Genomic DNA, 72089 nt, shown 5'->3' with positions numbered 1-72089 from the left:
ATTTAACCCTCTGGTGTGTGCAGCTGGTGGTGAGCTGTAATTGGGCTGTATCACTGCAGATAAGCTATAATTTGCAAGCTGAGTCACAATGGCACATTTTGGATCAGAGATGGAGGCTGGGATATTTTGGACTCTTACCTGGATTGCAGGGATGGTAGCTACCCTTATGGTGATTTCTTGAGGAAAAATCATGTTTTAATTTTCTGTACCTCTCATAGGAATCATAAGACATGCTTCAATCCTTGGCTTTCCTGTCAACCTGATTAGGCCTAAGGTTGAAGCCAAACATTGAGTCATAAATAGAAGGAAATGAAATTGTACATGGGATTGACTGTTTACTTTTTTCTTCTCTTTCAGTTTACTTCCAGAGTTCTGTGTGGGTCTAAATAGTATTACGATTGTTGGTTTTAACAGATGAACTTTTCTTAGTTCAATGTCAGTTCTAAAAGTGTTAATCATTCTGTTTCTTTAGAAGCAAAGACTACATTCACCTTCCATTCTGATGTGTGCAGTGTAGAAGCCATTTTTCATTGCTTGCGAAAAAGCATGATAGAATGCCCTGTAAGTTTATTTTATAGGCCTTGATCTAGTAAGTCAGTGAGGCAGCACTGGGAAGCTTAACATAAGAGCAAGAGTGCTAGCAAAGAGTGGGAAAGACACCTACTTTGAAATATCTGGAAGTTAAACATTGGGAAGGATGGGGGTGGTTTTTCTTTCCTTTCCTGCATTCTGTGTTTGTTTTGTCAGTTATTATTCCACTGAAAACACCATAGACCTTTGGCTTAAAAGTACATTTGACCAAAAAGTCGTCATTCTCTCCACAATCACCTCTTTTGGAATTGAGGCTCTTATTGGTACTAGTCTCCCAGGCTTGAGAGGCGTTAACCAGGGATTATAGAGGGTTTCAATGGGGTTCTTACCACTTGGTATTAAAGGGAAGTTGATAATGTTGGGCAGAAATTCTGGTCGTGCTTCCTAGCAATCATTTTTATAAGCTTTGCCCTTTATAAATGTTTTGCTCAGGCTTGCTTTTTTTGGGAGGTATGGTGAAGAGGGCCTCTGCTCATGATCTGGTGTGATAAGGGACGCTGTATCTAATGAGTGTACATAAGTGGCCTTTGAGTAGCGAAATGGCGCTCTTGATGCCTTCTGATGTGCTGTGTGTAGCTCTGGGAAGGCACCCTCCACCCCCCTTTTTTGCTCTTTATACATATGTAGACAGTATGCTGTGCAGCTGACTTGCACGTAGCTTGATTTGTTATATAAATTTGCTCCCGTGTGTAGGCAGCCTGTGCTAGAGGAAGGCCTCTAGTGCTTCAGAGTGGTCCACAGCAGCTGAGGATTCACAGAGTTTAGTATTGTTTCTGGTGAGGTAAAGAACATAAAGCCGCACAAAGAACAAAGCTAAAATCCCCCCTTTATTAGGCAAATGTTCATCAGGTATTTTAAAAAATATACTCAAGTGCAGATTGTGTGAAGGTGACAAGTTTTGTGTTGGAATTTGGCCAGATGTACCTTGGAAATAAAATGAACGCTTCTGCTGGTTTAAAGTGGAAGTAAATTGTTTTCTCAAATGTTGGTTAAGTTTAGCTGATTTAAAAGAAAAAAGTATGATCCTATAATCTATGCAGGGCTGAATTTAAACAACAAGGACATAATTTTTCTCCTATTTACTTGTGCTTAACTACCTTTTCTTCCTTTTCTTTACTGTATTTCAGCACAAAGACATTAGCAGGCTGCTGGTTTCATGGACCTGTACCACAGTGACACAGAACACCAGAGCATCAGGACTGAATGAAATTGGAGATTCAGATTTTTAAAGCTGCACTAAGAAGTAAATGTTAAGGCAGTGGTTAAAACCCAACAGTCTATAAAGGGGCACTTGCAAATTGTGCTATATTAAGAAGACAAGGCATTAGGGGAATGTTTTATAAAAAAATAAACCATTGCAGTAAGTTATGCATGAGAGGAGGAGAAAAGTGATACGAAACACGCAAGGAAATCACTTGAATTTTATGTATGAAGAATCACTGACCGTAACTTTTTTTGAATGTGAAGTTCTTACCAGTACAGTTTGGACAGGCCTAAGAAGGCAAGGGATGATGACAGAGAAGCTGGATTATTTTTTGAACTAAAACTTTGTGCTTTCTTCAAGGTTTTGTTAATCAGTTCAGCTATGAGCAAAGGCATTTCTAGAATGGATCTCCTGTGAAACAGCAATAGTCACATATGCCGAGGTGAGGCCAAGGTTTCCTTCAGGTGCTGGTGGAAACAACAGAAAAGATGATCTAACATCCTGCTAAAAGGATGGCAAAGTGCCCCACTCCACCCAGCAAAGAGATTTTGGACCTTTCTCTTTCTTTAATAAAGCAGGGCTGTATTATCTTGAATATACGTTTGCTTGTTAGAACATATTAAGATGTATTTATTTGCCACCAGTATTTAACATTTGTGCACATTTTCATAACAGCATTCTTACCTTTTAAATTCTGACTCAAAGTGGATAGGCTAGTGTTGATCTTAGAGTGAAAATGTATACTCTAAGAGCTAGTTCTTAATCCTACTGAGGTGGAAAGGCTTTTGCCCTGAATTGTGATGTGGACCTCTCTCATGGAGAGCCCTTCCTTCTAAGTGCAAGATACTCATTCTCCCAGGTGTCAGGTGGGACTTGACCCTGGGAACACGTAGTAGGAACAGACCCATAAAGAGCTTTCACGCATGGAAAATGAATTCTTATTAATGGAGACCATACTGTTGTTTTGGTCTTTGGAAAATACATATTATGAAAAACTTTAATTTTTCTTTTTAATGAATGGAGAAAACATGAGAAAACCAGATGGACCTATTACTACATTTTTAAGGCATTTTATATTTGATGGTGCCGTACTTTTAATAATAATACTGAAGTTTTTTAGTGGCAATGCTGATTTATTTTTTACAAGATAATCCATATTGATTACTTAATACAAAAAAAAGGGAAAAATGCCAAAAAATAAAATACAAAATTCATTTGAAGGAACATAACTGAACATTTGGCTCCAGTGTTCAGACTTTCCATAATCTTACTGTATAGGTTTGGAATTACTTAACCCCACACTCAGGATTAAGAAAAGGGTCTGGGTAAGAGTTGGGAAACATTTAATATACTTGACTAGGACTTGTTTTACAACTCAAGAAGAAAAGGTGAACAGTCTTCTAGTGAGCTTAAATTTTGATTACACTGCAAATAAGTTTGGAGTGCATTCTAAAGTCTTTTTGGAAAGTTCTTCCATGAAGTCATTACACACATTTGATCAAATCTGAAAAAGCTCAGGAACTAGCAGCAGGGAGTTCTAAAGATTACATGTACTTCTGTGGCGCCCTCTTAGACTTGGGTCCATCTTGTTCTTTCAGATGTTGAACACCAGCAGTACCTTTCAGGCTCACTTTAAGAACCAGAGAACTCTAAGCCATGGTGGGTTGCACAATAAGGATTTGTAATTAAGCTTTAGAATTCTTTGCGCAGTGATGGAAATGACCAAGAAATAATACAAAGGCAAAACCTGATCTCTCCCAATTCTTTTTAAGTATCTATTTTTTCTCATGACAAAACTCTCAAAGGCATTTTGTTATAAGCCACATTTTCATTTTTTAATAAATGAAATTTGGTGGTGTTTAAAACCTAGACATACCATGTTGCTATTTCACTTTTCATTGCTTTAGTTGCTTAATATTTAAGCTTTGCTTCATGCTACCTTTGTATTTCAAATCTTCACAAGCCTATTTCATTTTGTAGACTTGAATGACAAAAATTGTTTCTCATCTAAAGTATGCTAAGACTTCAATGTTAAAGAATGTTGTGTAACATTTATCCAATAAAGTCTTGATTTTTTAAAATTTAGTTATCTAAAAACTTTTGTTTACTTTTTAAGAGTTAGATTTTTTTTTTTAACTATTAGGACTCAACCACTGTTGTTCTTTAGGGAGCTGTTTTAAGTAACACTGCCTCCTTAGGCGAACAGCCTGTAAGTTTTTATTTAATCACCGGGAGATTTTATGGGACCCTCTATGACCAAAGGATAGAAGAAGGGTGAATAGTTTAATTAGGACCCTGTACATAGACATTACTGGTTTTCTTCAAATTCTAGTTAACATATACTGTAATATTGTTTTCAGGAGTATACGGTTTTCTTTTCTGATGGAAACAAATTTACTACCATTCAGAGTTGGATGCGATTAAGTATCTACTGGTAGGTTTAATTTTAAGAAGTCCTGCCCTTATGGATAAATGGTTGCTTCTTTAAAAGCCCAGCATGTCTGGGGCACCTGGATGTCGCAGTCGGTTAAGCGTCCGACTCTTGATCTCGGTTCAGGTCATGATCTCACGCTTTGTGGGTTTGGGCCCCGCATCGGGCTCTGCACTGATAGTGCAGAGCCTGCTTGAGATTCCGTCTCTCCTTCTCTCTGACCCTCCCCCACTTGTGATCTCTCTTTCTCTCTCAAAATAAACTTAAAAAAATAAAAGGCCTAGCATGTCCAATGTGTTTGAGCAGAAACACTCGTTTTCAGGAAAAAATTAGCCTTTTAAAGCCTACCAGAGAGCTGAGATTTTTCAGACCCAAAAACTTAAGTTACTGTGTCTCACCCCCTCATTTGAGATAAGCAATTCTTTAGAAGGCTGCCTGTTATTCCAGAGTATATACAGAATCTTTAGGCTCAAATATTCTCCCATTTCAGTTTATGTAAGTGTAAAGACGAGGCCACTGGATTATGGCTCTGTTTATATTTTGTATCCCCCCCTGAAGTTTCCTACTAATGGAAATGGAACTAGAGAGAACCAAGGTAAAGAAGCCATGCACACATCATCTGGAAGGCCGCCACATGACATCCACCCCGCCCCAATACAGTCCAGATCGTGTTATATACATGTGTCAGTATGTTTACAGACGCCCCTCTTAACAAAGGAGAGGGGATGAGTGATGAAACCCATGGATACAACTCAGGACCTTTCTGGTCTTCATATAAGGAAATGTAAGTTTGGATTCATGCCCGGGAATCCTGTATGGAATGTACCAGTACCTCCATGGACATGCTGGGTATGTCACTGCAAATATGCCCTACAGATAAAATTAAGCTGTTTTCCTGCTTTTATACCTAAGAACTCATTTTTCTTCTTTCAAGTAATGATTCTTCCCTCAGTGCTTCGAATAGAGCTGTGTTTTCTTTAAGCATACCTTGCTCTAGTGGTGAACATCCTGCCAAATCTTTGCTTATTCACAGTGAAATTTCATGGCCTAAACAAGTAGGTATCATATCAAGAAGGTAATAAACCTGGAAGGAAAGAGTATACGTCAGGAATACTGTGTCAGAGGAAGAAAGAGCTGGCCAAACCCAAGCTGCTAGGTCACCGTACTTAAGCATACTTCTGGGATTAGTCCTTTCCCGATTCCTTTGTGAAGCACATTTGTAGAAGCAACCTTCTGACGCAAGGGAGGCAAAGTGAGATGGTGACATTAAGAGGATGTTTCTATACAGATAACCTGCTTTACAGGTACGGATTCTAATCTAAGGTCTACCAGTCACCTTCCTGACAGAAGACTCACACGGTAACCTCACTGGCCAAAACCATGGAAGATGGAATTTTTTTTCCCTTGAGTGAACTAGTCTATAATTTTGTGCTTCTGAATTCTAAGCTCAGTGCGTGATTCCTGAGTGGACAGCTCAGATCTGTGATCTAAAGCAGGTGAACCATATCATCGGTCTGAAGTACCTTGAGGTAAAGGAGTGTCTGCTGTGTCACTGTTCCAGAAAAGCACAGCCAGGGGCTTCAGTAAGACACAAAGCAACCTTGTGGAAGACAGGGATGGGGCTGGGGGTCCTTCACATGTTTAAATGAAGCTGCTCTAACACCTGTAGAAAACAAGGCAGTTACTCTTGACCTCTGATGTCAGCGCTGCCAAGGCAGGACCTCATCAGTGTCATGCTGCCTCAGGAAATCACCCGACCTTCTCTCCCAGTTAACTTCGTGAAGAAAAGTTGTAAATAGCGTATTCTATTTTGGGCTAGTCAAACTATTCCACAAAACAATGTTGTGTACGTCAGACCAAGTACCAGAGACCGTCCACCAAAGCCTACATTCTTTGAAATGTAAACACTGTTCTCCCTACTTCACTCCATTCCCTTGCTTCCCATTCCTGGCCTCCCCGAGGACTTCTGTCTTTAGTCTGCCTGAAGACTTTACCATCTGTGGATTTCTAACTTGTTACATTTGGGGAATTGGAGGGCACTTGGGTGCTCAGGTGGCCTTAGGTGGCTGCCAGGTGGGTGTTCAGGTAGGGTGCCTGATGTAGACATCCACCTGACAGCATCCCACAGGGGGACAACAAGCTTCCAGTATCTTCATATCTAGCTCCTCACCTTTGGCACTGATTTCCCGGAGAGGCTTCTGAGTTGGTTCCCTTCACATCCGCCATGATGCCTGATGGCTTAGAAGCCCCAGTGCCAGGCAGGAGTTCCCATCTGGTTGGGCTGTATTTTTTCAGCAAGCCAGAGCTCTAGGAACTGGGACCAAATCATGGCTGAGAGTGGTTAGCTATGCGCTTCCTGGGCAATGGGACAGCAGGCCGTGCCGTGCTTTAGCTAAGAGGGAAGTGTGGGCTTCCAAAGTTGCCTCCTGAGTGAAAGCAGAAAGAAGGTAAGGAGTCATATTTCTAGTTCTGGCTGATAGAGCTTAACTCCTATGTGATGGAGTTTATTCCTAGTTTGCAGACCTCACAGAGTTGGAAAATTCTTATTATAGAATATTCTAAACATCTGTAAAGTAGACTAGCATAACTAACAAACCCCATGTATCCAACCCTAGCTTCAACAATTAGCAGCTTGTAGCCAGGAGGACTGAAACGTTTAATGCTCTGAAGTATGAGGGCCATGCTGACTAGTTTTCATATACTCATGTTACTAGTTTCTTGACTGCCCCTTGAAGGGTTTGAAGCAATTGTTCTGATACTCTAGGGTTATTTTATTTTAGCCCCACCTCTCGGGTTGACTGGTAGCAAGCAGTCCATTGCTCACTTTCAGAAGCACTAATGGGCTTGTTCTAGTGGGGACTCAGGGCAGCTCTTGGCAGACAGCAGGAAGCAAATGGAAACGATCACCTCCTTTTTCTGTCCGGCTTTTAACTGTACAGTTTCCTGAAGGTACAGACTTCCTAGCCCCTTCTGGTACAATGTGCACATGCTTCCTCTTTTAAAGGAAATGCAGGTGATAGAAGGACTAACTAAGCTCATAACTATTGAAGTAGGGGGGAGGGGCGGGGGGGGGAGTGGGTTGCAGGGTGAAAAGGAGCATACACACCTCGCTAAAAGTGTTCCAAGATTTTTACCAGGGTTTGGGGGTATCAAGCACGCAGTACACCCCAAAAGACATATTAGAGGAAGAGTTCAATGCCTTCAGAAATGAGGGGGCGATGAAGGGAAAGGCTGGCTTACGACAGGAAGTGATCACAGCAACACAGACACAGAACAGGCAACAGCTGAGCTGGCAGTGACCCCCAGGGCTGCCCCTGGAAGACTGAGCTCCAGCAACTCTATGCTGCCTTGTAGGCCAACAGCAAGCTTAAGGGAAAGTTCAGATAACAGAGGAAAAGGGACAGAGGCTTAAAGCACTGATTCTTCCTGTCCTAGGAGGTTTCTCAGATTGGCACCCTGGTCTTAGAGGGTTACTGGACCTTGCCCTTTAAAGACCTTAAGGATATTAAAGCAGCCATTCACCTGCACAGCTGTTCCCATCCTCCTTGATCTTCCCCTTTGACATTTCAATTTTTGCTAAACAGGTTGTAAAAGACAGGATTCACAGGTCTGGTTAGCTCTTAGGATCAGACAGACAACTCGGCAAATACGTCTCCCAATCAGGTTTACATTTAATACCTGCTGCCAGTTCTCTAGCCCATGACATTTTACTCAGTAAAATCCCTCCCTCTGTCTTTCTAAATCAGTCTGGATTCCAGCTTCAGAGCTGTGTAAAAGGAATTCAATTACATTTCCAGTAGGCTCGGAGGCCAGCTCAGCGACCCACAGCACCAGAAATAATCACCAGGCCCAACAACATTTCCAAGAGCAGTTCCCTACTTTTAACGACACAAAATGTTGCGAGAAATAGGGACTTTCGTCATTTAAGACTGAACAAGCATTCATGCCTTTGACTATACCTGAGTTAACTCTGAAGGTCCAATGTGTGAGGTCTTGCCATTTTACTGAAGTTCAAATGTAGGCCCAGTGCCACGATGTTCAGGTCATTAGCTAGTAGGCTCAGCCACTCCCCAGCCTCCACATCTCGGCATGGTGTAATATTCTCTATTCCTACAAGCACAATAACTTGTAATAAGATATGGAGTTCTGGGGGGTGAGACAAGGGGAAAAAGGGTGGGGGGAAGGGAACCCAGGGGCAGTGCTTCTGATGGAAGGGAATCATATACAGAAAGTCAGAGTTCTTAGGAAAAGAGGTTGGATCTTAAGAACAGAATATAACCATAGCTCAGATGCATGACATGAGGAAAAGGAACTAATCTACAGTGCACTCCACAGAAAAAGCACTAGATGAGTAGGACTTTGTTGTAGGAAAAGTCCCAGTTTCCTGGGTGAGCCTCCTGTGAACAGAAAAGTCGCTCATGTCAAAGTTAGAGGGGTGGTTAAGACATAGTATGGAAATACAGAGAACACAAGATTCAGTGGAAATGTGATCTGGGAGAGGGTGGGGAGGCTGAAACTACAGAACAAGGTGGGGATTTCTGAAAGTCTCAAGACAAAGATGCAAAAATGAAAATTTACAGATGAGAAGACATATGCTTACAAGCCAGACTGAATGCTCAACATCTCAGGACATTTTACATGGCTGCACAAGATGGGCTCCCCACTGGCTTAAAGTGACTTTCTTTACAAAGTGTCTTTTTAAGCTTCACAGTGTATAAGTACTGGATTCACTGTTGAGAAATCCTAGCTGAGCCCTCTAAATTAGCCAGAACTGCACACCTATCCAAATAAAAACACTACTGTAGAAAGTTCTGGGACCATTAACTGTAGGGTGTTAAGGCCATTCTGGGCAATACACAGGGAAGTCCCAGATCAATCCACTGGTCTCGACTAGGTGAAACCAAGCTATTATCTTTCATTGCCTCCCACCATATTCTTTGGAAGGTGAAAAATAGCACATAAACCTGGCTGACATTAAAAACACTTGCTGGATCTTAAGATTTTGAGGAAATGACTAGTTTCTACTTACCTTGAGATAACATATAACGGTTAGTAAAGGAGACATTTTAAAAATCAGGTACTAATCAAAGGGTACAGATACTGGAGACTTCTGGATTGTGATGGTTATTCACATTGAAAACACTTCTTATAGAATGCTCTTTAATACCAATTAACTGGGTTTCTGGTAGAGCGGTAGGTGTTGGTGCTATTAAAAAAATAAACATGGCCCTTACCTTCCAGGAGCTCATGGAGGCAGGGAATAGATACTATTTAAATAAAATGTATCTTAATAGTCTTCAAGGAAACTGTTGAAGGAGATCCAAAATTATTTTGATCCATCATGATATTGTCGGAATAAGAACATATACAGAATCAAATGCTTCAATTCTATTCCATTCATTCTAATGTCAACTATTTTCAAAAGGTTGAATCTATTTTTTCTTCCAGATTTGTAAACAGAGAAATAATTGTGGTTGATTAAAAAAAAAAAAAAAACCTCCAAATTTCACACTTAGGGGTGTGTGGGTGGCTCAGTCGGTTGAGTGTCTGACTTCGGCTCGGGTCATGATCTCACAGTTCATGGGTTTGAGTCCCGCATCGGGCTCTGCACTGACAGCTCAGCCTGGAGCCTGCTTCGGATTCTGTGTCTCCTTCTCTCTCTGTCCCTCCCCTGCTTGCACTCTCTCAAAAATAAACGTTAAAAAAATTAAAAAAAAAATTTCACACCTAGTTAGATTCTCTTTCTTTTCTTTCAAGATTCATTGTGAGATTTCAGCAGGGTGGAGGTGGTGGAGAAGGGAGAGGAAGCAGAGAGGAAGGCCTAAGAAGCAAAACCTGGGCACCTGAGTAGCTCAGTCAGTTGAGTGTCCGGCTCTTGATTTCAGCTCAGGTCATGATCTCATGGTTTGTGAGTTCAAGCCCTGCATCTGGTTCGGAGTGCGGAGCCTCCGCACTGGTCCCAAGTGCGGAGCCTGCTTGGGATTCTCTCTCTCCCTCTTTCCCTGCCCCTCCATTGCTCATGCTCGTGCTCTCTGAAAATAGACTAAAAAAACAAAAACAAAAACAAAACAAAAAACCCTCTGGAGCCTGTGGCAATGACAATGTCTTAAGGAAGGCTGTATCTAGGCAAACATGTCTATTTCCTCACTCCCTGGAGGTTCAGACAGGTGCTCAGGAATCTCAGCTCTGACCTTGGCTGAGTCTCAGCTGTTGAGCCCAAAGTCAGAATCTGGCAAAGTAGCTCTCAAAATGTGGTCTGAGGGGAGCCTGGCTGGCTCAGTTGGTAGAGCATGCGACTCTTGATCTTGGGGTTGTGATTCAAACCCCATGTTGGGTGTAGAGCTCTATTAAAGAAGAAAAAAAGTGCCCTGAGGCCTGCCAGGAATTCCTGAGACCCTTTCAGGTCTCCAAGAAGTCAAAGCTATTTTCACTAATACTAAGAGGTAGGTCAACTGCTTTTCTCACTGTCACACTGTCATGGGTGTGCACGGTGTAGGATTCGCCAGGCTACGTGACGGGATACTGTGACAACCTGAGTGCAGAAGCAGATCTGAATCCTGCTAGCCTCTACTAAGCCACACGTGAAAGAGATTTACAGAAATGTAAAATGATGTCATGTTTTTGTTTTGGAAGACAGTTTTCTAAAAATATTGTTTTTTAAAAAAAAAAAAAAATATATATATATATAAACAAGAAATATATTTGCTATTTTTAAAGGAATTAACTAAGTATTTAAGGGACTTCTCAGTTTTAATTTCTCATCTGGTAAACATCAATGGATAAAATCCACATAACCCCAAACACTCTTCAAACGCTCTGGAGTGTGAGGGTCCTGAGGTGAGCGACCTGGGAATTGCTGCTCTGGCAAAACGGCTGCACAGGACGCCATCACCACCGAGAGCCGGACACAGGCCTTTTGGCCAAAGCTCCTGCACAATCGCTGTGATTCCTCACACACACTTTTTTGAGAACTTCAGATGCCAGATTTATCATAAAGACAGCAAAGCAAAAGTAACCACGCGCTTTCCCCCTCTCCTTTCCCCCTTAATTCCATTTCAAAATCTGGAAGAGAGGCTTAGCATAGCACAGAGTTAACACTGCACATCATTCTGCGACCAACGCACTGCACTCTAAGGGGCTCTGAGGAACAGATCAGAGCTGTGGCACATCTGGACACGGAGCAGGACTGCTGCAATGTCACTTACAGAATTATATGGGCACTTCAGTTCTGAGATGAAACCTGCAAGTCACTGCCTTTGACACTCAAACCAGAACTGAAAGCTTTCACCAACAATCAGTGATGACTAAGAAAGCCCAAACCTACCTTTGAAACCTCTGGGTTCGTGTAGTCTAAAAGAATATGGTTTTGTCTGGGATTCACATACCACTCTTCTTGAATGGAGCTACTTTAAGTTGAAACTGTTAAGACTGATGCTTGGGCAAAAACACTGATCTCATCATGATCTGCACAAACATGAAGAGGCCCAAGACACTGTGTGAGGTGGTTTCTGCATTCTAGTACCTGGCGGAATGGTCAGTTCTTCAAGATCATCTTCGAGGTGACAACTAAGACTGTGGGCAGATCTGTGGATGCTGGTAACATTCAGCAACACTGAGCCTGAAGCCAGAGGAGCCTTCTGCTTTAGCTGTCATTATGGGGACAAAATTCACAAGCCAGCTCAGACCGTCAAAGAAAGCGTTTATTACCACAGAGGAAACCAGGAGATGCTGGAGCCCATGCCCGGCGGCCTGAGCAATGTGAGTAATCAGGGAGAGGGGGCAGCAGGCGGGAGCCTCATGAATCATGTCTGGGTAGTCTCTGAACCTGGCTCGGGCCAGGAGACACTTTGGCTGGGCTTGTGTGTATAGCTCGGGGAGGTCAGCTTTGACAAGCAGGCTTCTGCCCAGACAAAGCAAAGGTCAGCCAGAATCAAGGGTAACAGATGCATAGACACCACCTTAAAACGGAAATCAAATTAGGCTTATTACATCAGAAGTGCATTTGACCTGGATCATAAAACAAGAGGGAGAAGGGAGCACTGGGCCCTAGCAGATAGCCTGTCTTTGAGATAAGATGCTTTTGAAAGTTAAATATTGGCAGGGCCTTCCCCCTTGCTAACAGCGAGCAGCATACAATCTCCAAGCCAGCTTTAAAAGCTACTGTAAACTTTGTTATCTGTTATTATTTGGATTTTGAACAAAATTGATGGAGTAGGAACCAGTAGAGGAATCCTGTTTGATCTGGAAATTTTCGGTGGAGAGTCCAAAAGGTCGAAGAACCAAGTTTCCAAGATCTTTTAGTTTACCTGCAATGTAAAAGTGGAAATTCAAATAAATATGGAGAATAAACAGATGCAGGAAGACCTCGACTGATCCTGCCTTCCTATCTGATTACAAAATATAAAGAACATCTCTCTTCAGTTAAAGAAACTCCCGCTTTTAAAATTATGAAAACTTTAGCCCCCTCAGCAGTGTGGTCACACTTTAGGGCCACCCATCCCCAAGCCTTTTTTTTTTTTTTTTTTTTTTTTTTTTTAAGTTTATTTGGAGAGAGCAAGTGGGGGAGGGGGGGGAGAGAGAGAGAGAGGGAGACACAGATTCTAGAGCAGGATCCAGGCTCTGAGCTGTCAGCGCAGAGCCTGATGTGGGGTTCGAACTCATGAACCGTGAGATCGTGACCTGAGCCGAAGTTGGACACCTAACCGACTGAGCCACCCAGGCACCACCCCTAAGCCTGTACTTTGTAGATGATCTTCCTGTCCAAACAGGCCAGGACCAACAAAGGACACAGGCCCTGGGATGAGTGATGGCCAAAGCGACTGCTGCTCCCAGGGGGGCTGAAAGCATACTGCCGAGCCTCAGGGCCTGGTGCTAAGGGTGGTGGCCCCTCCAAGTCTGTTCTCTGTGGAAAAAGCAGCAGCCACCTGCTGCATCCAATTCCACTCAGCAGACTTCTACTGAGCCAGGGTTCACACTGAAGAGCTTCCTGCTTTACTAGGGAAAGCCTTAGCTTCTACACCAAACTCGCTGCTTCTCAGGAAACAGGGGTTCTTATTCCTTTGATGGCACCACCCACCTCAATAGTCCAGTCTCTTCTCCCTAAGATTCGGGCTTTACTCATTAATCACAGGTGCATTCACGTTTCAAAAACCAAAATTGAGACACATGGTATAAACAAGGAGTTTTATGTGGATTCTACATATAAGAGTGCCACAGAGTTTGTATGTCAACAGCTGGAGATTTATAGGGACTTATGGGGCAATGGGATGGAATATTTGAAGGTAGGAGCATTTTGGAAAATCTTTGGCTGGAACAGGTGAATACACAGTTTCAACTCTTTCTGAACAATTGTTCTTGCAGGTACACTTCCAATGGAGAGGAGCGTGGGGGTAAAGGGGAAGAAGCCCCTAACTGTCAGAGCTACGGGTTCCTTCCCACCGTCCCACTTGTTAGCAGCTTTCTCTCTCTGAGGCCTCCCACCTTGAAGCAAAGCCCAAGCAGAGAACTTACAGATGCATGGCCTTCACATGTCAAGGCCTTTTCTAGTAACTCGTTGAAAGAACTTTTGGTCTCAGTCTAAGACTTAACCCCCGGAAGCTCCCAGACCCAGGCTGACCAGTCTCCAGACAGGCTTCCCAAACTTAAACCTGGATCACACATGCTGAGTACGCCTGTTTGAGGAGAGGCACTGGCAGCCCATCCCCACACCCAGGTGCCGTCCAGAGCACAGCCTCAAGTGGATGGATGCCCAGGTAGGGGCCACAACAAACAAAGGAGGGGGCATCCTCAGGTAAGCATGAGTCACCCAGGACCTCGGCGGTCTGTCCTGGGGTTGAGGAAGGAGGGCAGGGGGGAAACACACATTTAAAAAACCCAACTAAAAGGTCACTGCTGGCACAACCCTTGGCTCTTCTGACATGGAGTGAATGAAAGGAGAATGAATCTCAAGGGATGGTCACATCACGCTTCCCAAAAGCAGCAGCGCCATCTGGCAGCCTCCTCTGTTAGAGGGCCACTCTGGACTGGCGACTGAGCCCCGGGTGCCCCCTGGATGGAGGTCTTGCTGCAAGCCCATCTCACTGCACAGCAACCCGTGAGAGCGCCAACTGTACGGGCTCTGCCATGTGATGCAATGGGAGCTACAGACTTCGGAGATGCTCTCGGTCTGGTGGGGAGGCAGACACAGGAGCGAGGTGCGCCCTGAGCCCCGGGGGAGGAGCTCTCCGCCTGTGCGGGGGTGAGAGGCACCTCAGGAGAGACTACACTGCGGCGCACTGAAGAGCTGAGAGGGGCAGGACGCTGGCATGCCACTGTGTTCCATGGATGGCAAGGGGACAGGACTTTAAACTGCAGATGGAGAGGGACAATTAGGGCCTTCTGCAGGTTCTCACTTTGCTTGCCCTGCTGAAGAAGGTGCCCACCACAGTGAGCCTTGCACTTTTAGCTTAACTGATTCTCTGGACGGCACTCATGAAAACGTGCTTCCCCAGATGCCCTCTGCCGACACCTGCATGTCCCAGTCAATGACCGACTGAGCTCGGTAGGGGCAGACCAGGTGCTCTGACAGGTGAGTGGGGCTCCCCAATGGCTTTGCTGGAACTTTCTGAGCACTACATGCTGGGTGAGACTTCCTACTCCGCTTCCCTCTATCCTCCACAGCCATCTGACAGCTCCCACCCCTCTGCCCCACTTCCCCTTCCAGGTGTTTCCCCGATGGGTTTCTTGTACATCTAATCCGATCCTGCTTCTGTTTCTCTGAGGACTCAGCCTGCACACAGGCTATCATTCTCCTTCCTTCCGTTCTCGGCCTTTCTAACATTCTGCAATAGTTTTACTATGTGATCTCCAGATCAGAATGTGGGAAGTTCTGCCTGCTACGTGAGACAATGCACACAAAGTGCTTGAGACACCTGATAAAGACACGATGAAAAAGTCTCCATGTTAGAGACGACCTGAGGTTCCCAGACTTGAATCTGACCAACAGTCCTAAGTTCACAAGTGTGGCATCTTGCTGTGTGGTAGGGAGGCAGAGACAGGAGACAGTCACTTCACCAGAATAAGCTGAGATACGATGGGGAAGACAAGACACACACACACACATAAGCCAGTTCACAGGGAAGCTGAGATATGAGTGTCAGGAGAGTCAGTAAGAAGATTCCTTCCTGGGGGTGGGGAGGGGGGAGCCCTGCCAGAGCTTCTCGTGTAAGAGTGTCCATGCGAATCATCATCAGAGGACAGACAGGACTGTAGTGATTTGAGACAGAGGGAGCGGGCAGGGCTGGCAAAAATGGTTTGGATAAATGTATAGAGAGGGGTGGGCAAGGGCAAGCAATGTGTCCAGTGGGCTCGGGCAGGTTCTTATGAGCCAGGCCAGAGTCTATGGTTCTTGTGCCACGGGGAAGGCCACTGAAGATTTGAGAACTGAGCTTTAAGGGTTAATAATGCTGTGGCAAAGGAAGAATGAAAAGGAGAGCCTGGAGGTGGTCCTGACAGAAAGTTAGTGCAACATTCTGGGAAAGCAGCCATTTATTTATTCACTGAACAAATATCTGAATGCCTATAATGCTGGGTAAAGAAGTTCTGAGGGGTGCAAGGCTGGCTCAGTTGGTGGAGCGTACAACTCTTGATCGCGGGGTTGCGAGTTTGAGACCCACACTGGGTATACAGATTACTTAAAAATAAAATCTTAAAAAGGAAGAAGAAAAAAAGCTCTGAAATCAGACTGAGGCCAGTGAGAATATAAGGGAACAGAGCAAAACATTATGGTAGAACCAATGATTTTTTGGTTGAAAGATGATTGAAAAATGCATCTTTTGCTGTTTATGGTTACAGTAGAGAAGCACCTTCGGTAGAGATCATGCTCATAAATATACTTACACTCACCCTCAGGAGTTTCCCTGCTGCTGTTTAGAGTCCGGTTGGATGCTCAGAGACTAATGCAGCTTCCTGGCCTCTCGGACAGGATCTGCCACATTAGCCTATCTGCCACCCTTTCCACTGGCTGCCAAATTGTACGCCTTCCCTATCTAGGCAGTAATCAGTCAGATTTTCTTATTTCCACTTGGAGCAGATCTGGCACCATCACTCAGCTGGGACGTGTCAACATGTCCGTGTTAGGATCTCATCTATTAGACTAACTGCAGGCAAAGAGAAGAGTCCCAAATTGCTTGTGCTCAGACAGGAATGTTTATGACTAGAGATCAACGCTTGTCACTGGATCCAGATCTGATAAGTGTTAGTTCCTATGCCTCCAAGCAACACTGTGTCACAATAACCCAATGGACTCTTACACATAACTTCTCCTTGGAGATACTGTGTGGCAGTCCATTCACCCTGAGGAGGGCCAGGAATGCCATTTGTTTTCACTTCCTTAAAGACAGCTGGGGTTTGGGCCCAGCAGGACACAACTGAATCCCCACTCACTGCATTTCCTCTTATGAGGCAGGAAAACTAAGCCATGCAGCTGCCTCTTGCTCTCCTTTGAGCAAAAGGCAAATCAAGCACAGAATATGGGAGATAAAATAATTCACAGCCAAATTAAATACCTACATTAGCTTTTGGGTGAAAGCAGAGGCTGAAATAAGCCTTCCCAAGAACTGTCAAAGAAGCAGGAGTGACTTTTTTTTTTTTCTTTAAAGTTTACTTATTTAAAGAGAGAGGGGCAAGTGGGGGAGGGGCAGAACAAGAAGGGGACAGAGGACCTGAAGTGGGCTCTGTGCTAACAGCAGAGAGCTGGATGGGGGGCTCGTACTCACAAACCGTGAGATCATGACCTGAGCCGAAGTCAGACACTTAACCGACTGGGCCAGCCAGGTGCCCCAGGAGTGACTCTCTTGAGAGGAGCTGGAGAAGCAGCAACCAGGGAATGAGGCAGAAAGCAGGGCAGTGAAAATCTACAAACTGATACTCTCTGAGGGAATAATGACAGCAAGGGATTGGTTTAGAGACACTCATGTGGCCAGAGCACACTGCATGTGGAGTCTCTAACGAGCATCAGGCAGAGTGGCATGAAAAGAAATATGAAAAAACGACCCTGGATTTCCATACTCACATGTATGACTTCAGCAGTTTGTTTTTTTTTTAATGTTTATTCATTTTTGAAAGACAGAGAGAGACAGAGCACAAGCAGGGGTGGGGTAGAAAGGGGGACACAGAATCCAAAGCAGGCTCCAGGCTCTGAGCTGTCAGCACCAGAGCCTGATGTGGTGCTCAAACTCACAAACCGTGAAATCATGACCTGAGCCGAAGTTGGACGCTCAACCAACTGAGCCACCCAGGCACCCCTATGACTTCAGCAGTTTTAAGAGACAGTGACAACGTCAAGGCTTTCTTATGACATTGGGTGAGGGAGCTGGTTCTAGGACCCTCTACTATGCAGAGCAGAGAAGCACCTAATGCACGGAAAGAGCCGAAAGAACGTGTCAAATCTTTGCAAAGACAACGGACAGGTTACTTCTAAGTGACCTTACGTAGCTCTTGATCACGGCATCATACAAGCTGGTGTTCTTAATTCAGTTCACAAATGTGCACTCGTTAGGTTGCTAGTGGCCAGGAGTGAACACCTGAGAAACTTCAGGAATCAGGAGAGCAGAAATATGTTCCAAGAGGGTGTAAGGAGGTGATGGTATGAGTGGAAGAGCTGGGCTGGATGGGAACAAGGCCCAGGCGGTGTGCCACAGTGGCTGGGCAGGAAGCAGCCGCAGGTGCCTATGAGAGGGAAGCATTACTGGGGTTGTTCTAATGATTTATGTACTTTTTTTTCTAATAATTTTCTCAATAACAGGCTAGAAAGGGAGAAGCAAGGATGTTCACCCTTTCATTAGTCCAATTAGGATTTTTTCCTTCACGGAGGCAGCTTTATGGCTCTTTTTTCTAACAAAAAGGCAGTCAACTTACTGACAAAAGAAAAAGAAAAGAAAAAGTCAGAGATAACTGAGCAACCTTAAATAAAAAAGCTCATTTTGTTAAATAATGACCTCACTTTGTAAATGCCAATGACAAGTGGTATTGAGCAGGCTTTTAAAATCTTTAACTGCCAGTTTTTAGCAGAAGCCAGCATTCCAGAGAAACCAGCACTAAAAATTGTGTGGTCCACTGCAGAAAGCTTGCTCAGAATGTCTAGGGGTGAGATTATTCTGCCGTGAGTGGCTCCCGAGGACCCCCCAGCAGAGGAAGCACAGCCATGGCACCTGTAAGGGGGAGGGAAGAAGTCCGGAATGCTCTCGTGGGGCTGTGATTCCACTTGAAGAGTGCTCTCTCCCTTTTAGGCTCTCCTACAGTGGGGAACACCTAGAGGCAGTATCTTATTCATGATCCTTCTACTGAGTAAGAAGGTAAAGGAGTCTAGTTATTCATACTTTTTATGTTTAACAACAAACTGACATATGATTTACCAAGCAACTTAAACTGCTGAAATCCGATGAGGGGAGAAGTCATTACAGAAGCAACTGAGAATGAATTCAACTTGAATATTTCAAACGAAGGGGACAATATAAGTAAAACCCAAAGCTAGAGACAGAAATTTTGGCTCATGAGAATCTAGAGGGACTCAGCCAGCCAGGCAAGGAGAAATGGAAGTTTTGATTCCATCGGGAGTTGACAATGGCTATAAGATTCCATCTACATCCATCCCTTCACGGTTTCAAACTGGCTCAAAGAAACAGACCCGAAGAACAACAAGGGTCTTTTCCAAGTGCACTGTGGCCACCCCAAATCTCCTCCAGCCTGAATCTGGCTCAACTAAGTACAGATACTAGCTTTTTTCTAAAACAAAGAGTCACTGTTAGAATAGGTGAAAAATTCTCTTTTCCCTTTTCTTTGAAGAAAGAGTACCTCTAAAATAATTTTTTTTTTGCTCAAACAAGGTGTCAATTAGGGAAAACTGTCAAGTAGGTGTAAATTAGGGAAAGAAAGAGCCTTTTTTGGAAAAACTGGGGAATGCTCCAGAAGTGTCCCCAACTCTAAAACAGTTCTTAGCAGGAGCGAGAGGTTTTGGATTGTCCAGGTTTAATGGCTTGTTCTCAATCAGTTCTGCTATCAGACTGATCCTTTGGAAACTATGTTCTCATTCTCTGGATACTGACACCTATGCAGTGGCCATAAATGGCCAAGTCCAATTTATTTTAAGATTTTTCGTTTAGGCCCACCTGATGGCAATATATTAAATTCAATTCACATAGTAGATTTAGAAAATATTCATAAGGTAAAACACAAAGCAGATCTTGAGCAGGGAAATACAAGACAGGTTATAAGCAGAATGTGCTGGAGAGCTCTCTGTCTAGGAAACTTGACTCCCTTGATCAAACAGGCTGTTCATGGGAAGGCTTCTCTGACCCCAACTATAAAATGCTTCGGCAAATAAGAGAAATAAACCATGAATCCATTTGACGTATGCTTCACTCACACTCCTTTGTTCTCCTCACCATTTATTCCTCATTCCTGACTTCTCATGTCTTCTCAAACACTGAAGGGACTCTTATGCCATTTTCAAAACAAAAATTCCCTTAGTTCTGACACAGTATCGGCTGGTAGTGACTATACTCTAATGAAATGAAAAACATAAGTCATTTACTCCATGAAGAAATTCAACTCTTTTCATGAAATTCATGATCTGAAGTAGTTGTTAGTGGGATGCCAGGTTGAATCACATTTTACATTCTTGAAGGCAGGAAAAACTAAATAGAAGTTTAGTTTTTGAAAAGCTGACACCCTCTCTAAACCACTCTAAACCGCCTGGAGTCCAAAACAGCTCAAACTCACTAGGGCCATGGTTTGGCTCACACAACAAATGAAGGGCCCCAGAGCCATTTCTCACTGTTGTATTCTCCTCCAGCAAGTACCAAATCCTGCTGTCCCGCATCCTGCCTCCCAGCTACCAGGGCCGTGGGAAAGTAAGGGGCGCAAACTTACCTAACATCTCTGCCTTTAGCTTTTCATTACGTTCTTCAATCTGCTTAGGTAATCTCTGAGGGGAAAAGAGGAGAAACAAGAAGAGCTGGTGAAAAATCTTCTGGCTTTGTTTTGAAATTGAGCAACACACACTTAATGTGAAAGAGCAGGTGATGTACATATATATGATCCTGTTAAATACAAAAAAAAAACCCACAAATATTTGTGGGTGAGCTACACAAAGGAGTTTTGTCTGGTTCACTGCTATACTCCCAGTTCTTGGCCCAGTGGCCTGGGAAGAATCTCAATAAAAATTTGGTGAATATACACATAAAAAAATTTCTGAAAGAACACATACCAGATGTTTACAGTGGTAATATTTAGGTGGTAGGATTATAGTTTATATATTAAAAAAATTTTTTTTGGTTCATTTATATTTTTTAACTTGAAGTCCTTTATTAATATAATCTAATTTGCTAAGAAGGGGTCAGATCAGTACTGGATGTTCCTAAATGATCAACTCGCTCAGGTTTTTTCAATCTTGGCAACATGATATCCTGGACTACGTAATTCTTTGTTGTGGGGGTTGTCTTGTGCATCTTGTGCAGGATGTTTAGAGCATCCCTGGCCACTAGATGCCAAGAGTACCATCCTGGTCATGACAACCAAAGTATCTTCAGACATTGCCACATGTCCCTGGCAACCCATCCCAAATCATGCCAGCTGAAAATCACTGATCTAGATCAGAGTCTCAGATGGCTGCTTTTAGCTCTATGATCGCCCCTAAGTACTCTGCGATAACCCAGTCATAATAATTCAAAATAAAATAAATTCTTTATGCATATGACAGCTAATATAAAAGGCTTCCTTTTACAGATGGTTTAAACCTAATTTGCCAAGGATAAAGGCTACCAAGAATTTAGCCAAGATTTTAAGAACTCTATTCCTTTTCTCCATGTCAAATTAAGTCAATACTACCACCAGAGATGTTAAAAGTCACATAAAGCACTAAAAGTGGCGTCAAATTTACTTATGTATTTTAATGATCCGAATCAGTCTTTTTCTCATTGCTCCATTTTTAGATAAATAAAAAATTTGTTATTACTGAAGGAATTCATCTCGAGGGTGCAAAAACACAAAGCAAAACAAAACCCAAACCACCTAGGACATTAATGCAGGGAGATCGGTCAACATCTCTCAGGTCTGCTTGGTGGAATAATGATCTCGTGAAATGAGTGGGAAGTCCTACATGGCGGGGCCCTGCTCAAATGCTCTCAGCATCCAGACAGGAAATGTAACCTAGGAAATCAATCAGTGTAAGGCAATAGAGAGCAGCATAGTCAGCAAGGAAATGAAGAGTTCTAGCCGAATGCCAAGACACAGGAATTCAAGAAAGAGCCAGTATGTCCACACCTCCCAATTTTTAAGAGGGGTCTGACTTAGATTTTCATCTAAACCTTCCCATTTTAAAATGCTGCCTTTGATGAAAAAAACGTCCCTGCCGTCTCATCTCCTGGAGGCCTGCAACCTGTGCTGTGTGCTGGTGCACACGACAGACCTCTCTGTCCTCGTGGCCAGCTGGGAAGTTTGGCAGCGAAGAAGACTGTTTAATGAAGTCAGTGTTTCTCAAACGTATCTGAACATCTGTTATCTGGGAGGGCGATAATACAGACACATCCAACTCTGCAGCACGTGTGTTAGAGGGTGTACTGCTCTGCACATTAGAGACCAAGAGCGGTGTTAAAGGTAAAGGCACAGATCCAAGGTTATTTTTAAGGGGAGAACTCCAGTAATATGGAGCTAATTGACAACTGACCTAAAAATACTGTGATGTTTATTAGAAGCAAAAGGATCTACGGTGCCATGGACAAGAATAAGAGTAATTTTAAGAAAGATAAGGAGGCTAATTTGGAATATATTTAATTGGAAACATGCTGGCCATATAATAACTAGAAACTCAGTGACTGAAAAAGATGGACAGAAAACCAGAGTTTATGATCTATAACACTAAGATTCATTTTGGACTAAACTGTACAACTACAGTGGACAAGATCTGCCTAGTCCAACAATGAAACTGAGTTCTTATTAACCCTACAGATGAACAGAATGGGGATTAAATGGCACATGGTCACAAAGTTAGATCTCCCATATATTTTGTTCCAGGTGCTAGTCCATTATTCATGATCACTTTGACTCCTTAGATCGTATTTGTGATTGGTGAATAAAATGACAAAAGTGTGAAAAAAAATATATAATATAAATATATAAAAAACAGAAGGTAGTTGGGTCCCAAAGGAATATTTAAGATTCAATGAGTAGCAATACACAGAACAGAAAAAAAAAAAAAAACACTTAAAAAAATTAGGTTTACCAGGATACCTGGGTGGCTCAGTCACTTAAGCATCTGACTCCTGACTTTGGCTCAGGTCATGATCTCATGGTTCGTGAGTTTGAACCCCGCACTGGGCTCTGTGCTGACGGCACAGAGCCTGCCTGGGATTCCCTCTCTCTCCCTCCCTCTCTGTCCCTCCCCCACTTGCTATCTCTCTCTCAAAATAAATAAAATAAATAAAAAAAATTGGTTTACCATGCAAGCTTCTCTTGCTTGATGTATTGATGGATCTTTTTCTAATATGGATTTATAGTCTTCCAGGGCTTCATCTAGCTTATCAGTCTTTTCATACAACTCCGCTCTCCTCAATATTGCCCTGATATAGCTGGGGTTTAACTGAATAGCTGTAAAAAGAGAAGAAATCATTGTTACCATGAGGAAAAAGGGCCTGCACATCCTTAGCTATATCATGTTTCTTTATTAACCATCCTCCGAAGGTCTAAAAGGAAGAATCATTTGTCAAAGGCAACACCTGGCACAGGCAAACTTTTTCTTATAAAGGGCAAGACAGTAAATATCTCAGGCTCTACGGGACAGACCATCTTTTTTGCAACTACTCAACTCTGTGACTGTAACACAAAAGAAACGACAATGTATAAATATATTTATTATAAATAAATAAATGGCTGTGTTCCCATAAACCTTTGTTTATGGACATTGAAATTTGCATTTCATAATTTTCATATATCACAAAATATTTCCCTTCTGATTTCTAACCACTTAAGAATGTAAAAGCCATTCTTAGCTCATGGGCCATACACACGCAGGTGGCAGGCTGGATTTGGCTTGATGATTATAGTTTACTAAACCCTGGTCTATACCCAAAGTCCTGTTTTCACATACCTGTCCTTCATCTAGTTCAGAACAGGCCAGAACACAGAGCCCATGTGCACAGTGCCAAAGTGAGCAAGAATCTGAAGGTACAAATGAAAGAGTTGAAGGAACAGTTTGGTGGCAGATTCTGCTATGATCCTTTTTTCTAGGCCTCAATTGACTGAGGTTACGCCTTAACTACTGAGGCTACATGTTTAGCTAAACCCCCATTGTTCCTTCAAACTTGTGTTCCAACACCTTTAGGTCACTGGTGCATAACACCCTTTCCTTTTTTTTTTTTTTTTTTTTTTTTTTTTTTAATTTTTTTAAATGTTTATTTTTGAGAGAGACAGAGATAGAATGTGAGTGGGTTAGGGGCAGAGAGAGAGGGAGACACAGAATCCGAAGCAGGCTCCAGGCTCCGAGCTGTCAGCACAGAGTTCAACATGGGGCTCCAACTCACGAGCTGTGAGATCATGACCTGAGCTGAAGTCGGACGCTCAACCGACTGTGCCACCCAGGTGCCCCATTACACCCTTTCCTTTATCCAACAACAATTGCCCTTTGAAAAATCCTCTGCCCATGTTTTGGATCAACTATATACTGTCTTTCTCCTATTCTTTTGTTTCTTTTTCTGTTAGAAAGCAATGTCATGGCTCTAGAACTTTTTTCTCTTCAAGTAATATACTCAACTTTTACTCATTCATGCTTTTAGTAACTATTTCTTTAGTACCAAATATATGCACTTCATGTAGTATTTTCTCTAGAGTATAGTGGTAAACAAGCAGACAAGATCCTTCACATGAAGCTTTAAGCTATTCTAGTAGATAAGTGAAGGGAGGAAAATAAGGTAACTTCAGAGAGTGCTCAAAGACTATGAAAAGGGAATATCTGAGGGAAGCCAGCCATTTGAAAGGTGGCGTGGTTACAGAAAAAGGAGATCTGAACATCAGCAAACTGTTCCTAATTTAAATCCTTCTAACCCACACATCTCACACAAATTAAGGTTAAATACCTTCCTCCAAACAAAACAGCATATTCAGAATTAGTTCTAGCCCAACACAGTAATAGGTCGAAAGTACTTTGCTAGATTCAAAGTAGTAACACTTTCCTTCAGTATATTAAGAAGGAAATACTAAGTATACGGAAATACTAAGTATAAAGAAAAGAAAGCCAGTAAAGAAGGTGATTAATTAATGTGAAGAAAAAAAAGAGAGGAATTCATGCTGAGCATGAGTGGGACTAGATAACATACAAGCTTCCTTCTAACTTTCAATTCTCTAAAAGAAAATACTATCCAAATATGGAAAACTGAAAAAATTTCCCAAATTAGTAATTACCTAGAAACTCATGAGAGTAGTAGGATGCAAGGAAAAGCGATCATGTGTATTCTCCAAACCAACTGTCTGGACTGTTAGGAAATTTTTGAAACAACAACAAAAACCAACCAACCAACCAACCAACCAACAACCCAATAGTGATCCTATGGCTGGGAGTGTGTCTATATGTTGGTGAGATGAAAAGACCATAATGGAACCCAGGTAGCAGACAGTAAAGTCTCGGTTCACTGTGTAGAATCTGAAAGTGTAATTAAAATGATGGCAAATAGGTTTGGAGGAATTATTACAAGTGAAGAGAGTACCAGTTCCCCAATAGAAGCTGCCCCCCACCGTGCTGCCTCTCTCTCCACAAATACACAGATCCAGATGCCCTAGCAGCAGTTAAAATCTTCAATTTCAATCTCCTCAGAAAGTAATTCAGACACTACAGAAGTGAATCCTGTTCCATGGGTTTCTGTTGCCAAGGTAGCTCTTTGAATTTTTCTTCACATATTTACTAACACAGGATAAACTGACAGAACTATCTATTCAAAAGCATGTATACTAAGGTGACTGCTATATAGTACCTCCAAGAAGGCTGAACTATAAAGCTTCTTCTTTTAAAGGTCCCAGAATAAGGGTACACACATGTACAAGTACAGTTGACCTTTGAATAACGTGGGGGTCAGGGGTGCTGACCTGTTTACCAGAAGCCTTACCAGTAACAAACAGATGATTAACACATACTATGTATATATGTTATATACTGTATTCTCACAGCAATGGAAAGCTAAACAGAAGAAAGTATTAAGATATCATAAGAGAAAATACATTTAGAGCACTTTACTGTATTTACTGAAAAAACTCCACATATAAGTAGACCCATGCAGTTCAAACCCGTGTTGTTCAAGGGTCAACTACACATATCTGACTGACTCTATTTGTTCAGCTGAGGTAATTAATGCTCTCATATGTTAACATACAACAAGACTAAAAAGTTGTACCTTTGTTGCAGTCACCGATGGCCATCTCTTTCTTGTCCTAAAAGTAAACAAAACATTAATGTGTCACTCTAGTTCTATCTTAATAGTTCAAAGAGTCAATAACATACACTGATCATTAATAACTGCTTGTGGAGATGCACAATACTCTTCAAAGACATCATGTGAAAACATGCATGATATTTCCAAGCTAAAATTCAAACTAATGGTGACAGCTCTGATGTAAAAGATTTGTCTAGCAACAAATTATTCATAGTTTCTTCCTAACACCTTTAAAGATTGTTGCAATTGACCTATTATATTTGCAAGGCACTTCACATTACAATGCTGATATTGAGAAAAGGTTGTGATCAATGAGCAGGGCAAACGATTGACATATGAATAACTATTAATAACCCTCCTCTTTGGCTAGCTGTTGTATTCTCACACCCAAAGTGGTATCTTCCAGAAAGTATGCATTATGGACACACACTGTGGCTTATCGTTAGTCTCGGTTGTAAATCTTAATTTATCCACTGATGAAATAAAAATACAAAACAATTCATGAAATAAGATATCTAACTAATTAAACTTGCTGAATCTAGAAGAATGGCATAGTGGAAAGAACACTGGATGTCAAAAGAACTAGACTGGAAATCCAGCTCTGACACTAACCTTTTTAACTCTTCAAGCAATGTCTATTTTCCCCAAATCAGAAGTTTTCTACAATATTTCAGAAATTTTAATTCAAATAAATGTTCAATACTTCCTATAATGGCTATTGGAGAAAACACTAAATATTTTACACAATATTTCAGAGCAATTTCTATTGAACTGGGTTTCAGAATTCAATCAAAAACAATTCCAGGAGTGGGGAGTGACTGCCTAACCGGTACAGGATTTCCTTTTGGGGTCACAAAAAAGTTCTGGAACCAGACAGTGGTGATGGTTACATAATATTGTGTATATATTTAATCATACTGAATTGTACAGTTTAAAATGGTTAAAATGGTCAGTTTTATGTTATTTTGCATTTTACCCACAAGGAACAAAAAAGGTTTAAGAGTCATCTGGGAGTCCCTAACTATATTATCTCTCTTCCAATGTTCATCGTAACAATTTACATATTAAAAGCTCTATGAAGTCCCGTAGTAAAGATATCTGTATACTTTTGTGTAAGTCAGTATTTCCCTAACTCACCATATTTGCATAAATCTAAAACACACAATTTCATATTAAATTTTTTTTTTTTAATCTTAAATGTTTTTTTATTTTTGAGAGAGACAGAGACAGGCTGTGAGTGGGTTAGGGGCAGAGAGAGAGGGAGACACAGAATCCGAAGCAGGCTCCAGGCTCCGAGCCATCAGCACAGAGCCCGACGTGGGGCTCGAACTCACAGACTGTGAGATCATGACCTGAACTGAAGTTGGAAGCTCAATCGACTGAGCCACCCAGGCACCCTTAAAAAAAATTTTTTTTTTAATGTTTTTATTTTTTTTTGAGACAGAGGGAGACAGAACATGAGCAGGGGAGGGGCAGAGAGAGAGGGAGACACAGAATCTGAAGCAGGCTCCAGGCTCTGAGCTGTCAGCACAGAGCCTGACGCGGGGCTCGAACTCACAGACTGTGAGATCATGACCTGAGCTGAAGTCGGACGCTTAACCAACTGAGCCACCCAGGCGCCCCCACAATTTCATATTTTAAAGTTTCTAAAATAGGAGTAAATCTTTACAACTTATGTGTATATTGGTGGTATTCTTTGTGCCCCTAAAAAACCGCTAAGTGGCAATGCACCTTATCAATAACCAGCCCCTGCAGATCAAGGAATTATGGCATTTTACTCTGGAATCCTTTGTTTGAGGCTTATAGTCTACTGACACCTCAGGGCACCCAGGTATTGTCTGCTGCTAAGAGTGGCAGTCCAAGGTGTTGTGTATTAGGGGCGCCTGGGTAGCTTAGTCAGTTAAGCATCTGACTTCAGATCACGATCTCACGGTTTGTGGGTTCAGGCCCCACATGGGGCTCTGTGCTGACAGCTCAGAGCCTGGAGCCTATTTCAGATTCTGTGTCTCCATCTCTTTGCCCCTCCTCCAATCACAATTTGTCTCTGTCTCTCTCAAAAATAAAATAAACATTAAAAAAAAAATTGTTTTAAGTGCCATGCAATTAAATACTCAGAACCTATTTGCCATCGTTTCATAACTTACATAAGTCACACACACACACACACACACACACACACCACATTGTATATAAGGACAGTTTTAAAAATGTAGGGCTTTGTCTGCTCTTGTGTAGCCAGGCCTAGAGCTGAAACTCTGCCCTAACTCCAGCTGGCCTTTACTCACCAGATGTGAAATGTAAAGCCTGGTCAGTGTTGTTCAGTCAGGGATGCTGAGCCTACCTTTCAGAAATCCTAAAAGCAGTTAACCCACCACTTCTTGAAAAACTCAGAATATGCTCCTTATATCACTTCCAGTGCATTAATCCTGGAAGTTTTCATGTTTCTAATTTTAGAATCGTAAAATATTAAGAGTACAACTTAAAAGAATAAACAACTGTGCTAACAAAGCTATCCTTTGTACAGGAAACAGTCACAGAACAACTCTCTTTTGAGTTCTTCTCAGATGTGACAGACAAAAGACTAGCAAGACCATACCTTTTCCTAATTCCATGAACCTGGTCAATGATACTAGTTCAACCTAGGCAGTATTAGTAACTTGGCAACTGTGGAAACAAAGAATTCCAAATCTCAGGAGCCAAATGGGTATGATGCCTTTTCTCTGAAATTCAAGATAACCCTGATGTTATTTCACAATGACAATTTCCAGTCTGAGAATGTGGCAAGATGTCTCCAGGAAGCAAAAGCAAAAGATTTTTCCAGCTAAGAGTAAAAACTGTTAGGTGTGAATTCAGGTCAATGGTAGAAATATATGAATGAATACTGTTCTAAGTAAACTAAATTATTTTATTTCTTCGAACAAAAAATGTCTGCATACTCTAGAATTCTTTCTTTTCCCATGCCACATGAATCACTCTAAAATCACCTTGGAAATTGAATCCACTAATCAAACATACAGGTTTAAACATACCAAAAACCCCCCACCTTTTTTCATGTCTAATTACTGAAGTAATCCCCACCCTACCCCCTTAAAAAAAAAAAAAAACAAAACAAACACCCTTACTCATCCGAAGTGACTTTGGTAGAGGCACTGGAGAATTTCTGGCAACAAGATAAAGTGACATAGATACCTGATCTAAACAAACAAAAAACTACTTAAGCCAATCCTGACCATGTTTTGTGGTTGCTTAAAGGTATGCTAAATAACCCGCTCTTTGAGCTTTGGATATAAATAGCCAGAATTTTAAATAATCGGTATGGCTTTTTTCAAAACTCTCACATCATTTCAATCCACTAAAATAGACTATGTTGACTAAACAGTAATAGCAGATAAATCAACAAGAAATCTAACTTTTAATACCAATATAACACGAAACAAATAGAACTGTACTCTTCTCTACACTCTTGTGGTTCGAAGTTCTCAAACCGTTGGAGATACAAAATGCATTTGAACTTTCCCGGACACTTACTTCACACTTTAGGGGCCTCTCATCTTAACTGTTGGATTTCTGCCTGTGTCCATACTTTTGACAGAAAATCAGAATCCTAGGAATAAGCATTTTGAAGTGTAGAGTTTTAATCAGTGTTTCCCTGTCCCTTTGAGTCTTTATCTAGAATTCCAGAGGCCTAAAATAAACAGCTGCAGCTATTCCAGGATATATATTACTTGGTTTTTTGCTTGAGTAACCTGCCCTAGTTTGGTGGAGAATTTGTCAGTGTTCCTCCCATGAAAGCATTCGATCAACCTCTCCAACAAGGAATGTTAAGAGTAATCTGACTCAAGTGTTTTCCTTTAAACAAACAAACAAAAACATTTATTTTGAGATGGAGGGAGGGAGGGAGGGAGGGAGGGAGAGGGAGGGAGGGAGGGAGGGAGGGAGGGAGGGAGAGAGAGAGAGAGAGAGAGAGAGAGAGAGAGAGAGAGAGAATGAACACATGCGAGCAGGGGAGGGGCAGAGAGAAAGGGGGAGAGAGAATCCCAAGCAGGCTCCATGCTAAGCGTGGAGCTGGACACATGGCTCGATTCCATGACCATGAGATCATGACCTGAACCGAAATCAAGAGTCAGATGCTCAACTGACTGAGCCTCCCAGGCACTCCCAGATACTTTTCTATCTTCCCTGTGCCCTTTACATCAGGGAAATACATGGGCAGGACAAGGGAGGCAACTTTAAGCCCCTGTGTTAGTTGTTCGTTTTTTTTTTTTTTTTTTTTTAAAGATTTTATTTTTTAGTAATCTCTACATCCAAGGTGGGGTTCGAACTCACAACCCTGAGATCAAGAGTTGTAGCCCCCATGCTAGTTTCGGAACAAAAGCTACCCTATGAAACACTGCAAGTTCATGTACTTCTTAAAAAGAAATGGTCAGGGGGCAGCTGGGTGGCTCAGTTGGTTAAGTGTCCAACTCTTTATCTCGATTCAGGTCATGATCTCATTGCTCCTGAGTTCGAGCCCCATGCTGGGTCGGGCTCCACACTGATAGTGCAGTGCCTGCTTGGCATTCTCTTTCCTTCTCTCTGCCCCATCCTTGTGCGCATATGTTCTCTCTCTCAAAATAAATAAATAGAAACTTTTAAAAAGAAAAAAGAAAAAAAAAGGGTTAAAAACACATACCTGTTTCATCCTTGCAGCAGCTCTATTTGAAAACAGAATAGACCTGTCTTTCTGGAAGCAGGATGGGCACATCTGAAGGGCTTGACTATAAGAACTCTCAGCTTCTATATAATCTGAAGATAAGGTAAAAGAGGTCATTAAGATTTTGTCCCTGCTATTATTGTATGCCATAGTATCTCAGAATGCATAGCTTTCCATTCACAGAACAAAAGTCTCAAACAGAATGTTTTGTATGTTTAACTTTCATTTGGCTTACCCATTTAGTAAGGAATGTTGAAAGGGGATTAGAGAACTGGACAGATGAAAGAGACTAAAGTTGGGATTAATGGCTTAAGATAAAAAAAATTCTCTGTATGTATCTTCATTAAAGACATTGTGCTTTTATGGAGTCACCAGCCAAAACTGCTTCTCTGAAATGCTTGGAGACACATTTTATGGAGCTAAAAGCAACAATGTAAAAATCAGTGGTTGACTAAAGACCTAAAGAGAAAATGGTGATAAATTTATTTATTCACTGCTATGCACAGAATTACATGGTCAGGGTACTAAAAGAAAATTGTCTGTTCACTCCTTTCTCAGGTTGGAAATATTTAACACTAAAATACAAAGAGATATGCTTTCAAAATTAGAAACATTAGTTCTCTTAGAAAAAAAAAAGTGATGATGACTAAACAGAAAGAAAACAAAATTTAACTTTAAAAATAACTAGAGAGGAAAATGTTACTACTCCTAGTTTTCTAAAGCATACACATTTTACATGTGATAGAACACTACTGTAAGATCACATAGTTCCCCCAAAATATCCGAATGAACCCAAGTTATTCCTAAGCAAATGTAAAAAATGCAGAAGGACATGGAGAACATCTCTCTACTTAAGGCAGCCAAAGAAAAGGGCACATGAAAGACCAGCCAAAGTATAAGCAAAATACTTCCCTAGGCCACACTGGAACCACGGGGCCAGTTTTTACAGCATCATTACAATTGAGGAACAGGGATCCTGTTTTTACATTAATGAAGGCAGCAGCCTTTTAACCTTGCAGGATAGTTTTCCAATGCATCATTTGAAGAGTCTGCCCTCCTAACTTTTAGATCTATAGTGGATTACAGAAAAGAAAAAGTATGCCTGTGCCAAGAGACATGTGGTAATTGATCACTATCAGGTGAGAATGATCTGGACCTGGTGAAAAACAAAATTTCAAGGTGCTGGGAAGCAACACTGTATTGTTAGTAGTTTAGGTCTGCTAGGTGTTCCCAAATGTTCTCCGGTGTTTCTTCACACTCTGAAACAGAATGAGGACGCAAATGATTAGACATCGGTGCCTTACCTCCTTTCTTTTTTTTTTTTTTAATGTTTATTATTTATTTTGAAAAGGAGAAAGAGGGAGAGGGTTGAGAAAATCCGAAGGAAGCTCTGTGCTGTCAGTGCAGAGCCCAACGCAGGGCTCAATCCCATGAACTGTGAGATCATGACCTGAACCAAAACCAAGAGTCAGATGCTTAACTGACTGAGCCACCCAGTCACCCGACCTTACCTCCTTTCTTAAACTGCGCGTTCCCCTCCTCCTTTAGTCTAGTGCTCTCTTCTCTTCTCTTCTGCAAGAGATCAATTACATCATTTCTCACAATGTTATAAGTGAGCAAAAAGGTTAGTTTTCATTAGGCTTTCAACAGGAAGTAACTGATTTTGTTTTTTCAGCTTGACTTTTGAAAACTGGGTCAGTTTTATCTAAATCTCAAACAGATACAGAAAAACACCTGACCATCTGGCAAATCATCAATTGCATTCTTGATATTTAAAACACAAAACCTGGGTTTCCGGTTTTTAAATATTTTGCATGTAACAGTAATTTAGGTATCATTTAATTTCTCTTTACTCAAAATAAAACTAAACAACATACCCACTGGCATGCACACCTCTGCAAATTCAAATTCTGAATCTGCTACTTATTAAATGTATTTTGGACAAGTTCCCGATCCTTCTAAGCCTTAGTTTCTTCCTCTAAAGAATGAGGCTTTATAGTTTTATGGATTAAAGTGATAAGGTGCATAAAGCACCCAATACACTGCCTGGCAAATAAGGGCACAATAAATACGAGCTATTACTTTTCTGCAAAATAAGTAATTTAATATATACTGAACTACAAGTGTGGTTTACGTGATAAAGATGACCTACAGAATGCTGGTAGAGTGTGTTACAGGGAACAAAGCCCATCTGCAGGGTCAGGGCAATATTCTGTTAACAGGATAACACAAAGAAGTCTGAAGAAACCGAGATAAATAAATCTTTAGTTTCTGAGCTGCTTCTAACAACTCAGAAATTCACACAGATGGCCAAGCACCCATCATACTCAAAGGCAGAGTGAATGTTATTCTGCAAAGATGGCACACGCTATCCCCATGTGCTTTGCTTCCAGCCCTAAACATCTTAGCAATACGGTCGGCACAAGCAGAACTGGCAGAAGTGACTGCCTGCCATCTTCTGAAAGAGCTTGAGAGAGAGAGAGAGAGAGAGAGCGAGCGAGCAAGTGCACACATGCAACTGAGGGAGAGGGGCAGAGGGAGAGAGAGAAAGAATCTTAAGCAGGCTCTCTGCTCAGCACAAAGCCTGACACAGAGCTTGAACCCATGACTCTGGGATCATGACGAGAGCTCCTGACTAAATAAAAACTTCAAAGGGAGGAAATACAGTCAGCAGCTTATTTCATGCACAGGAAAAGCATGGAGCCTAAACAACTAGGACTCTTCAGATTAGGAACCAAAGAGGGGCACCTGGCTGGCTCAGTCAGTTAAGCGTCTAGCTCTGTATTTCATCGCAGGTCATGATCTCACGGTTCATGAGATGGAGCCCTGTGTTGGGCTGTGTGCTGCAGCGTGAAGCCTGCTTGGGATACCCATTCTCTCTCATTCCCCCCTGGTCCTCACAATAAATACATACATACATAAATACATACATACATACATACATACATACATACATACATACATAAATGCTTTAAAAAATGTATATATAAAAAAAGATTAGGAACCAAAGTAAAAATATGTCTATAGATTTGTAAATACACTGTTGAGACCAGGGTGCTTCCCAAATACATTATTATACTCTAGATGATGAAGCTGAGTAAAGAAACTAAAAGATGAGTATAAAATCAATCTCATTTTTATGGTATCTACTATGTGTCAGATACACGACAGACACAGTAATTCATTCTAAAATATAACATATCTGGAACAGGGCTATTCTAAGGGAATACAAGAAAATAATATGGGTGATGGTGATGGGAATCAAAATATAAGAATATGGTCACACTTCATTACCTAGTATTACCTAGGAGAGAGGTCATAATGTTCTCTATGGTATCACAATTTATGGATGCAAGCAAAAAAGACTGTATCTTAGGTAAAAAAAATTTGAATGTTTCTATTTATTTTTGAGAGAGAGAGAGACAGAGCATGAGCAGGGGGCAGGGGCAGAGAGAGGGGGTGACACAGAATCTGAAGCGGGCTCCAGGTTCTGAGCTGTCAGCACAGAGCCTGATGCAGGGCTTGAACTCACAGAATGTGAGATCATGACCTGAGCTGAAGTCGGATGCTCAACCAACTAAGCCACCCAGGCGCCCCAGGTAAAAAAAATTTTAAAGAGGGAAGATTCACTGGAAAGATACTGGTACTCACAGAATCACTGGGAGGCCTAAAAACACAGGCTTAGAAAATGGGCAGGATTCAAGGCAGCTCTGTTAAGTCAAGAAGCAAGAAAGCATTAACTGTCTATTTATTTATTTATTTATTTATTTTCCGGGGGGGGGGGGGGGGGCGCGGGCAGGCGGGGGAGCACAGAGCGAGAGTGAGAGAGAGAATCCCAAGCAGGCTCCACATCATCAGCACAGAGCCCGATGTGGGCCTGAACCCACAAACCACAAGACCATGACCCGAGCCGAAAGCAAGAGACAGACGCTTAACTGTCTGAGCCACCCAGGCTCAGTTAGGCTTCCCTAACTGTCTTTTAGTGGAAGGGCTGTAATAGGGGCAAATAAATCCTAACTATTTCCTTTTCTTTGCCCCAATCGAAATTCAAAGTATTGCTTAGGAGCATCCAATAAGCCAAGCATAGCTCACATGCCTTGGCTGTCAGAGAATAGAATGAGGAACACGGGGTAAGGCCACTGAACAAGACTACAATGCAGAAGAATTCTTCCAGCTAGGAAGGGGAGTTGGATGCTGGAAGCAAAGAAAACTCCGTAACAAATTCGGCTAAAAGTTTTTTCAAGAAGACATACAGATGGCCAACAGACACATAAAAGATGCTCAACATTACTAATCATCAGGGAAATGTAAATCAAAACGAGACATCATCTTACACCTGCTAGAATGGCTAAAATCAAAAAGATAAATAACTTGTGAAGAAAAGGAACCCTTGTACACTGTTGGTGGCAATGTAAATTGGCACAACCAGTGTGGAGGTTTTCAAAAAACAGCCATGATATGGAAGCAACCTAAATGAATAGATGAGGAAGATATGTTATATAGACACAGTGGAATATTATGCAGCCATAAAAAGGATGAAATAGTGCCATTTGAGACAATATGGATGGACCTAGCAGGTATTATGCTAAGTGGTATAAATCAGACAGAGGAAGACAAATACCATATGATTTCAGTCATAAGTGGAACCTAAACAAACAAAAACAAATGAATCAACAAACAAAAAGCAGAATCAGACCTATAAATACAGAGAACTGGCAGCTACCAGTGAGGAGGGGTGTAGGGGGTTGGGCAAAACAGGTCAAGGGCAGAGGGAAATACAGGCTTCCAATTATGGAATGAATAAGTCACAGGATTAAAAGGCACAGCATAAGGAACATAGTCAATGATATTATAATAGCAATATGTGGAGACAGATGGTAGCTACAATTGTGGTGAACATAGATAGCATAATGTATAAACTTGGTGGATCACTATGTTGTACACCTGAAACTAACATAACATAGTGTGTCAACTATACTCAAAAAAAGTTATTTCAACCCTGAAGAGCCAAAGCAACCCTGACAAAGAAGAACAAAGCTGGAGGCATCATGGTCCGATTTCAAGCTATATTACAAAGCTATACTAATTAAAATAGTATGGTATTAGCATAAAAACTGACGCATAGATCAATGGAACACAGAGGCAAGAAATAAATGCATGCATATGCAGTCAATTAATTTATGACAAAAGAGCCAAGAATATACAATGGGGAAAGGACAGTCTCTTCAATAGATGGTGTTGGGAAAACTGGACAGCCACATTGTGAAAGAATGAAACTGGACCACTATCTCACATTCTACACAAAAATTAACTCACAATGGATTAAGACTTTAACACCTGAAACCATAAAAAATTTCTAGAAGAGCATACAGGCAGTAAGTTCCTTGACATAGATCTTGCTGATGATTTTCTGAACCTGACACCAAAAGCGAAGGCAAAAAAAGCAAAAATAAACAAGTGGGGCCATATCAAACTGAAAAATCTTCTGCTCAGCAAAGGAAACCACGAACAAAATGAAAAGGCAACCTACTGAATGGGAGAAAATGTTGGCAAATCATATATCTAATAAAGGGTTAATATCCAAACTATATAAACAACTCATACAACTTAATAGCAAAACCAATCAGATTAAAAAATGGGCAGAAGATGTGAACAGACTTTTTTCCAAAGACATACAGATGGCCAATAAGTACATGAAAAGATGTTCAACATCATTAATCATCAGGGAAATGCAAATAAAAACCACAATGAAATACCACTCACACTTGCTAGAATGGTTATTACTTAAAAAAAAACAAAAACAAAAACAAGAAACAAATGTTGAGGATGTGGAGAAAAGAACCCTTATGCACTGTTGGTGGGAATGTAAACTGGCACAATCACTATGGAAAATTGTATGGAGTTTCCTTAAAAAATTAAAAATGGAATTACCATATGACCCAGCAATTCCACTTCGGGGTATTTAGCCAAAGAAAATGAAAGCACTAACTTGAAGAGATATATGCACCCTTATGCTCACTGCAGCATTATTTACAATAGCCAAGATACGGAAACAACCTAAGTGTCAGTCAACGGATGAAGGGATAAATTGTGGATTGGGCCTCATTCCAGTCTCCTTCTAGCTGCCACCTTGCACCCCCACGTGTGACCACCTTATCTCAGCTGCTCTGCCCAAGACTCCCTGAGCGCTAACCCTAGTCCCCTGCTCGGTTCCATTTCTGCCCCCAAAAGATGAAAGAAACTATCACGAACCAGGGTAAACTTGCCAAACTGCAAGCAGAGTGTGCAGCTCACTGAAAGAAGGGGGACCACGGAATGGCGACAGATGATAAAAAACTTCAGTTCTCCTTAAAGAAGTTGGGGGTAAACAGTATCTCTGGTACTGAAGAAGTGAATACGTTCACAAACCAAGGTATAGTGATCCACTTTGACAACCCTAAAGTCCAGCCATTCTTGGCAGTGAACACTTTTCAACATCACAGGGCATGCTGAGACAAAGGAGCTGACAGAAATGCTCCCCAGGATCTTAAACCAGCGCGGTGCAGATGGTCTGACTAGTTTAAGAAGAGACGGGCTAAAGCTTTGCCCGCACGATCTGCGGATGGCGAAGAACCACTAGCTACCAGAGAGGAGGAGGAGGATGAAGTTCCAGATCCTGTGGAAAGTTTTTGATGAAGCTTCCAAGAATGAAGCAAACTGAACTGAGTCAGCTTCTGGAGAAGATAAAACTTGAAGAAGTTACTGGGAGCTGCTATTTTATGACTGCTTTTTAAAATTCTGTTCATGGATCTCTAATATGTTTAAGCCCAAGCCTCTGGGACAATGCAGCTCTTTTTAGTTTTTGCTCATATGCAATTCATTCTTTGCAGTGAATTAAGCTGAAGAAGCCTGGGGATAAAGTTTGAAACAAGGTTAATAAAGTTCTTTGCCTAGTAAAAACAAAACAAACAAAAAAACAAGAAGAAAAAGAAATTGTGATGTATATATACACACAACTGAATATTATTCAGCCATAAAAAGATGGAATCTTGCCATCTGCAATAACATAAATTGATCTTGAGGGCATTACCCTAAATGAAGGAAAAGATAAATATGATTTTTCTTATATGTGGAACCTAAACAATAAAACACAAAAAAATCCCAAGCTCATAGAAACAGAGAATAGATTGGCAATTGCCAGAGGTGGGGTTAGGGGGTGGGAGACATGAGTGAAGGGGGTATGAAAAAAAGATTAGAAAACAACTTTAATTAAGGTATAATTACAGCCCTATAAATAATAGCAAATTCATGGTCAGTTTTAAATTCATACACACAAAACGCATAATTGGCCAATTAGGTTCTAACGGTGAAAAGTTTGACATTAGAATACATATTAATGTAAGGTAGCATATTAATAAGTTAAAAGAGAAAATTACATAATCGTACGAATATGGTATGGTATACATCATCATAGGTCCTAAAGGTCTTTAATATATTTTAAAAGGCTATTGCAAAAACAAAAATTCTTTAGAGAAGAACAACTCATCAAGTTACTAGAGTTTAATATCCATTCTGAACTTTCAGTCTCCTCTGTTTTAACTCTAATTTCAAGCTACTTTCTAAGCTATAATCTGTTCTCCATTGCAAACTCATCAGGAATGTTTTATGAACACAGATGAATCACTCAGACTGCCAGATCAGACTCGTGTGGGGTGTTGTGTGTGTGCGTGTGTGTGCACTCGCACGCGCACGTATGTTAAGAGTTTAATCACTCTTTGGTAAATTTAGAACACTGACATACCAGTAGGCAAAACTTAGATCCAAGGTATACCAGAAGGAATTAATGATGATGGCAAGCCTGAGCAGGCAGTCTGGGAAAAGCTCACAGTGTCTTTTTTCAAACTATATTTTTTTACTTGAGTGTAGCTAACACACAGTGTTACATTAAGTTTCAGGTGCACAACATAGTGATTCCACAAGTTTAAACATTATGCTATGCTCAGTGTCTCTGTAACCAGGACTAAAGGTTGAACTGGCAGAGGGAAGAGATCCAGATCATATTTCTGAAGCCAATTATTCAAAGGAAGGCATTTTATTTTTTCAGCTGACAGATCACAACTCAGTGACCCATTAAGTAGTAAACACTGGAAAAGAGCTGCTGTTTCCACAGATTGTGTAAATTGAGGATTAATGCAATTATCACTATCATGCTGAGTATCTCCTTGGAAACAGCTAAAAATAGTACATTTAGGAGAAAGCTACACTACTCCCAGCTGTGCCAAGGGACTATCTTGATCCCAGTACAAAGACTAGGGTTTATGCTGCTGCCAGAACATTCTCTTTCTCCAAAAGACGGCACGCATACTGTAATATTACTGGAATCCAAGCACAGATTGTATCATGAGTCTTATTTAGCATGCTAAATGCCAAGAACATACACACATAAATGAGCTGGTGGTGTTGACATTCAGCAGCATTATCAGGTTCAAATTATCAGGTTCTGGTATAACGTATAATGTGGTTAGGAGCCCTGTCATATGTGTCTACAATGCATTTTTTTTTTTTTTTTTTTTTGAGAGAGAGAGCGACAGACAGACAGCGAGACAGACAGACAGAATCCAAAGCAGGTTCCCGGCTCCGAACTATCAGTGCAGAGCCCAAAGCGGAGGGGCTCGAACTCACAAAATGTGAGATCACCACCTAACTTGGACGATTAACTAACTGAACCACCCAGGGGTCCCTTAAAGTAAACTTTATATCCAATGTGGGGCTTACATTCACGACCCCAGAGGTCAAGAGTCGCATACTCTACTGATTGAGCCAGCCAGGTAGGTGCCCTTCCACAAGGTCTTTTAACACATTCCAGAGGCTTCACAGAGAAATATCTGCTCTAGAATTTTATTTCCATAACAATGGAAACCAAAGAAATTTTACAGAGCTCTTTACTCAGTACTCCTCCCCATCATGGAAAACTCAGGAAGAAACAGTGACATTATTCTGCATTGTAAATCATCACAGGAGCTGTCAAGGAAAACCCCAAAGAGATAATGCTCGTGATGAATGGAGTTTATTTCAGCAGTTATTACCCCAACTGCAAACTTTTCAGCCTGGTGTTCAAAATTTAATATAACTTGTATCAGGATATAGCACGTTACTTCTTAAAATCTGCAGTCACGTACATTAGCTCATTTGCTTTTTGCAGGGCAATTCTCAAGATGTTAGCATGAAAGTATTAAATGACCCATTTTACAGGTAAGAAAATCAAGATCAGATATCTCTTGGTTTTCTATTTTTTTTAAACTACATCAAACTTGTATTCCAATCTACTCCACCTTACCTCTCATTACCACCCAACACAAGTCCTTCCTTTAGACAGTCTGATCTCTTCACTGTCTCTCAACACCTACCACGCTTATCTTTTATCCTTCATTCCATTCCTTTGTATATGCATCCCCACCTTGGAATGCACTTGTTTCTCTTCTGTATTTTCTTCCCAACTGTTTTCCCAAAAACAAAATTTTCTGGGTTTTCAAAGTCACACAAGCACAGCCACCTTTCGCTTCCTTCCCTGCGTGACCTTTCTGTGAATGCACTGTACCTTGTCACCTCTAATTTGGTATATATTACATAACTATATAATTATATAATACATATGTGTACAAACACTGCAGAATGTTTGGAATGTTACTTCATGCTTCAATGGGTAATAAAACATTGTGCAGCCTTCAGACCAAGGCAAGAGGGGCCCTGTCCAGGGCCCCTGTCCAGGCCCTTGGCTGATTGCACCTTTCCTCCCAAGGGGCTCCAGGATTTAGACCAGGCTCCTAAATCTCCCAGCTCACTTCCAGGGGTTCCTATGGGTGGACTTTGCTGCCAGTGCATACTGTGTTCCAGATAGGATACTTTGTACAACGCGTGCTCCAGCCTTGGAATCAGCCATTTTTCCAAGGAGTCCTGGATCCTTTTGATGGGGAATGGTATTTAGAAACCAAGATCTGGATGCTAGTACGTTCCGTTACTAGCAAGTCATTGTTTTTAGGTCCTCTCAGTAAGAAATCCAGGAGATACAACTTTAAAAAATAAAAAAACAAAAACGCCACAAGTCAAAGAATACATAAACATGAAATCTTGTATGCAGTCAGACAAGTGAACACCACCTGATTCTTCCTCACTTTCTCCCACACTGAAAACTCTGGTTCCCAGTAACAGCAATATATTTACTCATTTGCTCTATCCTAAAATTAACAGAAAAGTTCTGAAGTTACTATATGAATATCAGTACCTATGATGAACCTACTATGTAAAGTTCAAGATTTCATTGTAGTTCTTTAAAACAATTTTTTAAATTAATTTTTTATTTTAGAGAGAGAAAGAAAGAGCATGTGCACAAGCAGGGAAGGGGCACAGAGGGAGAGAGAGAATCCCAAACAGGCTCCGAGCTCAGCGCAGAGCCTGGCACAGGGCTCGATCTCACAACCATGAGAGAAATCAAGACTTGCATGCTGAACCTACTGAGCCACCCAGGCACCCCTCATTGCAGTTCTTTGTAACTTTAAAATATATCCTACTAAGGGTGAACAGCCAGAGTACTGTGCTTAACGTTACTGGAATCATCTTTTCTATGTGATCAATTTGATCACATTAATTTCATTCTATTTGTAATCCATTTTAAGGCTTAATTTTTTCCTCATCCTTTCTGGTTTAATTTTAATGTATAAATATTTGAACAGATCAAAACTCAATACTGGATGGGACTTCTGATGTGGCAAACGTAAAAAATAACTATAAACTGGACAAAATGATTAACAGCAGCCGTTTCAGTGTCCTAAAAATCGACTAAAAGCTTACAGCAAAGTGAGTAACACTAGTGAAAAACTACTGAACTTCAGAAAATAGCCGTGAAATCTGTGGCTTCCTTGCAAGGACCTGCTCCCCTTCTTCCTCCCATCATTTGACACCGTAGTTCTAATAGAGCAAGGAAGGCCATGAAGAACCAGCAGTACCACTGCTTGAGGAGGCTGAGCTGATTCAAACTGGAGGTGAAATAATCCATGCCCAGTGGTACTGTCAGAAATAAGCAGCAATCTGAGTGGTAAGCAAACAGGGAAGGTCAGGGGTCCTACTAATTTGTGGTTGCGGCCCTGGCTGGGCAAATAAGGGACCCATGGACCAAGCAGAAATGTAACAGGGAGACAGAAGAGGCAGTCACAGAGGTACCTGATAAGCTCTCCTTGTACCCCTAATGGACTGGAGATGGTGCGCATGCCTGGTAGCAATGAAGAGGACCAAAGCTATTCATGCACGCTTGTCCTATCAGGAACCTGTGCACCTATGCTGAGGAGACACAAGAGGGTCCAGCTGGGCTGACCTGAAAATTCCCTAAAATTGTAATACACTTCTAAATCCACACACAGATCAGTAGGTGGAAGCCTTGTTGGTTTGAGCTGTTTGAACATAATCTCTGACCAGTTATCAACTGACCACTAAGCTGTACAGAAACAAGAGCAACCCCAAGAAAGCCATATTTAAAACTACCAGCAAGAAAAGGACAAAAACAAAACCCAGCTGAGCAGAGCTGTCAGTGGCCACACAGACACCAGGAGAAATTGACTGTACAGCTTGAGACTAGGTAAAAAGCAACAGTTGCAAAAAAGCAACAGGAAAAATAATGCAAGCAGGGAAGGTGGTGGTAGAGGACAGAATCCAGAGCTGTTACATCCCTACTTAAAACGTCCAGTTTTAACAAAAAATTGTAAAGTATACAAAGAGACAGAAAAATTTGACCCACAACCAGGAAAAAAAACCAAAACAAAAAGAGCAGTAAACAGAAATATCTGAATATCACCGATTTTAGATCTAGCAAAGACTTGAAAGCAGCTATAAACATGTTCAAAGAACTAAAGAAAATTGTGTTTAAAGACTTAAATGAAAGCATGACAATGATTAAAAAAAGAGAACCACTGGCACAAAAACAGACACATAGACCAATGGAATAGAATAGAAACCCCAGAACTAGACCCACAAACGTATGGCCAACTAATCTTTGACAAAGCAGGGAAGAACATCCAATGGAAAAAAGACAGTCTCTTTAACAAATGGGAGAACTGGACGGCAACATGCAGAAGATTGAAACTAGACCACTTTCTCACACCATTCACAAAAATAAACTCAAAATGGATAAAGGACCTGAATGTGAGACAGGAAACCATCAAAACCCTAGAGGAGAAAGCAGGAAAAGACCTCTCTGACCTCAGCCGTAGCAATTTCTTACTTGACACACCCCCAAAGGCAAGAGAATTAAAAGCAAAAATGAACTACTGGGACCTTATGAAGATAAAAAGCTTCTGCACAGCAAAGGAAACAACCAACAAAACTAAAAGGCAACCAACGGAATGGGAAAAGATATTTGCAAATGACATATAGGACAAAGGGCTAGTATCCAAAATCTATAAAGAGCTCACCAAACTCCACACCCGAAAAACAAATAACCCAGTGAAGAAATGGGCAGAAAACATGAATAGACACTTCTCTAAGAAGACATCCGGATGGCCAACAGGCACATGAAAAGATGCTCAACGTCGCTCCTCATCAGGGAAATACAAATCAAAACCACACTCAGACATCACCTCACGCCAGTGAGAGTGGCCAAAATGAACAAATCAGGAGACTATAGATGCTGGCGAGGATGTGGAGAAATGGGAACCCTCTTGCACTGTTGGTGGGAATGCAAATTGGTGCAGCCGCTCTGGAAAACAGTGTGGAGGTTCCTCAAAAAATTAAAAATAGATCTACCCTATGACCCAGAAATAGCACTGCTAGGAATTTACCCAAGGGATACAGGAGTACTGATGCATAGGGGCACTTGTACCCCAATGTTTATAGCAGCACTCTCAACAATAGCCAAACTATGGAAAGAGCCTAAATGTCCATCAACTGATGAATGGATAAAGAAATTGTGGTTTATATACACAATGGAGTACTACGTGGCAATGAGAAAGAATGAAGTATGGCCCTTTATAGCAACGTGGATGGAACTGGAGAGTGTTATGCTAAGTGAAATAAGCCATACAGAGAAAGACAGATACCATATGTTTTCACTCTTAGGTGGATCCTGAGAAACTTAACAGAAACCCATGGGGGAGGGGAAGGAAAAAAAAAAAAAGAGGTTAGAGTGGGAGAGAGCCAAAGCATAAGAGACTCTTAAAAACTGAGAACAAACTGAGGGTTGATGGGGGGTGGGTGGGAGGGAGGGGAGGGTGGGGGATGGGTATTGAGGAGGGCACCTTTTGGGATGAGCACTGGGTGTTGTATGGAAACCAATTTGACAATAAATTTCATATACTGAAAATAAAATAAAATAAAATAATAAAATAAAATATAAAAAAAAAAAGAGAACCATGACAAAAGGACAAAAATTATTTAAAAGGAAAAAGTTGAAAAGTCCAATAACTGAAATGAAAAATTCATAGAAAGGAGATTTGAACTGGCATGAAAATTAAATAAAATTCAAGGTAGAGCAATAGACACCCAATCTGAAGAACTGAGAGCAGAAAAAAGATGGTGAAAAATGAAGAGCCCTCACAATACATGTGTTGAGAGTCCCAGAAAGGGGACAGAAGAAATAGTTGAAGAAATAATGGCTGAAGTCTTCAAAATGTTGATGAAAAATGTTAATCTAAAGATCCAAGCAGCTCAATGAACCCCAAGTACATAGATCCATATCTAGAACCACCAGAGTCAAAATGTTGAAAGACAAAGAGAAAATCTGAACGAACAGAAGGAAAACAACTTATCAGGTTCAGAACAACAACACTATTATTATTATCTGATTTCTCGCCAAAGAAATCAGTGTGATGACATACTCAAAATGTTGAAAGAAAAAAACTGTCAACCAAGAATTAGATATGCAGCAAGACCGTACCTCAAAATGAAGGCAAAATAAAAACATTCACAGATAAAGACAGAAATAGTGCTACCAAACCTCCCTTACAAGACATACTAAAGGAAATCCTTTGGACTGGAAGGAAATGATACCAGACGGTAACTCAAATCGACATGGAGAAATGAAAAGCTTTAGAAATGGTTCTATAGGGAGACCTGGGTGGTTGGCTCAGTCAGTTAAGCTTCCAACTTTGGCTCAGGTCATGATCTCACAGTCTGTGAGTTTGAGCCCACATTGGGCTCTGTGCTGACAGTTCACAGCCTGGAGCCTGCTTCGGATTCTGTTCTGTGTCTCCCTCTCTCTCTGACCCTCCCCTGCTCATGCTCTCTCTCAAAAATAAACAAACGTTAAAAAAATTTAGAAATGGTTCTAGAAATACATTATTTTCTCAATTTCCTTAAAAGACAAAAAAGACTAATTACAATACTTTGTGGATGAGTTTACAGCATATAATTGATATAATGTATATGACAATGGTGGCACCAAGGAAGAAGAAACAGTTATCCTGAAGCAAAATTTCTATATTTTACTGGAATTACAAAGTATTAAACTAAACTAGACTCTAATAAGATGCATAATATAAATCTATACAGCAACCACTAAATAAATTTAGCTAAGAAACAGTTTAAATATTAGAAATATTACAATGGTACACTAAAAAATTATCTAACATAAAAGGCACTAATTTTAATTTTTAAAAATTAAATTTAAATTTTAAAATATTTTTAATCCCCTTGCTATCAAGAATTAAGACACTTGTAAAGAGGATGACAGTGCTTTAGAACATGTCATCCAGTCCCAGAGAACTCACTTTGAGTTGTTTTGAGAACTATGTTAAAAATAAACCTTTACTGGGCACCTAGGTGGCTGTTGGTTGAGCATCTGACTCTTGATTCTGGATCAGGCCACGATGTCATGGTTCATGAGTCTGGGCCCAATGACAGGTTCTACACTGACAGCAGAAGTCAGCTTGGGAGTTCTCTCTCTCCTCTCTCTGCCCCTCCCCCTGCTCATAGGCATGTGCTCTCTTTCAAAATAAACAAACATTAAAAATAAATAAATAAATAAATAAATAAACAAACAATAAACCTCTACCTCACTGAATCAGGGATTCGCACCACAGATCTTCAGTTGTTTTTCTATAGGTAACCCAAGGCCATTTTCCACTGAATTAGCAAAATGAGTTCTTTGCTGACAGACCAATTCAGTTTGCAAATGTTTAACATCTATTCTTTGCCTTCACAAACATAGGTATGCTAGGATCTTATTTTATTCTATTTTCCAGGGAACAATGTTCTTGGATTATAGGGTAAAAGAATTTCACAGAATAGAGAGAACTATATTTTCTTAAAGACAAAACAACTTTGAAGTATTATATTGCAAAACACGATCCCAACAAACATTTCTATACTTTTAAACTAATCAATTATCTAGTTATTTCTTATTTTTTGAGGTAGGGAGGAGCAGAGGGAGAAGGAGAGAGAGAATCTTAAGCAGGCTCCACGCCCATCACGGAGGCCGACACAGGGCTCAATCTCATGATCGTGAGATCATGACCTGAGCCAAAAATCAAGTCAGACAGTTCACAGACTGAGCCACCCAGGTACTGCTCTCCAGTTATTTTTAAATTTCATCACCACTGAGGGGCGCCCGGGTGGCTCAGTCCATGAAGCATCTGACTTCAGCTCAGGTCATGATCTCATGGTTCGTGGGTTCGAGCCCCGTGTCGGGCTCTGTGCTGACAGCTAAGAGCCTGGAGCCTGCTTTGGATTCTGTGTCTCCCTCTCTCTCTACCACTCCCCTGCTCTCTCTCTCTCAAAAATAAATAAACATTAAAAAAATTAAAAAAAAGAATTTCATTGCTACTGAGATCTTTCAACGGCGATCTAACCCATGTCTAAATGTGGTTACTTTGATTAATGATACCACTATAAACTAAGTTAGGTTTTAACTGATAATTTAACAGGTGGAAGGTGAGCATTTGGAAAAAAAAAATACAAACTCAGTCTGAGTTGATATTAAAATTTAATCAAATCACTGAAGCAAGAGTAGACTTTTAAAAATGGTGCTGGGACAACTTGGTAGTCATTTGGAAAAAGATAAAACTAGAATATATGTTGCATCTTACACAAGAGCAAACTCCAAGTAGACTGGAGATCTAAATATAAAAAGTGAAACCATATAAGTATTGGAAGAAGATATAGGTGAATTCCTCTTTAATCTCAGTGTGAGGAATAGCTTTCCAACTGTACCTCAAATCCTAGAGAATTGAAGTTGATACAACTTTAATTTTGGTGTAAACTGGCAAATGTCAGAAGGTGCTCCTTAATTCCCTTATTAATCATGAAACAACCACCTTTTCAGTGCTAGCTAGGAATATTCCCTATTCTTAAGATCAGTGAATAAAAAGAAACAATTTGGAGCTTATAAATGTATACTCCTTCTATCATTAAATGATAAAAAACTTGCATTAAATACATTTAAAAAAATCATTTAACAATCCTGCAATGATCATAGATTTAATACATAAAAAGGAGAAAATCAAGAGATTCACACCAGCAGGTTAATTTCCATATTGTAAATCTATCAGCAGGTCTCTGCTTCCCCCTGCAGTTTTGTAAAGTAATTGCTATAAAATAAACTTTTAAGTCAAGCACTGTGTTCAAAGATCACTTAATGGTCAAAGAGAAGGTTAAAAAAGCCACACACTTACTAAAGGGTTGGAAAATGGAGGCACAAGTACCATTGCTGCTTCAGTCTTATCTAGGTGGGGTGGAACAACTACACACTGAAAGGACTGAAGACACCCATCCTACAAATGATCCTGAAGGGAATTCCTTTATCATTAAAAAGACAAGCTTCAGTTTTGTTTTCTTTGAAATCAGACATCATTTGCTTTACACATACAGACATATTTGTTTTTTCCACAAGTTACTTTTAGAAGTCTTCTAGGGAGTCTGGAGGGAGGTTCTCTGGATTTGAGCTGTAGTGAGAATCTGACCTCTCACTAAGTCTTATCTTTCTCAGGATAGATGACTGACCTATAAGGAACTAATCTTGGAAATATTTCCTTGTTTCTCAGTTCAGAAAGTTCTATTTCCCAAAATTCAATTTAATAGAAATAAATTTCCTTATTTTAGTACTGTTTAAATTCAGCCCAACAAACCTTTTATAGAACCTAAGCAAAGAGGAAGATAAAAGAAAAACATCCCATGAGTCAACTCTTCTGATGTGAGATGCAGTCAGTATACTGGTTATACTTGCGTTTTGGAAGCTTGGTCGTATTTGTCAATCTGGCTTTCTGTCTCCCAAAGAGTGACCACAGTTCTACCTATAACAAAATGACCTGGAGATGTTTGTTAAAGCAGATTCCTGGCTGCTACCTCACAAGTCTGTGCTATCAGACACTTCTCAGGGCTTTGCATGATTAATAAATTTCCTGTGACTCTTAGGCACTATACAGTTTGAGAACCATTGATCTACATAAAGTGATCTTCCTTAATAAACACAAGGAACACTGAATGCCACTTTAACTGTTTCATCAGCAAAGAATCTAAAATTATCCCACTAACTTCCAAATGTTTTGGGAGTAAAAATTTTGGAAAAGTTATTTCCCCTGACTTAAACTCAGGATCAGAAATCTAAGGTCTTTCCAATTCTTAAATTCTAGGATTTTATTTAATCATTTGTTAACAGTGTTCGTTAAATCCAATACTAGTAAACTTTAAGAAATTAATAAATATGGCAACCTTAATTCAAAAGGATGCCCATTAAAAAGGAAAAAACAAATCAGAAAGAGTTTTGTCATAAGGTTAACAGAATATACAGGGCACTATAGAAAAGTTACTGAAAACTTTCTGGAAGCAACCAGAAGAATGTTCCCTGCAAACAGGCCCACTGCTACAGCAGCATTGATAACAATTATGAAAATAACACAATGAGAAGGCAGAAACATGGAAATCAAAAGGATTAAGTACTGTGAGATTAAGGAAAAATGAGAGGGAAATAACTGATGAAGAACTTCTGTTCCAAACAATACTTCAATAATGGTCCCTGGCTAGAGATAAAGTCTTGAAGGAAAGAATAATCCTTTATGTCTTCAGAGCCTAAGGAAAATGTTTTAAAATCCCAGAAATCTTGGGGTGCCTGGGTGGCTCAGTCGGTTAAGCACCCGACTCTTGGTTTCAGCTCAGGTCATGATCTCATGGTTCGTGAGTTCAAGCCCCATGTCAGGCAGCATGGAGCCTGCTTCGTATTCTCTCTCTGCCCCACCCCCATCCCCCAAGAGCTCTCTCGCTCACTCTCTTTCTCTTCCTCTCAAAATACACCTTAAAATCCCAGAAATCTTGTGCTCTGAGTCCACATTTACCAAACACAGACTTCTGTACTTAAATGGATCTATGGGTGTACCTATTTACAAATGAATACCATGGGCAAACAACTGGTAGGAGGGAGCCAACCCATTAAAGTAACTACATCTGCACTTTGGCTTACAAATAAACTTTTCATTTATAGCAAGAATTATATCACTAGAGCCCTGATGAACTCTAAGTCCCTCCATCTTCTCCATATTTGTAAATGGAATCACCATCCACCCAGTAGCTGAAGCTAAGAAATCATGCTGTATACTACTTTGCCCCATTGCATGGAACATTTCCCTCTCTGATTGTCACACATTTGACTTTCCCTGCAAGTCTTTGCTGATCCACAACCTCTCCAGAGAAGGCTTTTCCTGACCAGCCAATCTAAAGTAGTCCTCCCCATCCTTCCAACCCCACCCCTACATCACTTCATCTTAAAAATTTTTTATACTTCCCAACTAGCATATAGCAGCTAGGAGAGAAGAGAAACCCTCTCATCCTGTTTACCACTGTATCCTTAAGGGCTTCAAACAATTCGTGGTATGTGGAAGAAATCCAAGTATTTCTGGAATAAATAAATGAATGAGATAAACTCTCTGTAACTCGTAAGATCAATTACTGACCTTCACAGGAGAGATAATCATAGTATTTATTCAACAGCTATTGAGTGAAGGAAGATGATGTGCAAGGCCTTAAGACAGTGGTCTTCAAACTTCAGTGAGCGCATAAGAATTATCTAGGGAATTTACATATGACTAAACTCCACTGTGACAAGTACCCCAGAAAAGGTGATTTTCTCACAGGATCAGCCCTATGCAGTATGTTCTATAGGTTCTGATACTATAAAGCATCTTTGTATCATAATTTCATAACAACAATTCTCATCTGCTACCAGATTTGTCCTTTACATCAGCCACACCTTTGAGAAGCACTTATTTGCTTCACAGTTCCAGTACATCTCAAATGTTTGCTAAAATCCCATTCCTCTGGATAGTCATGTCAACATTTAGGTTTTCACAAATACTTAAGATATACTGCTGAAACACACACACACACACACACACACACACACAGTGCTTTCCTTAAAAGATTTTGCCTGTTTTTAAAAATCTTAGCTGCCTTCTTCCTCCATTACTCTTGTTTTTGCCTCCTCTCCCTCCCCTTCTCCATTACTGATTTAGGAGTTCTGCTGAGAACTGGAACTCCAATTGAGCCTGGATTATCTGCTCAGCCACAGGGCAAGTCAAGTCTGCTTGAATAACAGGCTTTAGCTATTGATACTTGATTCTACCTGAAGAGAAACATACACAGATCCTATAATAGCATTTCTTTCCAAATCCTCAAAGGTCAGCTTTCTGTGCTCTGGTAAAAAATCCATGTTGGTGGTAAAGAATCAATTTTTATTTATATTCTCAAAATGGAATTACTTGTGTTGATTATAAATGTGATGTGCACTTACTGTATAAAAAAAAAGTAGAGAATAAAACAGGTGAAGGCGATTAAGAGGTTCAAACTTCCAGTTATAAAATATGTCACAGGGATGAAAAGCACAGCATAGGGAATACAGTCAATAATACCGTAATAACTTTGTATGCTGACAGACTTACTGGTAAGCACTACCATGGCAAGAACTGAGTAATGTATGGAACTGTTAAATCACTATGCTGTCCACCTAAACCTAATAGAACTCTGTATGTCAACTATACTTCAAAAAAGTATATTAAACATAAATAAAAATTTCCCAATAATCACACCCCGTATCTTTCCAAACTTTCATGTCTGAACACATTTTTACACAGGTTTTTAACTCAAAAGGAATCATCATGGACTATTCTATAACCTGCTGTAAAGGGAACACACCTCTTGCGTGTCTCCTCTCCTACCAACACACCGAACACTTCTGTGACCAGACGTGTGGGAGTTTCCCCTGCACCAACAACTCCAACTCTACAGCAGACACCAGATGCTGCCCTGCGTTTTCACTCACTTTGGACACACTCCACCTGGAGATGCATCAGATCCTACAAATTAAGGACTTGCTCCCAACCCCACCCCTACTTCAGATGCCAACTGCCAGTCAAGGTTGTCACCTCTGCTTTTGACCCTTGGGCTATAAACTGGAAGTTCCCATGACTTCCTCCTCAGTTGCAATTAATTTGCTAAAGAGACTCCCAGAACTCAAGAAACCAGTTCACTTACTAGATTACTGTTTTATTCTAAAGACTGTAACTCTGGGGCCCCTGGGTGGCTCAGTCAGTTAAGCGTCCGACTTCGGCTCAGGTCATGATCTCACGGCTCATGAGTTCAAGCCCCGAGTCAGTCTCTGTGCTGACAGCTCACAGCCTGGAGCCTGCTTTGAATTCTGTGTCTCCCTCTTTCTCTGCCCCTCCCCTGCTCATGCTCTCTCTCCCCTTCAAAAATAAATAAACATTAAAACAAATTAAAAAAAAAAAAAAGACTGTAACTCTGGGCACAGGCAGACAGAAGAGACGGTATGCAGGAAGGGGCACTGAGCTTCCATGCTCTCTGAGTATGTCACCCTCCTTGCACCTCTACATGTTCACCCAATTCAGAAGCTCTCTGAACCCTTTTGTTTAAATTTTTTTTTTCATTGAGTACTTTTGTTTTATTCAAATGCCAAAACATAAGTTTCAAGTACAAATCGTAGTTATACTCAGTTTGTTTATTTATTTTTTAATGTTTATTTATTTTTGACAGAGTGAGAAACAGAGCATGAGCGGGGGAGGGGTAGAGAGAGAGGGAGACAGAATCTGAAGCAGGCTCCAAGCTCTGAGCTGTCAGCACAGACCCCGACGTGGGGCTCAAACTCACAGACCGCGAGATCATGACCTGAGCCAAAGTTGGATGCTCAACCGACTGAGCCATCCAGGCACCCCATCAGTTTGTTTGATTTAAAAACATCGATTATGCTATGTTAGCAACTTCCAAAACCAAATGGAAGTTGTTGTGACTATAACATCTCCTAGTGCATTTCTGGAGGATTACCCTTAATACATTTAGTAGCTACTCCAATTTTCACTCCACAAAAAGGAAAATTATGATGCTATAAGGAAAAGATAGTGAACAGTTATAATATGAAAGACTTCCTGAGAAAAACTTTAACCAGTGCTAGACAGACTAAGAAGGATACCTGTTTCTGTTCCATATTATAGCAAACAGGTTTAAACATTCTGCAAAAGTGCATTTCTGGTCCTACCCAGCCATAAACAGATATCTCATATCTCTTACTACATCATAGAAAGCCCAACTTTTCATCAACAGGATTTAGAATTTGCTAATTGCTTGAGGTTCTTTTCCTAAGAAAAAGGGGGTAAGAGGAAAACTCAAGTGTCTATGAACCAAATAATGAAAATAAATATTTAAATGTACTCTGATTTAAATACTTTCAAATGAGGTTGAACTGAGTGAACAGCATAGAAATTTGTATCATCAAGCTTAAAAGATACCCAAATATTTTAATATTTATAAAATCAAATGAAGTAACTTCCATTGTTAAGTCCCTCCAAATTTCCCCCACTGTTTAGTGTTATATAATGAAGGTTAGTAACTTATATTTTAGTGTGAACACATTCATTTCTGCTGACAGCAAAACATAGATTTTCTTTAATGTTCTATGAAGACAAGAATTAGATACCTAGGATCAAAGAACAAAACAAAACAGGAGCTCTTGGGTGGCTCAGTCAGTTAGGCGTCTGACTTCAGCTCAGGTCATGATCTTATGGTTTGGGGATTTGAGCCCTGTGCCAGGCTCTGTGCTGACAGCTCTGAGCCTGGAGTCTGCTTTGGATTCTGTGTGTCCCTCCCTCTCTGCCCTCCCCTGCTTGTGCTCTGTCTTTCTCAAAAGTATAAACATTAAAAAAAAAAAAAAAAAAAAGAAGAACAAAACTAGCTGAGTACTTTGGTAAGTGCACAATATTAGGGTATTTTATTTAGTTTAGCACATGGCTGTTACTATGACTGATAATGCATGCTACTTTTAGAATTAGATGGTCTTTTCCTGAAGATTTAAGGCAGACTTCAATTCTATCTGCACACTCATAGTACTAAAATGGATTTTTTAATTTTTAAAAAATATTTATTTTTGAGAGACAGAGAGGATGACAGAGGGCAGAGAGAGAGGGAGACACAGAACTCGAAGTGGGCTCCAGGCTTCGCAATGTGAGCACAGAGCCCAACGCGGGGCTCGAACTCACAACCTGTGAGATCATGACCTGAGCGCTTAACTGACTGAGCCACCCAGGCGCCCCTGGGGTTTTAATGTAGGTTTCAGTACATAAGCACCACTGGTCAAATCATTGGTCACTAGTGATTAACTCAACCTCCAGCCTCTGTCCCCTCCCCAGAGGTGGGGCTGAAAGCTCCAAACTCTGACAACCAGACCTCATTCTTGAGGTGATTTTTGGAAAGCTCCTATGTGTGTGGTTGAAAGGGGCTGGTTATAAATAACAAAACACACCCTTATTTCTTATTAGGAAATTCCAAGGGTTTAGGAACTCTGCTAGGAACTGGGACAAACCCAAGTACATAATTGTTATTATAAGCCATATTTCACACCTGCTTAATTCAATTAACAGGTATTTTTTCCACATCAATATTGAGATTTATCTTTCTTTTTAATGACTGCATTACATGCTACTGCATAAAAATGGCAAAACTGTTTAAAGTAATATACCCTCTGTTGAACATCATTTCTAATGTTCAAAATTATGAATGATGTTGTGACACATCTTTATGTAGACATCTGTACACATCTCTAATAACTTCCTTAAAATAAATGACTAAAAATTGTAAAATTCAGTTCCTCATCTCTACTAGCCACATTTCAAATGCTCCACAGCTGATGACTATTAAAATGTGGTTGATCATGGCCAGTAGCTACCATACTAAACAGAGTATACATAGAACATTCCCATCACTGCAAAAGGTTCTATTGATAGCCTTGGTCTAAAGAAATATTCATATTAAAAATGTGATACCTATATCCCACAGAAATGACATAGCACTTTAAACTCCCAAAATTAGCACAAGCACTCTTTGTGTCCTCTCATTGCTGACATCAGATAAATCGAGACGTAATGTTTTAATCTGCACTTAAACACTATTAGTGAGGCTAAAAATCTGTTCACATTTTTTGGCAATTTGTGTTTATTTTGTTGTCGTTGAATTATCTCAACTCTATTTTAAAAGAATCAAGTTTAAAGGTATCCTGTTCCTAGTGACCTATAAAAGCAAACCATGTGTGCAGTGAAGAGAGATTTCTTCATCTGTTTTGCTGGTTTCCTAATAATTTCATAAAGATATTTATCAAAACACCAGAAAAATACCCAAGAGAGTAGTACCACAATTAGGTAAAGGTAGTCTGCACTCTTGGAGGTTGTTTCCTTAGTGGAATTAATGGTTTACATTTCTATAAAATAACAATGGCTATCACCACAGCATGTTGTTTCTAAGAGATATTGTTACAAATTTTCAAATTAAGCTACAAAAACATACAAGTTGATACACAAATATAAAATACAAAATGTTTATATCTGAAAAGTGATTATATTTACACAAAAGTCTAGAATAGGAAAAAACCAACCTATGGAATAGGAATCAGAGCAGTGGGTCCCTGGGTTGGTGGGGGTGCAGGGACAAAATGAGTGGTGATGCACACAATGGGAGTTTCTGGAACGATGGTTATGTTCTGGATCCTAATAAGGGTGTGAGTTACACAGGTGCATACAGTTGTCAAGACTCACTGAACTGTACACAGAATGTAAACAGTTTCACTATATGTAAGTTATATCTTAACTTTTATTTTTTTATTTTTATTTTTTTTTATTTTATTTATTTATTTATTTTTTTTGGGACAGAGAGAGACAGAGCATGAACGGGGGAGGGGCAGAGAGAGAGGGAGACACAGAATCGGAAACAGGCTCCAGGCTCCGAGCCATCAGCCCAGAGCCTGACGCGGGGCTCGAACTCACGGACCGCGAGATCGTGACCTGGCTGAAGTCGGACGCTTAACCGACTGCGCCACCCAGGCGCCCCTATCTTAACTTTTAAAAGGAAGAAAAAAGTTTAAAAGTCATTGTGCCATTTAGAATATTCAACTTAGAGGCAATAAAAGTAATTGTTTTAAATATTTATAGAACTTAAAATGTGATTCCTGGCCAGGAGACACAAAGTTTTACTAAATTGGGAATGGGAGGCAGAGTATGTAACATCTCGAGTCAAATCACACAACTGTCAAACCAATGGCACAGTAGAAAATTCACCATCAGGGTAAAACACATTAAGGTATCAGAAAGGCATTGCTAACGTTTTAACACAGACATTTAATCAATGCTTCTAAAAAGCCTGCACCTGTGATATGAATCAAACACTTTCTGGAAAATCATTTCCCTAATTATTGAACAGTATGTGATTTAATTTTCTGAGCCATTTCTGCTGAGGTAGTTTATGAAATTGGTTCATTTTGCCCTTTGTCCTTCTCTTCTAAGCCATTGTTATTTTATCGTATCACACTAGCACAAAAGCTAACACATGCACGTTAAAACTAATAGACTTGGGGTGTGTGGGTGGCTCAGGCGGTTAAGCGTCCGACTCTTGATTTTGGCTCAGGTCACAATCTCACGGTTGTGGGATGGAACCCCATATCAGGCTCTGACAGCATGGAGACTGCTTAAGATTCTCTCTGCCCTGTTCCCCACTTGCATGGGTGTGCATGTGCTCTCTCTCAAAAAAATAAAAAATAAAATGAAACCAATAGGCTTAATAATGAAAAATGCCCAAGGAGAGACAAGATGCTCCGTGTCACATTACTTCCCAATTCCCGTTACAGTGCACATTCAGAATCCCTGCCCATTACCAATGTATCATAACCTGTTCAGTGAGTGAGCTGTTCAGAAGCCTAAGATACAAATCTCATTCAAGTTCCTTGCAGACAAGGAACTCAGATATTATGGTAACTATTCAGATGACCTCGATTAGGAGATGAGAAGGAAGGATATGTGGACGATACCAAGACTTCTGTCTCCAAAAGTGAAGGCTTGCCCAGTTAAGGATGTGGCCCAGGGGCAAAGAAGCAGGAAAATGTACATTGTTTTAGTGTATTTGCTTTGTAGAAAGACAGCTGTTTTTGTTATTAAATGCTACATTATACTTTGGAATCAGACCTGGGTTTGAGAATCAGTTCTGCCATTTATTACACGTGTGATCTTGGGCAAGTTACTAAGTTCTGTTCTCTTATGGGAAATGCTAACAGTTTATGTTTCATAGATGTGTTGTAAAGATCACATGAAAACACAACTTTCTAAGTTTAGTAGCTGGCAAATTATAGGTGCTTAACAAATGATAACTACTATCATATACAAGTCTATTTCTCAAGAATGTTATGTAAACAATACAGGGCCCAGTCACTGCCCTCTGCAACCAAACCACCACCAGAATATTCAGGCAGTCATATATTTTTTTTTTTTTTTTGCTATCAAGGGATTAATACAAATAAGCAGCATACCATAATTCTAAAGTCTAACCAAAAAACGTTCCTTACAGGAATTTCAGCAGCCAACCACCAATAAGGCCATTTTTTAAAAAAAAAAAAAAGCTAAAAGGTATATACAGATGTTATAAAATTATATGAGGCAAACAGAAGAACTCAAAGTTGACCAAAAAAAAAAAAAAAAAAAAAAGGAAAAAAAAAAAGGAAATCTGTTAAGCAGACACACTCCGTGCTACTGATTTATCTCAGCTCTGTCACTACTAAAGCAATAAGGACACAGATGGGCAAGTAACTCTTTCAGCACAGATGACCCAATCTGTGATACAGTATCAAACACATTTATTCATTTTAAAAAGCAGTTTATCGTGGCAGATAGTGCACAATAAATATTTACCTGTTTCTCTTCATCTGGCATGTTTTTTTCCAGTTCTATTAGGTATTCTTCATCTAGTTCAGAGGAATTCACATTATCATCAGGTTTGTTCTCAACCCTGTCCACTCCTGGCTCCTCCTCTTCAAATGAGGTGCTAGGGTCATGAAAACACTCCTCTTCTCCCTGGTCCTCCTGGGGATGGGCTTCAACATCCTTGAGCAACTTGCTCTGGAAATGGTGATCTTTGGTATTAGAAACTGGAGGGCTAGCACACTCTGCTTCCTGGGGATCTGTAACTTTCAAACCATTGAAAAGATCCTCTGGAACCCTACAGTTTTCTGACTTCTCCCCCATGCTGGATCAGTGAGGAAGGTGAAGCTGAAGTTCTGGGAAAAGAGAAAATATGTTAGGTAATGGTGCTTATACAGGTATCCACCACTTTCCAAAAGTCTGCCTTATGCCACTTCGCTTTTAACATTAGCATGGTACATTAGCATGGCAATAGCTCTTTTCGTAAAAGTGAAAATCCCCTTCAGATTTCTTTTAGTGAAAACATGTAAATATTAATGCAGGTCTTTGTAAAAGCAAACTGGTATAACTCGACCTTTTGGAAAGCAGGGGGTGGTGGGTGTGTGGAAAATCTTTATTTTATGCCATTTTGGCTCAGGAAAGGTTTGATAAACGCTCAACTTTTGAGACAGCAGTGGAAACCTGTATTAAAAAAAGATCCTACCTATTACACCTAAACAAATTTGTACCTCAAAACCCCAAAACACACCTTAACTTCCTTTCATTGAAATTATTATAAAGAAAAATTTGGTTATAAGCCCATAAATAATACCAAACATCATTTTAACTGACACCCCTTTCAGAACTTCATATAAGCAACAAAAGAGAACGATTTTAATGTGACTCTTCCTTTTTCCACTGCTCAAATTTTGTCAGGGTTGTAAAAAAATAGGCATAAGCTAAAACAAAAGTAAGAAAAATGAAACGCCCCTAACCTTTATTCAGAACGAATAGCCAGGTCGTAAAATAAATAAATAAATAAATAAATAAAAATATAAAAATAAAAATACGGGCCTTTCCAGCACCATGATACGAAGCTCAAGAATAAGTATCTGACGGTGCTTAAAATGCAGTCAGTGCCAAAACATCGATTGTCAAATTCACCCAAGTGCGCGCTGTAGAGCCCACGCAGGTTATACTGTAAAGGAAATCGTGGCGCAGCTGGTCCTCATCAGGACTCAGGCACGAAAAGAGTGGCTCTCAACCTTGGCTAAACACAATAATACTTGGGACGCTTTAGCAAGTACTGCTACCCAGATCTTATCCTCCACAGATTCTGATTTTGGCGTCTGGCGTAGGCCCAGGATACTCGTATTTTTAAAAAAAGGCATTCCAGGTGATTCTAATGTACAGCCAATTGAGAACCACTGCTGTAGAAGCTGAGTCAGACCGTCAGCAGCTCCACCCCTCACCCCTCTGGTCACAGCAAAATCACGCCAAAGCCCCTTGTGTCGCGACAAGAGCCCGAATTCGTCCCAGCTCGTCCCAAGAAAACTTCAAAAAAACAAGACCTTAATACTAAGTCTTAGCCTCCACAGAATGTTTTGTTTCCCCTGCTTCCAGGTCTAGTGGAAGAATGCAGGAGTTTGAGTCCCCGGGGTTAAGAAGAGGCCACCCTACGCTTCCCAACAGTTTGTTCTCTGAGTCCCCCAACGCCTTAAGCGGACAGCCCCAGGTGGCACTCACAGCTCCCCAGCTCCTCTCGTCCTCACCTTCCCAGCCTCTAAAATCTTCTATTTCCGTTCACCCAAGTGCACTTCCGTCGGAGCCAACCAATGGCATCACTGTTGGCAAAGCATCCTGGGAAATGTAGTGGCACCCTCCGGGAGAAAGCACGTCGCTATCGCGGTGTGTGACGCCATTGTACGGACTGAAATGCAGGCGGAAGTTACCATCTTGGGTTACGGCGAGAGTCCGCGTTACTCAGCACCTGCGGCAAAAAGGTTGTCTCCAAGCTGTTCCATTTACTCCGTCACTCTGACCTCTTATGCTAACAATGTATAAAGGAATCCTGAAGCATAAACCCTGTCCAAAATAAAATTTTCTCTCCAATGATTCTCAAACTGTGCCTTTCAAGGGGTCCATTGCTAGATCAAAACGGTTTTCATAATAACACTAAATTTGCCTTTCCCACACTTCTTTCATGAATATACAGTGTTTTCCAGAGGCTGTGTCATGTGATCGCTCAACGGCTTGAATGCAGAAGGAGTTCTGAGAATCCAGTAGTCTTCTGTTAAGCAAGAGACTTGCATAAATAAAACAATGCCACTCTTCACTATAGCATTTTTTGTTTTGGAAAATATAATGATTTATAACAAGATAATTTATGTTGGCATATAATAGGTGTATTGTTATCTTAAATTAACAAATACTAAATATTTTTCAGTTCTAATTTCTAGTATAGTAAATATTGGTAAGTATAAGCCACATAAAAGCTTTTTGTGGTCCTCATTAATATTGAGTGTTAAAGGGGTCCTGGAATCAAAGGGAACTGTTGTCCAATGCATTCTTTCAAGAAATGTTTACTAAATGTTTATTAGACCCCCACACATTATGCTGGGAATACAGAATTGAAATATCCTTCAAGGTAGCCAGACAGGTAATCAGTAATAACAGCAGAGATTACTTAGTTTTCTTTAACTCACAGAACCTATTGCAGAGATAGCTGGGAGGGACTTTATCAGGAAGGATATCTAACCTGTTTTTTGAATTTGTGTCTAAATGAAGTTATGCATACCTTCGTATTTTTGTGTACATCAAAAGCTTTAATATACAAAAACCATTAAAAATAGAATTTTTAGAATTCTATTCTAGAATAGAATAGACAATTTTAGAATTGTCCAGATTTTGGAAACCTTTTAATATTAAAATTTTTTTTTAATATGGCAGGAACTAAAAAACTGTTTGGTAGTTAGGCCTTTTATGACCTTTAAGAAGTCTTCTTAGGTGCAAAGAGATACAAACTTCCAGTTATAAAGTAAATAAGTCACAGAGACGAAGGGTACAGCATAGGGAATATACTTAATAATATTGCAATAATTTTATCTGGTAACAGTGACTACAGTTATGTAAGCATTGAGTAATGTACAGAATTGTCGAATCATTATGCCGTACACCTGAAACTAATATGACATTGTATGTCAACTATACTTCAATAATAATAAAAAAATAAGTCCTGTTAATTAAATTCTGGTGTAATTGAAAAGCTATGAATTTTGGAGCAAAATAAATAAGTAAATACATAAAATAAACTTGAGTCACAATATCAGCTCTTTTACTTTACTAGCTGTCCAACTTTGAATTATAATTCTCGTAACTAACATTTATTATGTGTTTATTAAGTGTCACATGCTGTGAAAAATGCTTTAGGTGGATTATTTGATTATTTGAATTCTAATTTGGCTCTGCCATTTGACTAGCTGTATGACTTTGCTGCAAATTACTTAATGCCTCTAAACTATTTTTTAATGTTTATTTATTTTTGAGAGAAAGTGCAGTGCAAGCGGGGTAGAGGCAGAGGGGAAAGACAGAGGATCCTAAGCGGGGCTCAAACTCAAGAATGGAGAGATCATGACCTGAGCCGAAGATGGATACTTAACTGACTGAGCCACCCAGGAGCCCCAAATGCTTCTTCTAAACTTTAGTATATAAATTTTCCCTCAAATATAAAAATTGGGTTGGGTAACAATGATACCTCACCATTAAGTTTTGGGAGAAAGAAATGGTGAAATCTCGGAGAACAGGGCTTGACACACACATAGTGTTTAATGAGTGTTAGAGACAATAATATTATGTGACAGGTCTTGTGACTGTAGCTGGTTACAGGAAACCTAATAAGACACTGTCCCTGCCCTTCCCATTCCCAAGACTGCATAGGCTAGTCGGGGAAGGGGAGACTGGAAATAAGATAAAAGCACTACTGAGCCTGAAGGAAGATGCAATCCACTCTTTTTTTTATTTTTTTTTAAATGTTTATTTTTTTGAGAGAGCCAGCAACAGAGCATGTGCAGGGGAGGGGCAGAGAGAGAAGGAGACACAGAATTCGAAGCAGGCTCCAGGCTCTGAGCTGTCATCACGGAGCCGGATATGGGGCTTGAACCCATGAACCGTGAGATCATGACCTCAGCTGAAGTTGGATACTTACCTGACTGAGCCACCCAGGTGCCCCTCAGTCTTTTTTTTTTTTTTTTTTTTTTTAACCAAGGGCCAACACCCAATTGGCCCACTTTAGCAATTCTTCACTAATAAGATATTTGAGTTATGCTGTTGAAAGAGTACTAGTTAATTAAAAGGAAAAAAAAACAGGAAAGGCTGAAGGACATCATAAAAATATCAGGACTATTTTTGGAAACGACAAGTAGCTGGATGTTGCTATAGAGTACAAAGCAAGAAACAAATTTTTACAAATGGAAGCCTACTAATCAGATCCTGGAACTGTGGAAATTTTGTCTTTGTGCTTACAGCCACTATTATAAAAGGAAAAGAAATGTTTTTCATTGAGAAGTCCGTTCTGTTATTATTTTCCTGAGGCAGAGACCATGTCTGTCTTGTTGTCAGTTGTAAGGGATCAGTGAACATCCTGTTAATCACATGGGTGAATGGTTCTCTTCCAAGAATTTATGGATAACTAACTTGGATGTAAATCAAAAAATAAATTAATTAAAAAAAAGAATTTATGGCTAAAACAATGCGTAATCTGGTGCTCTGATGAGTTGTATAAAGAGGTTTTGAGACTTCTGGAATTATCTGGTAGGATTATTGTAAGAATTAAATGGTCATGTCTTATCTAAAACACAAGTGAAGTGCTCAATATAGAAAAAAATACTTTAATTGTAACAGCCCTTAACATAGTAAGTGCTCAATAAACATTTGCCGTTATTGTAATCATTATTATTAATGATGTTCTCACAGTATTATCAATATTATGATCAATTACTAATAGTACTTGATTTTTACTAGGGTTACTCATGATCATCAATATTAATAGTGATAATATTTATGAAGCTTTCATTAACACTCCCCAGACAGAGGATTGAGCCCCTAAATTTGTTGAAAGAATGGAAGCTGAACATGAATGAGTGAATGAATGAATGAATAATGAATGAATGCTAGGCATCATAGTAGACCCTGTGGCATGTACATAATGAATCAGGAGAATAGCAAAGGAGCCATTTTCTCTTTCCTTTTCTTTCTGGGGGAGCAGCTGGGTGATTTCTCGGTGGCATGGAATGATACAAGAGAAGGAGTTTTATGCTCAAGGTAATCTTTTGGGTCACTGGCATGACAATAGGATTGCTGTTGAGTATGGTAGAAGAGTGTGGGCTCTGGAGTCAGACTTCCTTGGTCTGAATCTCTCTGCCCAGCCTCTCAGCGTCTATGTGATCTGATGTTAGAGAAGTCACTGAACCTTGATACCTACCTCATAAGGTTTCATGAAGCTTAAATAAAATAACAAACCTAAAGCACTTCCTACAGACTTTCATACAAACTTTAACATAAGTAGCTTTGTGGAGAATCTTCAGGAAGAGATGGGAATCACTTCTGCCTCCCCTGATGACTTGTTATGTATGCACTGTGCTAAACTTTTGGGAGGCTCTGTGCATCTACTCTCCCTGGAGCTAGATATTTATGCTATATTGACTCAGTTTTTTTCTGTGCCCAGAGCGAATATATTCATACTATGGGGCTTACTGAGCCCAGCTTTGAAGATAAAGCTTCCTGCTCTGGGATCTTCTAAGTCCTGAGCTCTATTCTCCACATTTCCCCAGAGTTGGGGTGCATGAACTTGCCAAAGCAAGGTCCAACATCCAGGAATAGCCAGGGATGCCACAAGAATTCCTTGAGGATGAGATATATCACATAAAATACAAAATTAAGATGTAGATCTCATAGTCCTATAGTGTTTCCAAAAGGTGCTATTGCTTTTTATTTTTTCCTAGTTCCAATCTTCAAATTGAGATTTCTGATAGGAGACATAACCAAAAGCTAACATTCTGTGCATTTAAATTCCTGGATTTCTGTTTTCCCTTAGATCAGCATGTCTAATAGTGATAAAATGTGACTGCCACATATGTAACTTTAAATTTTCTAGTAGCAGCATTAAAAACAGTAAAAGAGGTGAAATTAATTTAAGCAATATTTTCTTTAACAAAATGTGTCCAAAATATTCTCATTTGAGCATGTAACTAATATAAAAATTAAGAGAATACTATACATTCTTTTTTTCACACTAAGTCTTTGGGATTATATATATATTTCACTGTTAGGGCACATCTCAATTTAGACATTAAGTTTTCATTGAAAATACCTGAATCTGTACTCAGATTTCATAAAAATTATGGTTAAATAGATACATACATCTAAATTTTTTCAAAAATACTTCCCAATGACTGAATTAGATATTAATTTTTAAAATTCCTCTTATTAAAATAAAATGAGATATTTAAGTCCATGATTGCACTAGCCACATTTCAAATGCTCAATAGCCACATGAGGTTAGTGTCTACTGTATGAGGCTTAAACTTTCTAGAACACCAGCCAACTAACTTTCGTAAAGAACTTATATGTGTCATGGGTTGTGCTCGTTATTTTACATTTGTAATTGTAGGTAATCCTTGCAATGATCCTGGCCTCCCTTTGCTGTTGTTTCTTATAATTCCTTCATTCCTTTACCATGCAGTAGCCAGACTCATCTTTAAAAACATGAATCCTCTTCAAGACTTTTTAAAAAATGTTTATTTTTGAGAGAGAGAGAGAGAGAGAGAGAGAGAGAGAGAGAGAGAGAGAAACACAAGCAGGGGAGGGTCAGAGAGAAAGAGACGCACACAGAATCCAAAGCAGGCTCCAGGCTCTGAGCTGTCAGTGCAGAGCCCAATGCTGGGCTTGAACTCACGAACTGTGAGATCATGACCTGAGCTGAAGTCGGACACTTAACCAACTGAGCCACTCAGGTGCCCTGAATCCTGTACAAGTCTTAACCATTTTCATTGACTTCCCACTCTGATTAGAATAAAACCCAAAATTCCTTATCATGACTCATAAGGCCCATGAGATCTGGTCTCTACTCATCTCACTGACCTCCTCTTGTACCACTTTCCCTTTTGGATACAATACTACTTTCTGTTCTAAAACACAACAATATCTGCCCCACCTCCAGACCTTTGTTCTCAATGTTCCCTCTGCCTGAAGACATTAAGAGAGCTTCCTATGCTTTGCACAATTCTCATTCTTCATGTCTTGCCTTAATATCACTTATGTATTTCACTCTAATACTTCACCCTGTACATTTCCTTTAGATCATTTAATAACATTGTAATGATCTTGAGTACTTACTTATATATTATGACTCCCTTTATGGCTGTAACAGCCACAAGAGATTTGTCTGTCTTTTTTTGCTGTGAAATTCCTAGAGCCTAGCACAGAGCCTGGCACTCAATAGACAATCAAATATTGTATAAATGGATTACATTGGTAAGTATTATTATTACAAATAAGACTGAGGCTCAAAGAGGTTAAAATTTTTCCCCAAGGTCACCCAGCTAGTAGAACAGAACAAGGACGTAAGGCTAGGTCTAACCACAAAGTGTATGTTTTTCTAAAGAACAAAAGGAGTGGGCAGATATAGTAACCTTAAATGCAAAAATGAGTGGTTTTGAAGGTGATTTATATGTATAAAAATATATGTGGATATACACTTGGCAGGAAAACTCAGAAGTTTTTTTTTAGTGGCAAGCAAATGGCTCAGAGCCTGGTTAAAGATGAGGCCTTTAATGCTTGTGATGGATGGATGAAGGTCCCATATAAAATGGAGACTGAATATCTTGGGTGAGTCATCCAGAAAACCGCCAAGGCAAGCATCCCACATCCACTTGCCTGACTGTCCAACCTCCTTATGCCTACAGCCTTGGTCATTTGGATGAAGAAAGGGTATTTGTGCCCCAACTACAAATGGAATGACTGACCTAGCACATTTTTCCCCTGGGACTCATCAGCTGGACCAAATAATTTATTCTGAGTTAGCAACCACACTTTCAACCTCACTTTGCTATATTAAATGTCAATGTCCATCTTAAAGCATAAAGCATTGTGTTCATGCTGTACAAACCTTTGCAAGTTCAGAGGGCCAATTTTGGTCCAGCAGGTGGCAAGGACAGGTGTCAGAAGGAAGAAGAAGGGGACATTTGTGGAGTGCCAGCTGGGTGTCAAGCACTGTGCTGAACATTTTCATCTGTCACTGAATCCTCCCAGTCTCCCTTTGAAGGAGAAAGAAACCTTTGCACTCCGGAAAGGGGACTGTTCCTTTATCATCCTCTGCTCAGGTCAAAGTAGAAACAGTGGATATTTGGACAGCTAAATAGTGTACAAATTCCTCAGCAAGAAGCTCTATCCCAGGATTCAGATCTCCGCTTGTGAGGCCCCTACTCTGGGGCTCACATTTTAAAGAGGATGCCTCTAACTTCCTCTTCTCCCTCCAGTTATTCTCTCACAGCACTCCATTTCACAGTGGAGTGAAATTCACGTTAAAAAAATTATTTTCAAGGGGCGCCTGGGTGGCTCAGTCGGTTAAGCGTCCGACTTCGGCTCAGGTCATGATCTCATGGTCTGTGAGTTCGAGCCCTGCGTCGGGCTCTGCTGACAGGTCAGAGCCTGGAGTCTGCTTTGGATTCTGTGTCTCCCTCTCTCTCTGACCCTCCCTCGTTCATGCTCTCTCTCTGTCTCAAAAATAAATAAACATTAAAAAAATATTTTCAAGTATTTTAATTACCTCTTATTCCCCCCCCCCCCCCTTTTCCTAAAGAGGAAGTATAGCAGAGTATTAGAGCAGGAGTTGGCAAACTTTTTCTGTAAATGGCCAGGGAGTAAATATTTTAGACCCTCTGGGTCATACGGTCTCTGCTGCAACTGCTGGACTACTGTTGTCACATGAAAGCAGTCATAGACACCATGTAAAAGAGTGAGAATTTTTATGTTCCAATAAAACTTTATTAACAGGTATCAGGCTGGACGTGGCTGGAAGGCTGTAGTTTGCTGACCTGTGTTTTAGAGCACAGATTGTAGCATCATACTGGGCAAGACTGAATAGCAGCTCAGCCCCTGCTAGTCCTGTAAACTTGGACAAACCCCTTAACTTCAATAAAGTTCCGATTCCCAATTATAACTTGGGGATAATAACAGTATTTTCCTTCTAGGGCGATTGGGAAGTATAAATAAATTAGCATATGTAAAGTACTTAGAACAGAGTGGGTCTTTAAAAATGTTTAATGTCATCAACGTTAGCGTTTAAGTTTCACAAGGGCAGGGGCCACATCAGTTGTGTGCTGAATGCTTGGCACAGTGCCTTGAAAAAGTAAGCAGTCAGGAAACACTTGTCAAGAAATGAATGAGTGAATGAATGAATGATCTCTTGTTAGTCTCATGATTTAAAAAAAACCAGGGTTTATTCTCTGCTGGTTTTTTAAAAAATATAAAGTTTTTCTTTTTCTTTTTTAGCACCATAAAAATCTTCCCCAAGTCTAACTTTTAGCTGGGTTCTCTATATAGCTCAAACCCCAGTATCAGACTAAAATTCTCTGAAAGCCAGAAGAAAAGGCAGCTTCCATTGTGCAAACCAAATATTCTCCCCAATAAAAACATCTCAGAGCACATACTTGCATAAATCCTTGGGGAAATTTATCAAAACACTAGCTTGTTTAGGAAGCGTCTTTCTTGGCCAAGTTGACTACCTCACAGTACCTTTCGTTTTTGAGTTCAAGACTGTGAAAGCACTCAGTAATGTCCCAAACATAATTTGAGGTCCGTTCTAGAATATAACTTAACAAGATATTTGTAGATCTTTGCTTTTAAAACATTAATTATGGCCACCTTGGAAGACTTCTTGGATGAATAAGTATGTAATAAGTATTCACAGATATTTTAAAGTCACAGATTACGAAAGAAACCAACTTCCCAAACATTCCTATCACTTGTCCAACTATCCCTATGTTTTGAGATTCCAAAGGAAATGACTGGTGATCCATGACTTTCTTTAAACCATGGTATGTTGGCTCAAATTTTTCAAAAAGTCTAAGTATAATTACAGCTATACGACTTAGTGGTGAAATCTCATTTTATCTCCTTGTGGTCTTAAGTAGCTTCAACCAGGTGCACTTAAGGTGCACTTCCCTCATTATTATTGCATTTTATACTAGTTTGGTCCCAATCCGGCAATAGAAAATATATGCCATAGCAGGACACTCCCCCAGAGATGACAGAAAAATATCAGTATCTTTGGAAAATAGGTCTAAAGTTGGATAATTTGACAACACTCAGCATTTAGTTAGCATTTCAGCAGGTAACCCTGTGTAACTGAACATGCATGAGCTTTGCAGTTGAGTGTGCTTTACGTAGATTACTTTGGTTCTCCTAGAGCTCTAAGCTAGGCAATGCATATATTATTACCATTCCACAGAAGAGAAAACTGAGGGGACTTGTTCAGGGTGACCGTGATAGCTCGTGGCAGAGTTTCATTTATAGCCAGAAGGGCACAGAGGTTGCATACTTCAGGGGTTCTTCATTTTATTTGTTCTATGAACTTCTTTGGGGATCTGCTGATCCTATGGACCCCCCTTTCAGAAAAATGTTTTTAAGTGCATTAAGCAAAATACGCAGGATTATGAACAAAATAAATCATATTGAAATACAGTTACTGCATTATTAAAACATATATTTTTGTAATATAGATCACATTTATTATATGTATGTATATAATTAACACATTAAATATGGTAGGTATAATAGCTACCATAATTTTGTAGTGATGAACATAGACAATATTTTAACATATCTAAAACAACTATAACATGCTATAAAAGTCCTGTGATTTTTTTTTTTTTTTTGGTGAAAAAGTCACAGATTCTGCCAATATTACTGTGGTCTGTTGCCTACAATTACAATAGAAGCAGCAGCTAAATTTCAACTAGAGGTCAGTGAAAATAAGAATGTAATATTTTTCCCCATTCAAATTCATGCCCCTCCCCACTGATTTTGTTTTAAATGTTTATTTATTTATTTTGAGAGAGAGAGAGAGAGAGAGAGAGAGAGAGAACGAGCCTGAGTGAGGAAGGGGCAGAAAGAGAGGGAGAGAGAGAATCCCAAGCAGGCTCTGTGCTGTCGGTGCAGAGTCTGATGTGGGGCGCCATCTCACAAAACCATGAGGTCATGATCTGAGCTGAAATCAAGAGTCAGACACTCAACTGACTGAGCCATCCAGGTGCCCCACCTCCCCCCACACCCCGCCACCCTGAATGTTATCCATGGCCTTGTGGGGTCTGTAGACCCCAAGTAAGAACTCCTAACTCTAGTCTAATCCCTCATAAACAGATGAGAAGGGAAACTGAGGGCCAGAGAGGGAAAGAGATTTATCTAGGATGAGTTAGGCATTTAATAGCAGGGATTAAACTAGAATCCAGGCAGTTGGGGGGGGGCTACTGGCTGGCTCAGTCACATGCAACTCTTGATTTCAGGGTTGTGAGTTTAAGCCCCATGTTGGATATGGAGCCTACTTAAAAAAAATAAACTAGGACCTAGGGGTTGAAAAGGCCTTCCTTAAAGAGCTGTTATGAGGAATAAACAGAATAATACACGTAAATACTTTCCACAATATCAGATGCATAATAGCCATCTTGCAGAAAGGAGTGCCCATGTGACACAGTAGAAGTACACAGATGGAACTTTCTGGAAATCTCCTTAAAAAGGGGACAGAATCAGCTGAATGTGCCTTTGCCCTGCTCCCTTTCCTCTTTGGGAGTGGAAGAGGGACATTATGGCCACATTAGAAGGATGGTACAGGCAAACTCTAGGAGGGACATGGGCCTTTCCTGGCAGTATGGGGTGGCCACACCATCCTTGGACTGCCTACCTCCAAACTTCCTACATGAGAGAAAAACAAAATCTTCTGATTGTCCAAGCCACCATTACTTGTGTTGTCTTATGTGCAGCCAAACTCACTCCTTCACTGACACAGTCCTCTCTCTGGCTGGATGACTGAGCCTCTCTGAGCCCCTCCTCTATAACAGCCCCATTCAAGGTTTTTTGGCAAGGGATAGAGGATATAGAGGATTTAAACGCCGTGCCTGGCCCAATTTCAAGTGCACACAAAAAGGCAGCTGTTACTACCTTTACTGTTTCAGTGTCTCACAATGCAGTGTGCTTAGTACCAGATTGGCTCCTAGCTTCAAAACCACACACAGCCTCACAGTCCCCCCCTCCCCCACCCGCTCACCGCGGCTCTGGTACACATGCCTCCAATTCAGCGTTGATTAAATGCTTATCATGTCTCACAGAAAGGAACAGTTTATGAAAATGCTGACAGGGACAAAACACCTAATAATTAGCGGCTAACAACCACAGGCAATTGGTGGTTTATATAAATTCAGGGACTAAAGCCACTGCTCTGCATTCCTCAGATTTCTTGCATAAGTGCTCGAGAGGGACTTCTGCTAGCAGTGCTGACTTTATAGGAAGAATGTGGCATGAGAAGTGACTGGAGAGGTGGTGGAGGCTGTGAAGGACCTTTCAACACCAAACGCCCCCCCCCACCCCCCACACTCCATGCCCTGCTCCAGTGGCCACTCTGCTGGACCTTCTGCTATCAGAGCTGGAAGCCTGTGGGTGGTGACAGCCTGCAGAAGCCCACAGGCTTTAGAAGGGGCCAAAGGGTGAAGATACAGTGCAGGGTCCCAAAGATGCACTTGGCCTACAGACGCGTCACAGGACAATGCTATTTTTCCACGGGGTCCTTTTCCTTCCCTTTTCACTGATGGGTCCCTGGGGACCACATGGGATGCTAGCGCCTGCTGAAGTAGACTTCCTTCTCCATGGGGCCTAGAAGTGAGGCACATGGCTGTCAACACTCAGGGCTGGGTGGGACCTCTGGAGAGGTACTGGGAGGGCTAAAACTTGACATCCCTTCCAATTAATATCCCTTTATCACCAACATCTTTTAACATAATACCATTTTAAAAATTCAGTAGAAGAACAGGCCCAACTTGGATTCCCAGTGTCATTCCCCCAAAGTCACATTAACATCAGTGTGCTGTGTATCCTTCCAAAAGATTTCAATACACTGTTATGGACTGAATTACATGCTCCCCCAATTCCTATGTTGAAGCTCTAACTCCCAATGGGACTGTATTTGGCAATAGGGCCTAAAGGAGGTAATAAAGCTTAAATGAGACTGCAGGGGTGGGGCCTCGCTCCAGAAGGACTGATGGCCTTAATAAGAGGAGGAAGAGACACCAGGGATGCACACTGTCGGAGAAGAGGCCACGTGAGGACATGCAAGAAGGCAGCCATCTGCAAGGCAAAGAGAGAGGCTTTGCAGAAACCAACCACGCTGACATGTTGATCTTGAACTTTGAGCCTTCAGAACTGAGAAAATAAATTTCTGTTGTTTAAGCCACCCAGTTTGTGATATTTTGTTATGGCAGCATGAGCTAGCTAATACACTGACTTAATTATATAAATAAACCAGGAGGACAATTTATCAAAGTGTTACATTGTGCTTCCCCTCTATAGTTTCCCCTTCCTCCTTTTACCAGTTAGGCAATCAGCTTTTGCAATTCCTTGGCCTGGGGGTAGCTAATGTGTACCTTCTCTTAAGAAGTCTTGTTTCCATTCCCATGAGTACTACATGAAAATATTTGTTTGCCCACATTCACCCTGAAAGCGAATTGTCAAACTTTGCCCTTCAGATTTTATTTAGTGACGATGAGGAAGAACTGATGTTCCACAAATAAAAATTCAGGGAAACATGAATCACCGAGTAGTGCCTCTGTCCACTAGTAAAGCAGAATTAACGTTCCAAGAAAAAATTCAAGAGAGCATCTCTTGTTGTTCTATGGACGTATTCTCTCTTTAAGTCTCGTTTGTGGTTTCTCTGAACCAGATAACTTTTGGGAAAGCAGGTTAAAGGGTGCAAAATTAATGTAATTACATAAATCACCCACTCCCCAGCAACAGGCCCACAGTACGCATTATTTAGTTTCAGAATTTCAGCTACTGCGAAGCACCCATTGACTTTGTGAGCCTAACGTCAATTGTTTTCAGCATGTTCTTGTTCTAGCCCACCCACATGGTTCAGATGAATTAATCACCCCTTACCAGCAGGCACTTGGGAAGAAAAGAACTGCATTATTTTCTGGTGTGGACAAGAAGGAACAGCAAAAAATGGCATCAACTATTTATGTTTCATTCTTCTGACTTTAGAGCAGAAGAGATCCATGGATTGGTGCCTATTTTTAAAAAATTTTTTTCTTAACATTTATTTATATTTGAGAGATCGAGACAGCTTGAGCATGAGCGGGAGAGGGGCAGAGGGAGAGGGAGACACAGAATCTGAAGCAGGCTCCCGGTTCTGATCTGTCAGCACAGAGTCTGATGCAGGGCTCGAACCCATGGACCGCGAGATCATGACCTGAGGTGAAATCAGGAGTCGGATGCTTAACAGACTGAGCCACCTAGGTGCCCCAAGTGGTGCCTATTTTTTAGATGGAGTTTTCTCATCCAAAGTTAGCGGCTCCTGCTGGATCAGTGTTCAGAACTTGGATTCCCCTCTACATGTCTGGGAGAACCGAGGACGGGGTTGGCTATGACAACCACGATTACACACAGCAGCGTACCAGGGTATGACAAGGACCCTCCATGCCTGCATTCCCAGTCTTGTCCCTCAGCCTGGAACCAGCTTCTAACTGCCCATCTCTTCCACATTTGTAAGCAGGGCTATTCTATCCTAGGAGCTGAGTTCAATTAATGAGGACTTTCTTTTGGCCGGGCTCTGCTAGGGGGTTGCACAAAGTTGTATTTTGATTTGAGACACGTTTTGAGCCAAAGTATAATCAGTATTTGAACACCTACTTTTTAAGTTTATTTTTAAAGGGGGTAGGGTAGCCTGGGTGGCTCAGTCTGTTAAGCATCCGACTTCTGATTTTGGCTCAGGTCCTGATCTCATGGTTCGTGGGATTGAGCCCCATGTCAAGCTCTGCACTGACAGTGCAGATCCTGCTTGGGATTCTCTCTCCCTCTCCCTCGTTCTCTGCTCCTCCCCTGCTAGCATGCATGCACTGTCTTTCTCTCTCTCTCAAAATAAATAAATAAACGTTAAAAGAAAAATGAAGGGAGTAGAAGCATTTGTAGGAGAATGTTTCCAAACACAGTCAGAATAGAACTATAAGAAATATGCTTTTCACTATGATTACCAATGTTTTGTTGACTCCGACCGAACATGTACAGAGTTAGGTCTGTGTTAGGAAAGAGTGGATTATTATTTTTTTTAATCTCCCCACGGAAAAACTGTCTTCTGGAGCAGGAATGAGACCAATTTGCTTTTCCACTAATTTATCCCAGTGATGCATTAGCATTTCTTACAGATCATCCCCTTCCCCCAGGAAGCTACATAGCTGGTTGGCTACTGAATCCAGCTGTCTACTCTAAAATCCCAGGCTTTCAA

General features: G+C 40.5%; 2 protein-coding genes and 1 pseudogene across 13 annotated transcripts in view; 2 read left to right on the top strand and 1 right to left on the bottom strand.

Annotated features, from left to right (window-relative positions):
• PWWP2A (PWWP domain containing 2A) overlaps nt 1–3880 on the top strand; it is a 128491-nt gene extending 124611 nt beyond the window's left edge. For 4 of the 11 annotated variants that reach the window (XM_060634898.3, XM_060634893.3, XM_060634887.3 and 1 more), the window contains one exon: nt 1719–3880. In XM_060634898.3, the coding sequence (XP_060490881.2) occupies nt 1719–1732 (14 nt within the window). In that variant the 3' untranslated portion in view covers nt 1733–3880. The other 7 variants (XR_009610763.3, XM_060634886.3, XM_078446441.2 and 4 more) reach the window with 5 other exon arrangements.
• Nucleotides 3881–11908: 8028 nt separating this feature from the next.
• TTC1 (tetratricopeptide repeat domain 1) lies at nt 11909–58428 on the bottom strand. Of its 2 annotated transcripts, none has more exons than XM_060634904.2 (8): nt 58318–58428; nt 56558–56922; nt 31886–31946; nt 30354–30466; nt 25643–25679; nt 22702–22850; nt 20136–20190; nt 11909–12532 (listed from the first exon to the last, which is right to left on the bottom strand). In XM_060634904.2, the coding sequence occupies exons 2-8, from the start codon at nt 56888–56890 to the stop codon at nt 12399–12401; spliced, it is 882 nt and encodes a 293-aa protein (XP_060490887.1). In that variant the 5' UTR covers nt 56891–56922; nt 58318–58428; the 3' UTR covers nt 11909–12398. The 2 variants fall into 2 exon arrangements, with proteins under 2 accessions (XP_060490887.1, XP_060490886.1); XM_060634903.1 differs by having other exon boundaries at nt 58292–58363.
• On the top strand, nt 36337–37074 carry LOC144616262 (transcription factor BTF3 pseudogene; annotated as a pseudogene).
• Nucleotides 58429–72089: the final 13661 nt, after the last annotated feature.

Source organism: Panthera onca, chromosome A1 (assembly GCF_046562875.1).
Source record: "Panthera onca isolate mPanOnc1 chromosome A1, mPanOnc1 haplotype 2, whole genome shotgun sequence".
Classification (NCBI taxonomy): Eukaryota; Metazoa; Chordata; class Mammalia; order Carnivora; family Felidae; genus Panthera; species Panthera onca.
This window is presented reverse-complemented; position numbering and strand designations above follow the sequence as displayed.

Coding starts and splice junctions, on each gene's coding strand:
- TTC1 (XM_060634904.2), bottom strand. CDS start 56,890: ATGGGGGAGAAGTCAGAAAACTGTAGGGTTCCAGAGGATCTTTTCAAT. Junction 31,947..56,557: donor TGCCAGATGAAGAGAAACAG/GTAAATATTTAT, acceptor GATCTCTTGCAG/AAGAGAAGAGAAGAGAGCAC. Junction 12,533..20,135: donor GCTAAAGGCAGAGATGTTAG/GTAAGTTTGCGC, acceptor TTTACATTGCAG/GTAAACTAAAAGATCTTGGA.